Genomic DNA, 72,089 nt, shown 5'->3' with positions numbered 1-72,089 from the left:
ATGATATTCTGCCAACCTAGCAATTCAATAGCATGTAAAAATGCAAGTAGAAAATAGGGATCCCTTGGTGGAAAGGTAACAACATTCCATGCACCTTTGGTGTTTAGTCATGGCGGCCATCTGACCACGGAGATGTCTTTAGACAGCGCTGGCTCTTCAGCTTTGAAACGGAGATGACCACCGCCCTCTAGAGTTGGGAACGACTTAGTGCTGTTGGGCATCACGCCACTATGACATATTCAACAAACTTAATGTTAGTTCAAGACCCACCCACTCCATAGCTCAATATGACAGTGAAGTTCAACTTCTCCTACAGTTGCATAGAGGTTGTCAAAAAACAGCGAGAAGGACACTGGATGGGGTCATGATCTCTTTGCAAGAAGAGAGAAATTAATATATAATACCTCGGTATTAAGAGCCGAGGTGGCGCAGTGGTTAGGGTGCAGTGCTGCAGGCCACTTCAGCTGACTGTTATCTGCAGTTCAGCGGTTCTAATCTCATCGGCTCAAGGTTGACTCAGCCTTCCATCCTTCCGAGGTGGGTGAAATGAGGACCCAGACTGTGGGGGCAATATGCTGACTCTGTAAACCGCTTAGAGAGGGCTGAAAGCCCTATGAAGCGGTATATAAGTCTAACTGCTATTGCTATTGCTAAAAGGCGATTTTCCACTGTCCAAGTCAAATCTGCATTAAAAATATATCATTGTCCGGAGAGGCAGCAAGACGCTTGAAATGCCCCATCAAGAAACAATACCAAAGCAGGGAGCTCACAACTTTTTCATTTCACGACCTCTGTGGATCAACTTATCAGTTTTTGATGCCATTGACCAGGAACCTCATAGTATCAAAGGCACAATTCTTCATGCTTCTGCTCCCACCTGCAGTCGGGTCCAGATGGTGGCACTGGAGGATTTCCACTAAGTCATTTAATATCTCCATGAAGCTGTTGAGTGAGATCATTGGGATTTATACTTTGATACCACCAATATGCGAATAATATACCCGGCTCTTTTTCACCCTGATTATCGAAGCCAGACTGGGCCAGACTGGATGCTGTTGTAGATTGGATGAGGGTCAATAAATTGTGTCTGAATCTTGATGACTCTCTGGCTAAGATGTAGTTTTACTTCCCCTTGAAGTAAGCAGATGTTCTCTTGGATTCATTCCTGTTATATGGAGTCCCCATGGCCACTGTGGCTTGGAGTGCATTTGATTCACTGTGACTAGCCAACCTTTCCTGGATGGGAATGGCTTGACCATAATTGTCCATGCTCTGTTTGCTTCATGGTTAGATTACCGCAATGGGCTTTATGTGGAATTATTCATCAGCTGGTGCAGAATGTGGCAATGAGGCTTCTCTCCGCAACAGTTCTCTAGAAACTTCAAGAGTCACACAACACCAGCCTCAAAGGAACAGCATCGATAGTTTTGATGTGGCCCTTGGGCTTCAGAGTTTCCATAGTCCAGACCAATGTTAAAACTGTTTACTTTTCCACGCAAGGTGAAAATTTGGTTTTTAGCCCATGTATTTGACGCAGCCATCACCATTTCACCATGTCCTAGCTGTGTCTCTTTACTAGCTGTTACTGTTATTTTATTTTATTGTTTGGGCATATCTGTTTTATGAATTGTTATTGTTTTGGCATATGTATTTCATGAACTGTGGAATCTCTAAGGTAGTGGGGGGGAGAGAGAGAGATGAGAGGACAGAGGGAGGGAGGGAAGGAAGGAAGGAATGAAAAAACTCTACTGCCATAATGAAAGAAATTTGGAATACTCAGGAATCAATTTAGGTATAGAAGTTCTTCTGTTATTTCTGGTACCCAGAAACAGTTTCTCAGAATTTCCTTAATTCCTTAAGCGCCTGCTGCAAGATGGAAATAAGAAGAGTCAAGATGAATTAGACTATATCTTATCTAGTCAAGCAATCTGTTCCTATAGTAACCAGACAGGTGGCTGTCTGTGGGAAGGAAATAAGGACAGGAGCCAGTGTGGTGCAGAGGTTAAGGCATTGGACAAGGACCAGGGAGGTATGGGTTCAAATCCATTCCCAGCTGCAGAAGTGGAGGGACCTTAAGACAATGAATTTCTCAACCCAACTTACCTTCAGCAGGTACTGGCATGGGAAAAAATATTGGGAGAGGAAGTGGGACCTACTAGAGCCGAGGTGGCGCAGTGGTTAAATGCAGCACTGCAGGCTACTTCAGCTGACTGCAGTTCTGCAGTTCGGCTGTTCAAATCTCACCGGCTCAGGGTTGATTCAGCCTTCCATCCTTCCGAGGTGGGTAAAATGAGGACCCGGATTGTTGTTGGGGGCAATATGCTGAGAGGGCTGAAAGCCCTATGAAGCGGTATCTAAGTCTAACTGCTATTGCTATTGCTATTAATGTTGTACGCCGCCCTGAGTCCTTGGGAGAAGGGCGGCATATAAATCGAATAAACCTCAAACCTCAAGGGGAGAGAGGGAAACCAGACTATGTAAGTGGCAGGCTGACGTGCACGCACAGCTGCACTCCTGGGAGTAGCGGGCTGACGCCCATGCGCATGTGCACTAGCTCACCATTCGCACGGCCCAGTGCTGAATTGGCCCACAGCCTGGTAGTGGCCTGCAGCCCAGAAGTTGGGGACTCCTGTGCTAACCCTCTGTTGTTCCTGCCACAGCTGCTTGCTCTTTTTAAGAAAAATTCTTCCCTCAATCAAAATAGTTCAGCATTTGTCACTCAAACTGCATTCAGGGATATCAGCCAATTACTGCTAGATCAGTGTTTCTCAACCTTGGCAACTTGAAGATGTCTGGACTTCAACTCCCAGAATTCCCCAGCCAGCATTCGCTGGCTGGGGAATTCTGGGAGTTGAAGTCGGGACATCTTCAAGTTGCCAAGGTTGAGAAACACTGTGCTAGATCTCCCCTACGGAGATCTTCATAGTTGGAAACGGCAGCCATTAAATAAAGGAACCACTACGTGAAACCGCCAATATCTTTAGGATCTTACTTCAGCTTTTCTTTGCTTTAAAGACCTGTCAAAGTCTTGGCTTGGCTGGTTTTAAAGGTTTTTTTATTCATTCATTCATTCATTCATTCATTCATTCATTCATTTATTTATTTATTTATTTATTTAATATATTTATATGCCGCCCAATCCCGAAGGACTCCAGGCGGCTTACAAAAAATATAAGAAAAAACGCATAATGATAAAAGGAAACAATTTAAAAACAGCAAACACCCTCATACATTCATTCTAGTTGGGACTGGACCTCAACAGTGAGGTCAACAGCCCCAGGCCTGCCGGAACAGCCAAGTTTTTACAGCTTTCCTGAAGGCCATGAGAGTGGGTATGGTCCGCATTTCTGGGGGGAGCTGGTTCCAGAGAGTCAGAGCAGCCACAGAGAAGGCTCTCCTCCAAGGGCCCGCCAGCTAACAGTGTTCAGCTGACGGCATCTGAAGGAGGCCCAATCTATGGGATCTTACTGGCCGTTGGGAGGTATGTGGCAGTAGGCGGTCTCGCAGGTATCCTGGCCCTAAGCCATGTAGGGCTTTAAAGGTAATGACCAACACCTTGAATTGAGTCCGAAGACCAATTGGTAGCCAGTGCAGCTCGCGGAGGACAGGTGTAACGTGGGTGTACCTCGGCACACCCAATATCGCTCGCGCGGCCGCATTCTGAACTAACTGCAGTCTCCGAACGCTTTTCAAGGGTAGCCCCATGTAGAGCACGTTACAATAATCCAGCCTCGAGGTGACAAGGGCATGAGTGACCGTTAGAAGTGCCTCCCGGTCCAAATAGGGCCGCAATTGGTGCACCAGATGAACTTGGGCAAAGGCCTCCCTGGTCACAGCCGACAGATGATGTCCCAGTTTCAGCTGCAAAACCAGGAGGACTCCCAAATTGCGAGCCCTCTCTGAGGGGTGTAAATTTTCACCCCCGGGAGTTAAGGATGGACTGTCCAAGCAGTCCTTCGGGGGCAACAGCCAAAGCCACTCAAAGTTACTTTTTCAATACCACTGTAACTGCGTGACCTGTCAAAACCGCGGTCCACAAAAGCGCGCTCGACGAAAGCGCGCATTTGACGTCATCACAGCGCGACGAAAAAAATTAAAAATTGAAATAAAAATAAAATTAAAGCAAGCCGATTCACATAAAGGTAAGGGTTAGGTTTAGGGTTAGGGTTGGGGTTAGGTTAAGGGTTAGGGTTAGGTTTAGAGCGTTAGGGTTACGTTTAGCGTTAGGTTAAGGGTTAGCGTTAGGTTTAGCGTTAGGTTAACGGTTAGGTTTAGGGTTAGATTTAGGGTTAGGTTTAGGGTTAGGTTTGGGGGGGTTAGGGTAAGGTTTTCGCTTTATTTTTACATTTATCGATCACAGCGCGATGTTTTCGTCGCGCTGTGATGACGTCACATACGCGCTTTCATCGAGCGCGCTTTTGTCTACCGCGGTTTTGTGGTGGAACCTGTAACTGTGAATGGTTGCTAACTGAGCCTGTCACTAAGCGAGGACTAGCTGTAGTTGGAAGGTTAAAAAAAAGACCTATCAAATATCTACATCCATTTCTTGTATTGCCTGCAAAACATTTTCTTCCTTTTTGGGTTTATCGCTCAACGGGTGAAGGAAAGGATGACTTGGGATACTTCTTTGTTTTTAAACCACTGTAAAGAAATGTTGAAAAAGTTGAAAAGAAAAAAAAGAAGCCTGCCCAATTTATTTTGTCAGAGTCATCTGGCTGTGGAAACTAGAATATTCAAAGTGGTTCCTGGCTCTGAGCAATCCAGAGCCCCCCTGGATCTTATTACTGGAAGGCTATCACATTAAAAATCCAGTGGGTTTTGCGGCATGCAAACCAGCCTTCATAATGGTCACAAAAATTACCCAGTTAACGTATCGATTTAGGTCACCGCGTTTATTTCAAACTTTCACTTTGAATTGGAGGAGGAGGAAGAGGGAAGAAAGGTAACGCTTGTGAATTCCAGGGGAAATTTCAATTGCCTGCACTTTAACATATAGCAAATGAGGTGCAGAGGATGTGAATCTTACACTTAAAAGAACTAGTGGTGCGTGACATGATTGAGAAGTACTTTCAAACAATTTCACTTCCTGTCTGTGGCCACAAAGAAACTATGTAATCAACTTCGCTTTTTCTCTCTCTCACTCCGATTTGCCTCGGTAAACGCTTGCTGGATTTCTTACGTGAGTCTGGAGTTTATTGACATCCAAATATTTTTCTGGTGGGAGTAGGATTCCTTTCATTAGTCTTTGCAATTACTAAATGAGTATCCTTGAGCTAAAATGAAACATTATTCTTTATACTGTTTGCTGTTGGATTTTTTTTTTTAACAGTAGACTTATATACCGCTTCATAGGGCTTTCAGCCCTCTCTAAGCGGTTTACAGAGTCAGCATATTGCCCCCAACAACAATCCGGGTCCTCATTTTACCCACCTCGGAAGGATGGAAGGCTGAGTCAACCCTGAGCCGGTGAGATTTGAACCGCTGAACTGCTGATCTAGCAGTCAGCCTGCAGTGCTGCATTTAACCACTGCACCACCTTGGCTCAATCCATTCCGGGTGTTTGTGTGCAGGGCAGTTTGCCTGCCTGAAACACACACACACAGGGATGGAGAAACATCGTACCAGGAACATCTTTCTGGCCTAAACGGTCAGGACTCACTATGCAGCCTCATGATCTATGTGAGCCAGCTACTCCCACACCTGCCCCTTCTCCCCCCTATGCCATGCAGCTTGTAACTTTCGATTCCCCGTCTCCCCTCCCTCTGCTAGGTTGTAACTTTCTATTCCACCTTTGCCCACCCTTTGCCATGATGTGATTTTCTGTTGGTTTATGTGTAGAATGCTGTGAACTTTTCATTAGTTTACTTGTACCATGTGTGGTTATATATGCCTTTTGATACGCTCCTTTTTGATGACGCTGTAACTAATTTTTCTAATAAAAGAGCCCTTCGAAGTTCATTCAAAGCTTAGCTCATCCCAAGGATTTCTGCCTGGTGTTTTCCTTTCAATTCGGCCAAGGACACATGAGCAGCCCTCCAGTGTGGCGACAACGCTGCAGTTTGCCTGAGCAGAAGTATGGTCCAGGAACAGAATAGAACACCCCGAGTATTTTGCCATGTAGAACTAGAGAGCCATGGGGGTCAGGACAGAACTACTGTGAGAATTCTACCACAGCCATTTGTCTACTTTGTGCTTCACACAGCAGGAGTGTGCAGTGCAATGGGTACACAATACAATGAGGATGTAATGTAAAAGCAGAGGTCAGTCAATAAAATAGATGAGATATTTCCCACCCACCCCAAAAGCTAAGCTGTGAATCGTCCAAGCTTTTCCAGGCCAACTGAATTCTAAAGAGTGGCACTTTTCTCTAGCTTTCACTGGGTCATAAATTTCAAGATAAAATTTAGAATACCAGGGGCCATGGGGGAATGGAATGGAATGGAATGGAATGGAATGGAATGGAATGGAATGGAATGGAATAGAATAGAATAGAATAGAATAGAATAGAATAGAATAGAATAGAATAGAATAGAATTCTTTATTGGCCAAGTGTGTTTGGACACACAGGAATTTTCTTTGGTGCATAGGCTCTGAGTGTACATAAAGAAAAATAAAATAGAGTACATTCATCAAGAATCATAAGATAAAATACTTAGTGATAGTCATAGGTTACTAATAAGCAGTGAGACCGAGCTCACCTGTATCCAGCCAGAGGGGGTTCTGGAGAACCGGTAGCGGAAATTGTGAGTAGTTCGGAGAACCGGTAAATACCACCTCTGACTGGCTCCCATCTATTCTCTGCCTCCCGAGTCCCAGGTGATCGGGAGGAAATGGGGATTTTGCAGTAACCTTCCCCTGGAATAGGGCGGGAATGGAGATTTTACAGCATCCTTCCACGCCCACCAAGCCACGCCCACACAATCGGTAGTAAAAGAAATTGAATCCCACCACTGCTTCTAGCCCTTGCTGCTTTATCACCCCAACAAAACCCCATGACATTAATGGAGAGATGGTGGAAAACATGACTTTAACATCAGAGGTAGCATTCAGCTACTGGCTGGAGATAAGAAGCAACAGAACCCTTAGGACATGTCCTTAGAAGAGGTTAGCAAAGCATCTTTCAGCTGCTGCATGGATGAGCCCTTAGACTGTTATTACTGTTGCCGTAGGTGTAGCCCGCTTTCTTTTTTACTTTAAAAAAAAGTCTGCTTAAGAAATAGTTTATGATGAAATATCCACATTTTTCTTCAACTCCCCACCCCCCCGCCCCGGTCAAATAATTAATTTTATTTTAAAAAGAAAAAGCCTTGGTCACTGAAGTGTAACTAAAGCGCACTCTGATATATACAATGCAAATATCTTCTCCGTTCTCTAGCTCAAGAGATAAATAAAAATTCCTAAATAGTACATGTCAACACACATATCTGCACACACACAAGTTCCCGGCATTGTTTTTTTGTACAGATTTAGATTTTTACAAAGAATAGATCTGTGGGGGTGGAACAGTAAGAAAGATAAAGATAACACCTAATAGAATGCAATGCATATAATTTTCAAGCATGTGGCAATTATGTGAGTCCAGAGCATTCTTTGTGATTCAAGTTCAGCTTGGCCAGATGAATCCAGGTGTCTTTCTCCCCCTCGTTTAGATCAGATATTTCATTGTCTTTTAAAAACTGTGAAGATACTTCTAGTAAATCTAAATGGGCATGTGCTATAGTCTTAGGACCTATTTTGTACCTACCGTGTTTCCCCGAAAATAGGACAGGGTCTTATTTTCTTTTGACCCCTGAAATAAGCGCTTGGCTTTATTTTCGGGGAGGTCTTATTATTTTTGAGGTGCAGAAGGTGTCGAGTGTGGTCACCTCATGGCTGTTGCTGTGTTGCAATATTTTCAGGGGAGCAGAGGTGGGTTCCTACCAGTTCGCACCTATTCGGTAGAACCGGTTCGTCAAATCTACCGAACCGGTTAGAAGAGGTTCCACCAGTGGACCCGGAAAGCAGGCCACACCTACAGAAGAGGTTCCAAACATTGTTTGAAACCCACCACTGGTCCTTGGATATGATTATTCTACACTATCATGCTCCTATTTATAAAACTCGGTGCCTCTGTGAAAGGTAAGGATGACTACTGCGTTTGTGGTGCAATCAGAACATTGCGTGTGTTGAAGTTGTTTTAACGCAAACCAAAGATGCCTTTTAAAAAACAAGTTGACATCCTATTCTTATGCATGCCAGTGCTGTGTGTGAGGTAATTTAAGGTGGTTCTGACAAGTGTCATCGGCATCTTCATATCCGGTCACATGGGCGGCAAGCCACTCCCATCCGGTCACATGGGTGGCAAGCCACTCCCACAAAGGAGGCCACACCCACAGAGTAGGTTCGAACAATTTTTGAAACCCACCACTGCAGGGGAGGGTTTATTTTAGCACATGCGCTCAAAAGCCCGATTGGGCTTATTATCCGGGGAGGTCTTATTTTCAGGGAAACAGGGTATTTTCTTTGAATGTGTCAGTGCTTCTGAACACAAATCACAAACAGCTATGCCTACATCATTGGAAGATTTGAAGGGCCAGACAGATCATTCTGGAGAAAGCCTAAATTAGTCGATCGTTGATATTGGTTGATGATCTAATCCATCAAATTTGTTTAAAGAATTTCCCCCCGAGCTTGTAGTTTTAGAATCACCGCTGCTTATCTCGAAACGGTTCATGAGAAAGGAGACAGAGACAATATTTTCCCACAAAGTGGTACCAGCATTCAATAATACCCATGGAATTATTTAAAAACAAACTTTTTAAAATGCTTGACTTTTTAACAGTTCTCTTTCTTAGAGAGAACTTGCAATCTTCCTTATAAATCTAATGACATTTTGTTTTTCTATTATAATTACCTTTTTTAAAAAAAAATGTGTTAATTCAGCTTGTGGAATCATTTGGACCCCAACTTGTAAGTTTTTTCCACGGATTTTCATTGATTTTGTTGAATGATTAGTGACACAATGGAGAATGTCCAACAATTCAGTAAAGGCTATTTGAACTTCAGATTATTCTGAAGCATCATGTTTTAATAATGTTGGCATACAGAAGTCTCTCTGGCAGCTCAGCCTGCCATAAAGGTCTGAGAAGCTACCATCCCATGTCCAAATGAACTGTAACTACAGACAATTTTTCCATCAACAGTCACCACTTACCAGGAAATTTACTCAGAAAAATATGACTCTGGAAAGCACGCGCACACACACAGAGAGAGAGAGAGAGAGAGAGAGAGAGAGAGAGAGAGAGAGAGAGAGAGAGAGAGACTCTGATATACACAAAAACAAATTCCCCAGCATTTCCCCTTGCAAATCCAAACTAACAGATTTTTAGTTTTCCCATTTTCAAAGATACGGTTAATTATAAACCAGCAAGTAGCAAGAATTCTAAATTTTCAATTTATGAGATCTATTGCATCTAGCAGGGTCCTCCACATCCTCCAGAGCCAACTCAGAGGGCCCCTCGCTGTCAGAGTCTGGTGGCAGCTCCAACGATTCCTACTGGGCCACAACATCTATGTGTATGTATATATATAATCAATCACTGAAATGTTTATTACAGTCAAAGACGAGTACAATGAAAAATACACAAGGGCTATCTAATTAAAAATTCTATAGTACAAGAAAATAATAACACATTATTTGATATTTTATTACAAAATAAAATACTATAATACTATCTTAATAAAGAGCAAACAGATGAATTCCAAAGGCTGGGTCGAGACCATTTAGTTACAAATGTCTATAGCACATTTCATCCAATCACAATTGCACCAATTGCGACCCTATCTGGACCAGGAGGCCCTTCGGATGGTCACTCACACCCTCGTCACCTCAATACTGGATTACTGTAACGCGCTCTACATGAGGCTGCCCTTGAAGAGTGTTCGAAGACTCCAGTTAGTCCAGAACGCAGCCGCACAAGCGATAGTGGGTGTACCTAGGTACACCCACGTCACACCTATCCTCCGCGAGCTGCACTGGCTTCCCATTGGTCTCCGGACACTTAATATATCTTTATGGAGTTCAACATCCTCTTGCAAAAGGGGAAAAGAAGGGAGACTTTGGAGGGGGGGGCACAGATCCTATTGAGAGGAACCTCAGCTGACCCAACTTACATGTATTATACCCAGTGGTGGGATTCAGCCAGTTCGCACCTATCCGAGAGAACCAGTTGGTAACTTTCTAAGCAGTTCGGAGAACTGGTTGTTGGAAGAAATCTCCTTTTGTTTTTTCCCACTTTACAGGGCTAATCTAATGAGAGCCGAGGTGGCGCAGTGGTTAAATGCAGCACTGCAGGCTACTTCAGCTGACTGCAGTTCTGCAGTTCGGCTGTTCAAATCTCACCAGCTCAGGGTTGACTCAGCCTTCCATCCTTCCGAGGTGGGTAAATTGAGGACCCGGATTGTTGTTGGGGGCGATATGCTGACTCTGTAAACCGCTTAGAGAGGGCTGAAAGCCCTATGAAGTGGTATATAAGTCTAACTGCTATTGCTATTGCTATTGCTATCCTGTAAGGAGGGCAGGAAGGAAACATTCTGGTGTTGTTTCTAGCCTCATCTTTATTGCCCTGCTTATAGAAACTGCCTCTCTGGTTAACCCTTATTACATTGCAAAAGCTAAGGTGAAGCGCCCATCGACGTGAGTGATGTTGAGTTGGCCACACCCACCCAGTCACATGACCACCGAGCCCCACCTACCCTGCTGGTCATTAGGGCAGAGAACCGGTTGTTAAATTATTTGAATCCCACCACTGATTATTCCACAATTTCCACTGCGGTGTTTCTAATACAAAGAGAGCCGCTGATGATTCCTTCACACAGGAGCAATAGAAAACTTTGCCTTCTATATTAATCAACCCGATTAGCATATGGGCTAATTGGAGCCTCACCCTGCTCTCGCTTTCCCCCCCCCCCCCAGATAGCCCCTGCTCTTTTCCTGTGTTTGAAGGCAGGGATCCTCTACCTATTTTTGTGCTTATTATTAAGCAGCACTTCCATAATCTCCACGCCATGCTGAATCTCTCTGCTCCTGACCTTCCAGGGATCTAACCAGATTCCCCCCCCCCCAGCCGCATCCTCCCACCCTTGTTCAGATATTGCTATTATTATTTTTATGTATGAAAGCAGCTTGCTTTAAAAATGCAACATTTTTTTTTTTTGCAAAAGCAGTATTTTACTGGAGGAATGTCTTTTTACTTCCCAGAAGGCAAGAAAACAATTGTTTCCAGTAATTGGACAGTTTGATTAGAGGCAGGTGGTGCAGAGCTGGGGGAAACTGGAGCCACGAAGCCAATTTTAGCGTCAAGAACATTTCCTTTCACTTTAAGATCCAGCAGCATAACATGCAAATTGCTTCCAACAACAACAAAAAAGAGGGGAAATGTAAATTTAGTTCCTATTTATTATCTCAAAGTAACTGGCACTTTATTCAAAGTTGAGGCTTGCAGAACTCCGGAGATATGATGCACCTAGTTAGTGCGCTGAGCGTGTGGGCCTCGCACGAGGGCCAAGGCAAGAAGAAAAAAAAAGGTTACGCATTCTCATCCAGCACATCAGCCTCCAAAGCAGATCGGAGGAAATTGAGGAGCTTTGCGTGCATGTGGTGTGGGTGTCTTCAACTCAGTTTTGACTCCTGGGGATAGCTAGAGGAGTTCCTTCAGTGTTCTTGGCAAGATTTCAGGACTTGTTTGCCCTTGGCTGCTCTCTCTAGAGCTGAGAGAGAGTGACTGGCAAAAGATCACCCAGCTGACTTCAGGCCTGAAATGGAACTAGAACCTGTAATCTCCCAGCTTCTATCCTGGGACCTCAATCGCTACACAAAACTGGCTCTTTAATATTAATAATCGTATTGGCTTCCAGATGATTAAAAAGGAGATCTCATCGCCAGAGGTGGTATTCAGCAGGTTCTGTCCAGTTCTGGAGAACAGGTAGCAGAAATTTTGGGTGATTCAGAGAACCGGTAAATACCAACTCTGGCTGGCCCCGCCCCAATCTATTCACTGCCTCCCGAGTCCCAGCTGATAGGGAGGAAATGGGGATTTTGCAGTAACCTTCCCCTGCAATGCCCACCAAGCCACGCCCACAGAATCAGTAGTAAAAAGAATGAATCCCACCACTGCTGCAATGAATTCAGCCCCATATTTACCTTGTTGCAAACTTCCACACACCTTGCAGTTTTTGCAGTTTTGCAGTTAGACTTATATACCGCTTCATAGGGCTTTCAGCCCTCTCTAAGCGGTTTACAGAGTCAGCATATCGCCCCCAACAATCCGGGTCCTTGCAATTAGTTTGTTGTTTGTTTATTTATTACTTAATCTGTATCCGCTGTTATTATTTTTACATATAACTTAAGGCAGCAAACGAATCCAACACACCTTCCTCCTCCTATTTTTCCCCACAATAACCATCCTCTGAAATGGGTTGGGTGGAAAGAAGGAGTGACCGACACAAAGTCATCCAGCTGGCTTTCATGGCTAAGCAGGACTTGAACTCACAATCTCCTGCTTTCTAGCCTGAAGCATTAGCCACTACACCAAACAAGCTTAAAACATTAAATCTTTCATAGGCAATGATACTAAAACAGTGCACGTATTGCATTGTTCTCCTCCATCCTTTAGATAAGGTGTAGGCTCATATAGAACACCTTCCCAAGACATGTAGATACAGAAGAGTTTCTTTATTCATTTGGTTGTGAAAATATTAATGTTCAAGGGCTAAACCAGACATCAAATACATTTCAGACATTAACACGTTAGAGAGGGCCCAGTGGTATTTTACAAGAAGAATACTCCTCTCCTCGTAATACAATTCCGTACAGCATCAGGCTTGAGATTTTAGGCCTGGATAAACTTGAACTATGCCGTTATGCCGCTTTTTTCTGCGCATGTGCAGGACCTGGATGGCTGCCTGGCTTCTCGCTCGATAGAAGCCGGCGAGACAAAAGAAGATCTTAAAAGAGCCTCCGGAGTCCATGACAACTTTGACATAAGGTCCTGGAAGGGCTGTATTTCATGGACTACCACATATTAAGGACGACCGCCACTCCTGTAGCCTTATCTTGCAGCCTCTAACTCCAGGGGTTTGAAACTCATGTTGTCATGGCGGCATCACATGAGATATCACGACTTTTTTCCACTTTGCTAAACCGGGTGTGGGCGTGGCCAGCCTGTGGTGCATCCGGCCCGCGAGCCACAAGTTTGACAGCCCTGCTCTAAATCCTTCACCGGACATGAACTCCAGGGAATATCAGGGGCAAAACGATGGCATTTAAGAAGATGATTTTTTTTCTGTTTGAGAAACAAAACAAATATAATATAAAATAGATTCCCTATTATCCGCCAGGCTTAAAAGGTTTTGTTTTCTTTTAATTTTTAATTTCAAATTATATTTTTGGAGATTCTCGGTCATCCAGGTCATGGTTGTCTCGAAGGTGCTTTATCAAAAGGCAACTGGACTATGTTTTTCCTTAAGAAAAAAAAACAAACTGCAGTTGCCTTTTTTTTAAAAGCATCTTTGGAACAATTTCAGGTGATCCATATCTCTAAAAAAAAAGCAATCAAGTGACACAGGAAAAATCTGCAGAGTGGTAGGATTGTCTGTTTGGGCTCACTGACCAGGTGGGAGGTGAAAAGGACATTTAGAATGGAGGAAGTGGCAGCAGTCAGAAGACCTGCTCAACCAGGGACATTTTTTCTAGTTTTTCTTCTTCTTCTGCAATCTCCACCTCTAACACATTTTTAACTGGATCTTCCTTTCCCTTTGCTCTCTCTCTCTCTCTCTCTCTCTCTCTCTCTCTCTCTCTCCTCCCTCCCTCCCTCCCTCCCTCCCTCCCTCCCCCTCCATTTCCACCCTCTCTATCTATATCTCTGTCTGTCTCTCTATCTATTTATCTCTAATTTATCTATTTGTCTATGTATCTATCTATCTCTAAGTCTGCTGTCGATTGGTCTGTCTATCTATCTATCTATCTATCTATCTATCTATCTGTCTAGCTGTCTAGCTGTCTAGCTGTCTAGCTGTCTAGCTATCTAGCTATCTATCTATCTATCTAGCTATCTAGCTATCTAGCTATCTAGCTATCTAGCTATCTAGCTATCTAGCTATCTAGCTATCTAGCTATCTAGCTATCTAGCTATCTAGCTATCTAGCTATCTAGCTATCTAGCTATCTAGCTATAGCAATAGCAATAGCAATAGCAGTTAGACTTATATACCACTTCATAGGGCTTTCAGCCCTCTCTAAGCGGTTTACAGAGTCAGCATATCGCCCCCACAGTCTGGGTCCTCATTTCACCCACCTCGGAAGGATGGAAGGCTGAGTCGACCTTGAGCCGGTGAGATTTGAACCGCTGAACTGCAGATAACAGTCAGCTGAAGTGGCCTGCAGTACTGCGCCCTAACCACTGCACCACCTCGGCTCTATCTAGCTATCTATCTTTATCTATCTATCTGGCTTAAATTTTTATTTTATTTATTCAATTTTATAGCCACCCATCTCACACAAGTACTGTGGGGGATGAACGATCATAAAACAATTAAAGATAGTTAGAGCAGAACACAAAATTAAATAGGTTTAGGTTTAATAGGTTGATTGGATTTATATCCCCCCCTTCTCCCAAGGACTCAGGGTACAACATTAAAAAAAAACACGTATTACAAAAGTTTTTTTAAAAAAAATAGAATATCCAAAACAAACCCAATTAAAATTAACAATAACATTTTTTTAAAAATTCGATTAAAATTAATAGTAATCAATAATTTGTTTTGTTTTGTTCAGGCCAGGCTGGCTTGCTGGAAAAGCCAATTTTTTAGGGCGCATCTGAAGGATAGATAGATAGATAGATAGATAGATAGATAGATAGATAGATAGATAGATAGATAGAAGATAGATAGATAGATAGATAGATAGATAGATAGATAGATAGATAGATAGATAATAGATAGATCGATAGCAATAGCAATAGCAATAGCAGTTAGACTTATATACCGCTTCATAGGGCTCTCTAAGCGGTTTACAGAGTCAGCATATCGCCCCCACAGTCTGGGTCCTCATTTCACCCACCTCGGAAGGATGGAAGGCTGAGTCAACCTTGAGCCGGTGAGATTTGAACAGCTGAACTGCAGATAATAGTCAGCTGAAGTGGCCTGCAGTACTGCACCCTAACCACTGCACCACCTCGGCTATAGATAGATAGATAGATAGATAGATAGATAGATAGATAGATAGATAGATAGATAGATAGATAGATAGATAGATAGATAGATAGATATAAAAGATTGCAGAAGGGTAGGTAAAAGAGAAGATTTCTTACAGTCTTTTTCTTTTCTTTCTTCTTTCTTTTTCTTTCTTTCCTCATTCTTTCTTTCCTTCCTCCCATCCTTCCTTCCTTCCTTCCTGACTGCTGAGAAATTTCCTGTTGCAAAGCCACTTACCATCATCTCATTATTCTTTTCTCCCCTTTGTCTTGAATCATAATCATTTCCTTAATCTTTTTTTCTTCTTCAATATCTACACGTGTACTGGGTGTGATATCCTTCTGGTCCCATTATCCGGATTTCCTGGCCACTTAATTAATTGCTTCCTTTACTACTTGCCTCCTGAAATGCCAGCTCCTGAACATCATGACTAAACAGGCCGCTGAATTTTGCCACTGGCTGTAAGGAACATAATAAAGCGAGGCCTATGCCATTTTTGAGCGGGGAAAGGTTTAAGAAACAATTAAGGGATCTGGAGGACAGATGGCCATGGAGGCGTTGGAAGCTTTTTGACCCAATTCAAAGCAGAGTGAAATCTTCAGGTCTAAAAGGCAAATGCCACTGGAAAGTCCAGCCAGGGGTTCCAGCCAAACATCTGTGTTCATCACTCAAAAAAAGAAAGGACAGAAGATTCTTTCATGTAACAACAAAAGGAAATTTCCCTGTGCTTCATTCAAAGCCTGAAGAAAAATGGCTCTTTCTTGCAGTGACTTAATTTTTGATATCACATCCAGGGCGAGAATAAAATCATTGTGCCAAACAGGGTATGAAGTTCTTTGTGATAACATGAAGTTCAAAACTGACCCTTTGGGCATCCTATATTTGTATTTGTATTTATTTGTCTTGTATGCCGCCCACTCCCGAAGGACTCCGGGCGGCTCACAATAGACAAGGGAAAGAGGATAAATAGACAAAGACAACACTTTAAAAACACAACATTCACAATTTCCATGGGGCTGGATGTTTCACAAGCCCCCCGGCCTGCTGGAGCAGCCAGGACTTGGTGGCTTTGCGGAAGGCCGGGAGGGTAGTAAGGGTCCGGATCTCAACAGGGAGTTCGTTCCAGAGGGCTGGAGCTGCAACAGAGAAGGCTCTCCCCCAGGGGGTCACCAGCCAACATTGGCTGGCGGATGGAATCCGGAGGAGACCTAACCTGTGAGATCTGATCGGTCTATGGGAGATGATCGGCAGGAGGTGGTCTCTCAGGTACCCAGGTCCGATGCCATGTAGGGCTTTATAGGTAACGACCAGCACCTTGAAGCGGGTCCGGAGACTAATGGGTAGCCAGTGCAGGTCGCGGAGGATAGGTGTGACGTGGAGCTGCATTCTGGACTAACTGAAGTCTTCGAACACTCTTTAAGAGCAGCCTAATCTCCCACTCACTTATTTGTGACTTACAAGAGCCGTAGAAAAGAGAAACTCCCTTTATTGGTCAAAATAAAGACAAAGCTTCTTCCTCCCGCACTCCCCTCCTCTCTCTCTCTCTCCCTCTCCCTCTCTCTTTCTCGCTCTCATCCATGCACACTAGACCAGAAAGCTGCCTCAGACTTTTTTAAAAAGAACACTTGTAGTTCGTTCACAATTCTCTTTCAATGAAATGAAACCTGCACACTTATATTTAACAACCAGCAACACGAGCTGTAAAATTAAACGGTCAATTTAAATGATGGTGTTGACAACATTTAACCTTGGTAAAAAGTCCTTGGCAAAGATTGCCTGGATGTAGAGAGAAAATATTGCGGAAGGTTCACTGCAATTCTGATGGCAACTTGCGTCGAAAAGGAATATATTTTCTATGTGGGAAAAACTGTGTGAGCTTATTTTTTTGTGGTTGTCCAAAAGCTGGGGAAATCATTAGAACACTATTTTCACACCAGCAGCAGAAGTTTAAGGATTAGCCTTGAGTTTAGGTACAAATTCAGACTTCATCATTCTGGACAACGTGTCCAATGTTTTGATGTAAGTAGAAAATAAAAGCAGTTTTGTAAAATACATACGGTATTTGATCTGTGACATGATTCCTTACCCAGATAATTGAGTGGCGCGAATGAACTGCTGCTTAGATCTTTATCTCTAGAAGAGAAATGTTCATATATGGATAAAGGACAGGAGAGCATACTCACTATGATTTGATGCAGAGCCAAAACCATTTGTGTTGTTTTAAAGAAAACAGAGTTTCAGATTAGACTTCTCTACCAAGCTGCAAATGTGCCCCATCCGATCTCATTATCTGACTTGCTAATTTTTAATTTGTCAATTAAGCTTAGAATGGATGGCATGTCTTGAACATTAGAACAAGCAGCAAGGGGCCCCAAATTGTTAAGCCATTCCTTCACAATTACACAGAAAATGCTCTTCAGATATTAGGTGATAGTCAACGCTGCTGGAAGTTCTGTGAAGAAACAAGATGTAGGTCTTGTATTTTGTTTAACAAATAAAATTGCCTCATTGCCATGACCCAAATTTTCTCTTCACATATTTTTATTATTATGCACAACAGTGGTGGGTTTCAAAAATTCTTCGAACCTATTCTGTGGGTGTGGCCTCCTTTGTGGGAGTGGCTTGCCACCCATGTGACTGGATGGGAGTGGCTTGCCGCCCATGTGACCAGATATGAAGATGCCGACGACACTTGTCAGAACCACCTTAAATTACCTCACACAAAGCACTGGCATGCATAAGAATATGATGTAAGCTTGTTTTTTAAAAGGCATCTTTGGTTTGCGTTAAAACAACTTCAACACACGCAATGTTCTGATTGCACCACAAACGCAGTAGTCATCCTTTCCTTTCACAGAGCCACTGAGTTTTATAAATAGGAGCATGATAGTGTAGAATAATCACATCCAAGGACCAGGGGTGGGTTTCAAAAAAGTTTGGAACTTCTTCTGTAGGTGTGGCCTGCTTTCCGGGTCCACTGGTGGAACCTCTTCTAACCGGTTTGGTAGATTTGACGAACCAGTTCTACCGAATAGGTGCGAACTGGTAGGGACCCACCCCTGATGCACAACTAGCCCTTATCACATAATCTAATTATTTTATTACTTTTATGACAATACTTACCCGGTTTGCAATTGACATAGGCAGCTGCTTAAATGGGGCATGCTCTGCATTTGTACATGTTTCACTCGCAGTGAAATTCCATTTTGGGGTTTTCTTTTTCTCCGAGTAGAATTCCGAGTAGAAGTCTATATGGAGCTTACAGAAACCTCAAATTGCAAAGCTGACTGGATGTGCAAAGCACAAAATAAATGCAATTCTATCATAATTAGAGTCAATTATGTAAACCCTACCATGCTGCAAAACATATCATTGAACTTCATGCGCTTTGTGCCTGACGGAATGCTAAACACATTTTGCAAATTGCATTCAACAGTCTAAGGAGCTGCTGGTCATAGCCCAGGGAAGAAATGACAGCATTACAGTAACTCCTCAAAGTTTAAATCCATGAGTCTCAATGAAGATGAGTCCATTTTGGAAGTTGCTTACCAAATCACAATTAAAGCTAGAAGAATCAAAATGCTAACGGCTAATATAATCAGAAAGCTTCGTTTTGATGCTGCTTTTCTAAAAATTGAAAGATAGACATTCCTGTCACTCGGTGTGTCAATCGCCAGACACCCTCCACCAAGCCAATCTACCTGTTCTGGTTTCTTTCTATTCTTTCCAGAAAGTTGGAAAGAAATCTGTCAGAAGGTGGGAAAGAAATCTCTCTAATAGCAATAGCAATAGCAGTTAGACTTATATACCGCTTCATAGGGCTTTCAGCCCTCTCTAAGTGGTTTACAGAGTCAGCATATCGCCCCCAACAACAATCCGGGTCCTCATTTTACCCACCTCGGAAGGATGGAAGGCTGAGTCAACCCTGAGCCGGTGAGATTTGAACAGCCGAACTGCAGAACTGCAGTCAGCTGAAGTAGCCTTCAGTGCTGCATTTAACCACTGCGCCACCTCGGCTCTATCCACCCAGAATAACAGAACAACTGAATAAGATGTTGGAAGGGACCTTGGAGGTCTTCTAGCCCAACTCCATGCTCAAGCAAGAAACCCTGTGTCATTTCAGACAAATGGATGCCTAATCTCTTACTGGGAGATGCAGCAGCTCAGAATGTTGCTAACTGGTCCATTCAAACCTAACTCAGATAGTGCCTTCCAAAGAATTTTGGCTGGCAAAGTCCAGGAGAAGAGCCTTTTCTTATTCTATGGCTTCTGTCCTCTGGAATATTCACCCTTGGAGGTGAGGTCCACCCACCACACTCTAACCCTTCTGGAAGAGCCTGAAAACCTGGCTCTGCTGCTTGGCCTGGGGCCCTGACAGAGGCCTGCTGCACTGAGGGTTGCGATAGCCGATGGGATAGTGATGATCCCCAGCCCCAGGCCACCCATCCTCATGGCTTTTAACTTTTGAACTTTCTTATTTCACTTTTCCTAATGTTACTTGGCTCCTATTACATACATACATACATACATACATACATACATACATACATACATACATACATACACACACACACGTGTGTGTGTGTGTGTGTGTGTGTGTGTGTGTTGTATTTGTGCTGATAAATAAATAAAGGGAGACTAGTATAGATCTATTTCAAGCTATTTAGCTCTCATCAGCTAGCCATACCCTTACTGGGATTAGAACCTGGGCTGTATTACATCTTAGGCAGATGTGTTAACCATTAAACCACAGGTTCTTCTCCTTATCAGCTGAGCCAGGGGGAAAGGTATATATTTAAAGTCACAACCCCTGGTATGCCCAAATATGGGAGGAAGGTCACTGCTTCCATTCTCTGTCCATCGGCTCGTCACAAGAGACCATCCAGATAGAAACCCAATATTTTTACTGTTGCCTTTGTTACATTTGTGTTGTATTTGTGCTGATAAATAAATAAAGGGAGACTAGTATAGATCTATTTCAAGCTATTTAGCTCTCATCAGTAGCCATACCCTTACTGGGATTAGAACCTGTGCTGTATTGGTTAACACATCTGCCTAAAATACAATACAGCACAGGTTCTAATCCCAGTAAGGGTATGGCTAGCTGATGAGAGCTAAATAGCTTGAAATAGATCTATACTAGTCTCCCTTTATTTATTTATCAGCACAAGCCCAGAACACATAAAAATCAGATGATAGCTAGATACCATGTTTCCCTGAAAATAAGACAGGGTCTTATTTTCTTTTTGCCCACGAAATAAGCGCTTGGCCTTATTTTGGGGGCGGTCTTATTATTTTTGAGGTGCAGGAGGTGGTGAGCATGGTCACCTCATGGCTGCTGCTGTGGGGCAATATTTTCAGGGAGGGTTTATTTTCGGGAAAAGGCTTATTTTAGCACATCCGCTCAAAAGCCAGATTGGGCTTATTATGCAGTGAGTTCTTATTTTGGGGAAAACAGGGTAGGTAGGTAGGTAGGTAGGTAGGTAGGTAGCAGTGGTGGGTTTCAAAAATTGTTCGAACCTACTCTGTGGGTGTGGCCTCCTTTGTGGGAGTGGCTTGCCACCCATGTGACCGGATATGAAATTATGAATTAGTACTTAGGTCGGTCCAAGTAGCTATTGAGAAGTTAGTGGTTAGAAACAACCGTAAAGCAAGATATGGAATTAAAACCAGAAATATTTTGTTGGCTATTTAAAAGGGAGTATAATATATATTTAATTTTACACATGTTAGCAGCTGCTGGAATTGTCTTTGCACAACAGTGGAAAAACAGAGATATGTAAATGAATAAATATTACAATGTGCAGGAATAAATAAATTGACAATTAAAATCAAGAAGGCTTTGAATACTTTTTCACGTGGGATTGGTTTTAGCAATTGCCAACTAACGGAAACAGAAATTAGAAATCCAAAAGTATGAAAGAAAACACCAATTATGTAAGGAAAGGTCCCTAAAAGGTACCTCCACTAGACCTATTAGATCCCACAGATTAGGCCTCCTCCGAATTCCATCCGCCAGCCAGTGTTGACTGGCGACCACTCGGAGGAGAGCCTTCTCTGTGGCTGCTCTGACCCTCTGGAACAAACTTCCCGTGGAGATTCGGACCCTCACCACCCTCCAGGCCTTCCGCAAAGCCCTTAAAACCTGACTGTTCCGACAGGCCTGGGGCTAAAGAGCTGTTGCCCCCGTCTCGAATGGTATGACTGTTGTGTGTTTTAAATTATGTATTGTTATGCTTTGTTTTTTTTAATTTTTGTCTGTATTCCCCTTCCCTGGTTTGAGTTGTGAGCCGCCCTGAGTCCCCTTCGGGGGAAAAGGGCGGCATATAAATGTAATAAATTGAATTGAATTGAATTAAAATGTATAAGGAAATATTACTAGATCATTATTAATGCGTAGATAACTGTGGGACATTACACACCCAATAGGCAGGCAGGCAGGCAGATAGACAAACAGACAGATTCGTTCATTCATTCTAAACTTCCTTCACTTCTTCTTTTGGCCAAATGATTTACAGCAGGGTTTATGCATCTTTTACTGTATTTCCCAGCCCAGACATACAGATAGACAGATATAGAGGAAGGTTAGGAGAAGGGAAGCAAAAAAACCCATAGAGATATGGGAGAAAATACAGATGTCTTCCCCAAACCCTGCTCTGCACATACTTGCAGCCAAAGGAATGAGGGAGAATAAAGTTACTTTCTCCTGAGACAGCCATGCCTGTAATTGTGGGAAACTCCTGCAGCTCCTGAACTAGAGATTATTATTATGCAAACAGGCATGAATAAATTAATGGCAACCTTGCAACGAAAGGGGGGGGGTGGGAGAAGTGAGGACAGAATGACAAGTCAAAGAAGAAACATTAATTAGATTCCAATGGCTTGATGTAGCTTGTTTGATTAAAAAGAAATTAATTACCCCCAAAATGGTAAATTAGGATTAAAAAGCTCCCCAGAAGAGGCGGCAAAGGTTTTACCACTAGAATCCATGACTGGTATCTGGGAGAAGGGCTTGCATCTAATTAACATTATTTTATGTCACTCTAATTAAGATGACCTCATATTATAATTAGAGATACGCTAAATTACTTGGAAATAATGAGGATGATTGGATACCCACTGTGTATGCCAGTTTGGAAGCTTTCGCGCTCACACTAATTCTGTTCACCTCAGTCATTTTCAATCAGAGAGTCTCCCTCCCCTTTTCCAATTCCAAACAGGTATTAACTTCGAAGAGAGAAGCAGGCAAGGATCTTGTGTCCAATGTTGTCATTTCATTCCTCATTCGCTTAGTGTCTGCAGGATTCACAACATGACAAAATGGAGCAATTCAAGTACGGCATTCTACTCCAGAAAATAGAGAGATTTTTTTTGCCGGGGGGGGGGGGGAATCCGTTAAGAGAATTATCAGGGGGAAAGTTGCACTTTCAACCAAACTTGGTACACAGATGACTTACCCTCTGAAGAAAAATATTGTGGGGGTAAAACACCCCTAAAACCTCTCAGGGTGTGTGTGTTCTGTTAAGATACAGCCTGTTGTGCCTTAAAATGATTTCTACTGTGCAGCAGTGGCGTTGCCATGGTAACAGCTTCAAAGTACTCCACCAGGGGGCTCCCTCTGGTAAAGGGGAAAATCCAACATTAGAAATTACATTTGGTCCAGAAATTTCCCCCCTAGAAATAAATACCTGGGCAATGCTGGTTTATTGGCTAGTCTATAAATAAACTAAATTTAAGCAGGCACATTTTGGATAAACCAATTTTCTCCCTCCTATCAAAATAGGTCTACTTTCTGGAGTTGAATGCTGTTCTTGAATGACTGTGAGTTTGGTGTAGCGGTTAAGGTACCAGACTGGAAACCAGAAATCTGTGAGTTCTGGTCCCGCCTTAGGCACAAAAGCAGGTTGAGGGACTTTGGGCCAATCACCAGAAGATTGCGAATTCTAGTCCTGCCTTAGCCATGAAAGCCAGGCAATTATCTGGAGACTGCCTTAGGCGTGCATTCACACACACACCCCAGAGTTGTTGTAGGGAAAAGGAGGAGGAAGGAGTATTAGGTATGTTCCCTGCCTTGAGTTACAGATAAAAGACCAAATAAAAAAAAATCCAATTAAATAAATAAATTTAATTAAAATAGAATACAATTTGAAAAGGCAGAGAAAATTGAAAGTGAAGCACGGTGACGTTAAAAATAAATAAATTAAACTGCCCATACATGTGAGCAGGACTGGAATTAACAATGCAGAAAGTGACAACGACTCAGGGAGGACAATTTGATGACGATGCTAAGCTGCTGCACAGAGATCCTTAGAAGGCCAAGTCTAGGAGCCGAGGTGGCGCAGTGGTTAGGGGTGCAGTACTGCAGGCCACTTCAGCTGACTACTATCTGCAGTTCAGCGGTTCAAATCTCACCGGCTCAGGGTTGACTCAGCCTTCCATCCTTCCGAGGTGGGTGAAATGAGGACCTGGATTGTTGTTGGGGGCGATATGCTGACTCTGTAAACCGCTTAGAGAGGGCTGAAAGCCCTATGAAGCGGTATATAAGTCTAACTGCTATTGCTATTGCTATTGCTATGCTTGAAAACATTAGGATAGGAACCGAAAAAAAGAAGAGCAGATGAAATACTGCCCTTATGCAAATTTGTGGTGAGACCACACTTGAATTATGGTCTCCACAGGTGCAAAAAAAAGACAACTAAAATGATTAGGCGGCTGAAGAAGCTCTCTTGGGAGGAAAGGCTTGAAACATTAGCCCTCTTTAGCTTGGAACAAAGCTAAAGAACAAGGAGGGGAGGCATGATTGACACATACACAAATAAGCGCAGCATAGAAAAAGCAGAGATATATTTTTTCCCTCCTGCCACAACACTAAAACTCAAGGCCAGCCATTAAAATTAAATACAGAGATTCTGGACTAAAGAAGAAACTTTCCGTGCACCATATTCAGGGCCGGATTTTCCTATAGGCTAACTGGGCTTCATCCTAGGGCCTCAAGATCAAGAGGGGCCTACATTCAAATGGTTAGCAAAATTAAAATTACACTATTCTAAAAACAGTGAACACTAAAACACTGAACCGAAAATAAGGAGAAATTCTACGCATATGACTAATAAACAAACATAAAAATGTATCGGTTAAGATCGTTCCAGCGCCGCCGCAGTTGGGGAGCCCGCCCACGTTCCCGGCACTGGCGGTCGGGCGAGAGGTGCGGCCGCTCCCAGGAGCCGCCCCATCGACGCGGAGCCCACCAGCGGCCAGGCAGGTGACGGAGAGGGGGCCGAGCCGGGCAGCTGAGCGCAGGAGGGGAGGCGGCTGGCCTCGCTGCCTTTGCCGCAAAGTAGAGCCGCCCTCCGTCGGGAGGCCAGCTATATATATTGATATATATTGATATATATCACAGTAATGATGTATTTTATTGTCTCTCATGTAATTTACCAACTTAAAAATGGGAGGTGAAAGGGCCTCATAAGTGGAATAGCCTAGGGCCTCTTTTCATCTAAACCCGGCCCTGACCATATTAAATTGTGGAATTTATTTCACTGCCAGAAATTTAGTAATGGCAGCTATTTGGAGGCATAAGCCACTAATGCTTGTTAATATCAATGGCTCCTGGGTCATAGGCAGCATTTCTTACATGGCGTTGTTGGGAAGTACCAGTGGCAAGGAGCTATTTCTACTACCTCAAGTCCACTGGCCACTGCATGACCTACAGTGCTGGACAAGATCAGTTTATAATGTCTTCCAACTTACATTTTTACAACTTTACCTTAGAGTATCACAAAGGTGGATTGTAACCCAGTGATTTGTTTAGAAGTAAGGCCAGATACCTGGAAAAAAGTAGGACTCCCACCCCTCCAAAAAGTAGGAGTTTTTCTTTTTCTAAAAAGAAGGACTAGGGGGTGACATGCTAGTAGTGTTCCAATATTTGAGGGGCTGCCACAAAGGGGTCACCTATTTTCCAAAGCATCTGGAGGCAGGACAAGAAGCAATGGATGGAAACCAGTGGTGGGTTTCAAAAATTGTTTGAACCTACTCTGTGGGTGTGGCCTCCTTTGTGGGAGTGGCTTGCCGCCCATGTGACTGGATGGGAATGGCTTGCTGCCCATGTGACCGGATATGAAGATGCCGACGACACTTGTCAGAACCACCTTAAATTACCTCACACACAGCACTGGCATGCATAAGAATAGGATGTAAACTTGTTTTTTAAAAGGCATCTTTGGTTTGCGTTAAAACAACTTCCACACACGCAATGTTCTGATTGCACCACAAACGCAGTAGTCATCCTTACCTTTCACAGAGGCACTGAGTTTTATAAATAGGAGCATGATAGTGTAGAATAATCATATCTAAGGACCAGTGGTGGGTTTCAAAAAAATTTGGAACCTCTTCTGTAGGTGTGGCCTGCTTTCCGGGTCCACTGGTGGAACCTCTTCTAACTGGATCGGTAGATTTGACGAACTGGTTCTACCGAATAGGTGCGAACTGGTAGGAACCCACCTCTGATGGAAACATACCAAGGAGAAAAGAAAACTAGAACTAGGTTCTAAGGAAAAATTTCCTAACCGTGAGAGCAATTAACCAGTGGAATGGCTTGCCTTTGTGAGTTGTGTAGGCTCCATCACTGGAGGCTTTTAAGAAAAGATTGGACAGCCACTTGTCTGAAATGGTATAGGGCAGTGGTGGGATTCAAATAATTTAACAACCAGTTCTCTGTCCTAATGACCAGCTGGGTAGGCGTGGGTTGGTAGTCATGTGACTGGGTGGGCGTGGCCAACTCAATGTCACTCAGGTCAATGGGCGCTTCGCCTTAGCTGTTACAATGTCATAAGGGTTAACCGGAGAGGCAGTTTCTGTAAGCAGGGCAATAAAGATGAGGCTAGAAACAACACCAGAATGTTTCCTCCCTGCCTTCCTTACAGGATTAGCCCTGTAAAGTGGGAAAAAACAAAATAAGATTTCTTCCAACAACAGGTTCTCTGAACTGCTTAGAAAGTTAACAACCAGTTCTCCTGAATAGGTGCGAACTGGCTGAATCCCTCTATTGGTATAGGTTCTCTGGACTAGAAGACCTCCAAAGTCCCTTCCAACTCTGTTGTTCTATTATTCTGTTAAGTACACAGATAATTAAGAATAATGGGGACATTTTACAGCATTTGTAAGAAGGAGGCGTTTCTAGCTGATTTGAACTGCTTTCTAACTGATTTTCTCCCCACTAAGCATTAATTTCTGGGACGCCAAGCCACCATCACAGCCATGTGATCAGAATATCCACAACAGTTCTCCAAATTCCAAACATTCCATCAGGTGGCCGATCCCTGCCTTATCCCTACCTTCTCTAAGCTTCATCCCCTAATTATGGGATAAAGTGGATAGTGCAATGCATTGACATAATAATCACTAAACAGAAAAATGCAAGACAATCAGCATTAATAAACTGATAGGATTTATTTCTAATGCTAATGGCCAGGCACACGTCATCGGGGAAGGTTACAGCTTTTAACAAGCACATGGCCCTGCCTCTAGAGTTGCTGGTTTCTATCCAAGACCAGGCTCCTGAAGCACTTGTTAAGACGCTCGGTCGCCAGAATATTTTCCAGTAGGTCCTGGTGGCATATCACCACTGTTATAACTACGATCCAAAATAATGGATATGGATGAGTCTCCAGAGGAGTATTAGAATGAATGGTGCAATCATTAGTATTATCGTTTTATCCGTGCAAAATGACTAGGGACACATCCAAAAGGCGCACTTAATTAAAAGATCATATAAATGCTAATTCTTTATGGCGACATGGGGCATGGAGCTGAAAAAGGAAATTTCGGGAGCCAAAAGTTACAGGAAGCTTGTGAGAGGGGTCTCCAACATCCCACCTCGTGTTCTTTGGCCATGTTTCTGTAGCACCTACACAGTAAGAAGCTGAGTGATTAATGCGGCCCTGTACTTACACATTGTCCTCTGCTTGAATTGTCACGCTCCAATCTTACTCAGAGCTGCTTTCTACAGTGTGTGTTTCAAACTACCATGCTGGTTTCCCAAGGCATATTGGCCTGGGTTCCACATGGAGGGGTGTCATAGTGAGGGATGGTTAATGGGTTGAGATAAGATCAGAGGTGGGTTCCTACCAGTTCGCACCTATTCGGTAGAACCGGTTCGTCAAATCTACCGAACCGGTTAGAAGAGGTTCCACCAGTGGACCCAGAAAGCAGGCCACACCTACAGAAGAGCTTCCAAACTTTTTTGAAACCCACCACTGGTCCTTGGATATGATTATTCTACACTATCATGCTCATATTTATAAAACTCAGGGCCTCTGTGAAAGGTAAGGATGACTGCTGCGTTTGTGGTGCGATCAGAACATTGCGTGTGTTGAAGTTGTTTTGACGCAAACCAAAGATGCCTTTTAAAAAACAAGTTTACATCCTATTCTTATGCATGCCAGTGCTGTGTGTGAGGTAATTTAAGGTGGTTCTGACAAGTGTCGTCGGCATCTTCATATCCGGTCACATGGGCGGCAAGCCACTCCCATCCGGTCACATGGGCGGAAAGCCACTCCCACAAAGGAGGCCACACCCACAGAGTAGGTTCGAACAATTTTTGAAACCCACCACTGTAAGATTCTACTTGCTCCCTTCTTTGCCATCTTTGTTAATTTTAATATTTATTATTTCAAATGTTCAATCTTCTATCCTGTTGCTTTCACTTTGTTGTAAGCCTCTTAGAGTGGCCTCTGAGCAAGGCAGGCAGCCCTTGGTGCTCTCTGAGCTCGGATATTTTCCTGCAGATGTTTCACTACCCAAACAAATGACTAGCGCTGATGACGTTACCTAGTTTGGGTAATGAAACATCTGCAAGAAAACAATTAAGCTCAGAGGGGACCAAGATCCCCACATTTCAAACCTAAGCTACAAATATTCTCCTTTATTGGTAAGATGCAGCGGTGGGCTGCTACGGATTCACTCCCGGGTTCGGGAGGACCCATAGCTAATATTATGGCCGGTTTGGAGAACCTAAAAATCCCATCCCTGGCTGGCCCTGCCCCCCCTTCCCCCCCCCCCAGGAGTCTGCACATGGCCCATTTTGGATGCGAGGTAAGTGCATGGCCTGTGAAAAGCCTTGGGGAAGGGGAAAAGAAATTCCGGAAGGACGGAAATGAGCCAATTCCAGCCTCCGGAGGGCCTGGAGCCCAGGGGAGCCCAGGGGAGGAAGTTTTCACCCTCCCAGAGGCTCGAGGAAAGCCTCCGGAGCTTGGGGAAGGGAAGAAAACGCCCCTCCTGCTATGATGCAGGAGGCCAACTAGGCCACGCCCGTCATGGCCATGTCCACCCAGAACCGAGCAGAGAACCCCTTGCTGAAATTTTTGAAGCTGACCCCGGGTAAGAAGGGCTGCATAAGAAGGGCTGCATATCAATTTGAAGAGCCGAGGTGGCGCAGTGGTTAGAGTGCAGTACTGCAGGCTACTTCAGCTGACTGCTAGTTTAGCAGTTCGGCTGTTCAAATCTCAGCCTTCCATCCTTCCGAGGTGGGTAAAATGAGGGCCCGGATTGTTGTTGGGGGTGATATGCTGACTCTGTAAACCGCTTAGAGAGGGCTGAAAGCCCTATGAAGCGGTATATAAGTCTAACTGCTATTGCTATTGCTAATTAAATAAATAAATGTAACATCTGAATTGTAGGCATGCATCTCTCCTGGAGGGCACCACAAAAAAGAGTGGATTATTAAAATACAGTTCTCTACCTCACACACGTGGCCACTGTGTGTGCCTCACTGATCGACCCCTTAAAATTGACTATTTCATAGGTGTTTTGAGTGTTTTTCTCCTAAACTGTTCTGTGGCCCTGCCATTTCTTCAACTTTTTAAGACGAGAGTGACTTCTTTGAGTCTCTTTCTGTTAGTAACATTTGGACGTACGAATAATCTTGGAATAAAATGGGAAGAGGGGAATAATTAGTATTTCCCTTTGCCCGAGGGATGTACTTAAAGGGGGGGAAATGTCTTTTAGTTAGGAGCAGCTGATATTTGTCAGCTGGGGGACGGGGCTAATTAAATGCATCGGGCTACAGTGACAAGAAGCTGAAAAACAGCCTGACAGTTCTAAAATGACTTATAGCACATGATTAAATATAAGAGGCTTTATTAATACACACACGTGCACAATGCAAGCAAACACACACAGGTGTGCCCCCTCGTTTGCTGAGTACCTCCTGTGCTTTTTGTTCTGGTGCTTAAACAGGTGCAGAGCAGATTCCCTGCTCATCAAGATACTTTGCTTCCATGACAGCACGCTGGTTGCTTAGCAGGTGCTTGTTGGAAAGGTCCTCCTGCCTTCCGGAGGCCTCGAGACAGACAAAACAAGAAAGGTCAGATTGAGGTGTCTCAACATTCACACATGCACCATCTTGGAAGGCAGGAGATGGAAGAGAGGAAGCTAATCCGATTTATTTTTTTTAAGGAAAACAAAATGCCAATCCTGGAAACCACTTCATTAATTGGTAAAGAGGTTGGAGGTCTTCAATTGGTGGACGGGATAGGAATCAATCTGTTACTTCTGTCTTAATTAGAGGAGGAGGTCAGCATACATGCGAGACCGCCTACTGCCACACTCCTCCCAACGGCCGGTGAGATCCCACAGGGTGGGCCTCCTTCAGATGCCGTCAGCCAGACAATGTCAGCTGGTGGCTCCCCGGAGGAGAGCCTTCTCTGTGGCTGCTCCGACCCTTTGGAATGAGCTACCCCCAGAGATCCGGACCATACCCACTCTCGTGGCCTTCAGGAAAGCTGTCAAGACCTGGCTTTTCCGGCAGGCCTGGGGCTGTTGACCCCATTGTTGAGGTCCAGCCCTGACTGAAACGAATGTATCTGTGTTGTTTTTAACTTGTCTATTTTTATTTTCTTCTATTGTTTTTCTCCCCTCGCTGTAAGCCGCCCGGAGTCCTCCAGGATTGGGCGGCCTATAAATAAAATTAAACTTGAAACTTGAGGAGGAGGAGGAAGATTAAGCTACCGAAAATATCAAAAAGTTTTCTGAAATATTTCCACAGTGACTTACTACTACCATTCATAGTAGCAAAGATGGCATTTTCTGGAGGGGCAGGAGGAATATGACTTTGTCTCAGATTCAGAAAGGGCTGAATTTACTATCTGTTGTCATCCTTTACAGAAGCTGTTGTAAGACCACCAATATTACTGTAGAGGCATCACATCTGACATGGCATTATAAGCTCTTTTCTCCAAAGGAAATCTGTTGCTCGGAGACAGGGCTGAGAAAGAAAACTCGAGGGGTACTGTTGATACCATCTCTCATTTGATGTCTAAGCCCTTGTGGTAAGATTCACCCTGTTTAAGATCTCTTCTTGTTCAGCCCATGTATTTCCATTATTAATTTCACTGCCCCAGGCAGCAATGACACTTTCTTTTTAAGAACAGTACATCAACTCTGATTTTTTCTTTAATTTTGAATAGTTTCTCTTGGAGTTTTGCAGGAGGGCCTGAGTTACATCTGTACTGTTCAAATGCACTTCACTATCGTTATAGATCAGACTCGGGGGGGGTCATGCGCAGGTGTGCCGCACCCATAATGAAACATGCAGGGCCCCCAGCACGCATGCATGCATGAGAGGTGTCCTCCCATTTTTTGCCTGCTTTTTTCACCCTCCCAAGGCTGCAGAGGCTTTATAGGAGCCTGGGGAGGGAGAAAACAGCCTCTCCCCTCCCCCGGGGGGCCCTCCCGAGGCTTCAGCGACCTTCAGGAGGTTGAAGTGACTTCTGGTTTGCTCATGGGGATGTTTTTAGTCCTCCAGAGGCTTCAGGGAAGCCTCCTAAAGGTCCCTAAAGCCTCCGGAGGGCGTAAACAGACTCTACGAGCAAACCGGAAGTCTGTTCCCAAACTTCCGGTTTGCCCATAGGGCTGGGTTTTTTTGCACTCCGGAGGCTCCTGAAGCCTCTGGAGGGCCTCCGGGGGGCAGGGGAAGCTATTTTCATCCTCCCCAGGCTCCTATAAAACTTCTGGAGCCTGGGGAGGGCGAAAAATGGCTTTATAAAAGGCTGGACTCAGCTGGCCAGCGTGCGCTGCACACTGGCCAACTGACAGGGCTACACCTCATGTGCCCTGACAAATGGCTCCGCATGCCACCTAGGTTCACCATCCCAGCTCTATATTCTCCCCAAGGATAGTTACATACAAACGTACATGTCCATGATGTTATACCCTATTAAAAATAAGGCTGTTTTAACTGCCCAAAATGCATCTCAATCTCCCTAAAGTTAAGGAAGAGATGCTCTGAATTGCCAATGAAAGTCACCTGAAGCCATGATGACTTTTCAGAATGACCTAAACAATGAATGCTATTGTGTAGTGGGCTTCAGTAGGTAGGAACCAGACCAGCATAGCTTCCAACAGCTTTTATTGACTCAAAATGAAACTGGGGAACTGCAGGCAAATGCCTGTGATTTATGCTCTAGGCCCACAGGGCCTTAACCAATCAAAGAACTGGGAAAAGCCCACCCAAATATAAATGTTCTAATTTTCCTCCAAAACTGTTGGGGGTCATCTGAAGGTTAGTTTCACTTTAGCACAGTTAACAGTTAGGGTCATCTAAAGGTTAGTTTCACTTTAGCACAGTTAACAGTTAGGGTCATCTAAAGGTTAGTTTCACTTTAGCACAGTTAACAGTTAGGGTCATCTAAAGGTTAGTTTCACTTTAGCACAGTTAACAGTTAGGGTCATCTAAAGGTTAGTTTCACTTTAGCACCGTTAACAGTTAGGGTCATCTAAAGGTTAGTTTCACTTTAGCACAGTTAACAGTTAGGGTCATCTAAAGGTTAGTTTCACTTTAGCACAGTTAACACAACTACATGCATTCAATACATAACAAATGTAATCTGAATTAATTTAGTTAAGTCGCTTAGGCCAACCTTCTCCAATCTGTCCTTCTCCAGACTTCGAATTCCCAAATTCTCAATTCTGGACCTTATTGTCCGTGATATCTGGAGGACACAGACTGATAGAGCCTTTCTCAAACCTGCTCATCCATATCCAAAATGATTACCTTAGTTCAATATCAGTATCTTTTGACTTTCTGTAAGAAAATGTGTAGAAGAAAAACAAGCACATTTTTTTATCTCTGCATTCACGTAGGATTGGCACCAGAGAATTCTAAAGCACCTTTATAGTACGCTGATATATTTATAACTTTCCTAGTGCTAATGTTTTCAGAAGAAAAATGATTTTCCACACCCAGCACCTATTGTTCCTCCTCATTATTCATTCTCTGCTACGGCTCTCCCCTCTCTTCTCCTTCACCAATGGGTAAAAATACATTTCAGCATTTTCTCTAAACGGAACTAAAAGGCTAAAGAGAAACAGGCTAAAGAGATGCCAGATTGTGAAAAGGAACTCAAAAGGCCATGCGGCTTGTCGTTTCTATTGCTAAAAGCGAAAAAAGAATTCCAGTTCAAATGTTTTCCTCCAACACAAATGGCCCTCACGAAACAGAAAAGCTTTAATAGGTCTGCTTTTAAGGAGGGATGTGAATACGGTAATTCCTCTTGGAAATCTAAATTACGCTAAAACGGGATTTCTTTCTGATGCAAATAGCAGCTTCAGAGGTTGAACTGTAAGGAGGAAAGAGTTACATTCTTACTACTCATTTGCTCAAGATCCAATAATCCACATAGACCCCCCCCCCAAAAAAAAACAACCAGCTTATAGCACTTTGGGGGGGGCACGTTAAATGGAAAGGCACAATTAATGTCATTTGTCTACTTTTACTCTATCCGAGTCTATTTAAAGGGCAAAGTATTCCGTGCCACTGTTCTTGTCGTCATAAGACCTTAAAAGATTCTTTCTTTGCCCTTGCAAATTTCTTTCAGAAGAAGCAGCGGACTTGGAGAAACGAGAGGAGGGGAGTTGAGTGCTCAGTTCTTCCCTCACCGGTAACTTTTCCATTGAAATAAGAGGTAGACTTAGACGCCTTGCTAATTTTCGCCTATTCAGAAGCTACGACAATTGATGCGCCGTAAAAAGTTGTCAATGCTTTTGAGAGGACCAGGCTGGATTAGGAATCCACTCCTTTTCAAGCAACAAGACGGCTTTTCTTGTGTGGAAACTGGGGGAAATATAGGCCTACTTTATGACTGACTAGCAGAGAGCTGGAGCATTTATCTGAGGTCTTTTTCCAAATTATTTTCGGTTTCAAAAGTTTTATTTCTTTTAAGGCAAACATTTCATCATTCCTCAATCAGTAAGACATCGAAGTACAATTTCTTGTATATCAAAATAATTCTAGTTTACCACCAAATTCTTGTCTAGCCTAATATATACCCCTCCCTCCCTCCACCCTCTCCCCCAACCCCCCTCCACCTTCCCCCCCCCAACTTCCCGACTTCCCTAGAGCCAAGGTGGCACAGTGGTTAAATGCAGCACTGCAGGCTACTGCTAGATCAGCAGGTCAGCGGTTCAAATCTCACCGGCTCAGGGTTGACTCAGCCTTCCATCCTTCCGAGGTGGGTAAAATGAGGACCCAGATTGTTGGGGGCAATATGCTGACTCTCTGTAAACCGCTTAGAGAGGCCTGAAAGGCCTATGAAGCGGTATATAAGTCTACTGCTATTGCTATTGCTATTCCCAGAACCTGTACACAGTATGGGTTTCTAACAAACACAGTCTAAAATCTATTGAGAAAAAAATAAATAAATAAATTTTTTTAATAACATTCTACATTGACCTTAGCTTCTTCTTGCTGAACCAACTTTAAACAATTTAAATCATTTCTGATCTTAAGCATAGGCTAACTGGAATTTCTTGGTTTTTCCAAATTATTTTCAAAGCACCGATAGCACTCAATGTTACTTCATCTCAAGCAATGGGGCAGTGTCCCCCATCATATCTGAGAGCAATTGGCTGAATTCACTAGGTATTGTCAACTTTTTCAGAAGCTCTTGTAAGATCACCCGCTCTTACTGTAGAGGTAATTGCAGCACTTCAAACTTCTCATCGAAAATCCCACTAGGATTTGGACTCTAGTAGTAATTTAATATTTAAACAAAAGTGTGCGGGTTTCATAGACCTTGCTGGAGGCATCACATCTGACATGGCATTATGAGTTCTGGCCTGCTTGCTCTTCGCTCAGGGGACAAAGAGACGTTTATGGCAGGGGTGGGGAACGATGGCCCTTTAATGACTTGTGGACTTCAACTCCCAGCATTCCTGAGCTAGCATGGTGGCTCAGGAATTCTGGGAGTTGAAGTCCACAGGTCATAAAGGGCAGTGTTGAGTTTCTGGGTTTTTTTACCACCAGTTCGCTCGTGCGCAATGCTTCTGCGCATACGGAAAGTGTCTGGGTAGGTGGGCGGAGCCTCCCGCTGCCGCCAATACCATGTTTGCCCAATGTGGGCTGAACCAGCAGAAACCCACCTCTGATAAAGGGTCCACAGTTCCCCACCTCTGATTTATGGGAAGTAGAAAGCTCTTTTCTCCAAAGGAAATCTGTTGCTCGGAGACAGGGAGAGAGGAGAAAGAAAACTTGAGGAGTGCTGTTGATGCCATTTCCCATTTGATGTCTAAGCCCTCATGGTAAGGTTCGCTCTGTTCTTCTTCTTGTTGAACAAGAGCTCTTCTTGTTCAGCCCATGTATTTCCATTATTAATTTCACTGCCTCAGGCAGCAATGACACTTTCTTTTTAAGAACAGTACATCAACTCTGATTTTTTTCTTTAATTTTGAACAGTTTCTCTTGGAGTTTCGCAGGAGGGCCTGAGTTACATCTGTACTGCTCAAATGCACTTCGCTATCGTTATAGATCAGACTCAATGGACTCCTGTGCAGATGATATTCCAGGCCTCTTCTTCATTGTGACTGTGTTCATCTAATTTAAGCCAAAGTGTTGAATGAAACAGGATAAAAAGGAGCTGTGTGCAGGAATATGCAGACTATTACCTCCCTCTCCAATAAGAGCATAAATCAATAGGAAGTGGCATCAGTTATAAGGTAGACTTGTGGTGGTAAATCTACGGGCCCATGCGCCATTGCCAGCTGCTCTTCTAGTTTCCGGTGCACACATGTGCGCACTGAAAACCAGTGCTAGCTGGAATTCATGGGTGCTAATGCACAAGAAAATGCCTGAAAACAGCCCCAAAACAGGTCATTTTCTGGGCTGTTTTCCAGCTGTTTTTAGGCCATTTTTGGGCCAAAAAAGGGCCTGAAAATGGCCAAAAAACAGTCATGCATGCATGCACTGGCCAGCTGGTTGGGTTTCTGGCACTCCGGCATGCACACATGCACCCACATTCCTGTTTAAGCACTCAGTGCTGAAAAGGTTCCATCACTGAGGTAGACCATCCTTAAGGTGACCAGATTTTAACATTGGTAAAGAGGGACACCATTGCCCGGGGGGGGGGGGGGGTTGATTAATTTTTTTTTAAATCAGGACTTTTTTAAAATGCCGCGGGACATGGGACAAATTGTTAAAAATCGGGACTGTCCCGCCAAAAGCGGGACGTCTGGTCACTTTAATCCATACTAAGAAAAATACACCATGTGGGCCCAAAGCTACTTTTACTAACACAGCAATAGTTAGAAGAATCTTGCAACTCTCCGCACGTTCTCCCCCTTGTATCTTCATGTGAAAGGCTTAGGCATGTCTGCAGCATTTTCATAAATCTCTTTCTCGGTATGGACTTAAGCCCCGTATATCTGATGGTTGCTTTGGCAAAGAATCTTCTATATTCTCTGCAGGAAGGTGCTCTGTTCTTGTGATAGTCAAATTCATCAGGTTCAACAGAAGCTAACCATGCGCATGAATTGGGGGGGGGGACCCAATTACTTGTGCTGCAAATCTTATAAAGTAGTTGGATCTGCCAAAGAACCAGAGTAACACTGGGTCTTGATAGGCCAAGGGGAGAATTCTCCATTGTGCCCTACTAGGTAAAAGTTCCCCTCACACATATGTGCTAGTCGTTTCCAACTCTAGGGGGCGGTGCTCATCCGCATTTCAAAGCATGGAGACATCTCTGTGGTCATGTGGCCAGCATGACTAAACACACAGAATGCTATTACTTTCCCACCAAAGGTGGTTCCTATTTTTCTACTTGCATTTTTACGTGCTTTCGAACTGCTAGGTTGGCAGAAGCTGGGACAAGTAATTGGAGCTCACTCCGTTACATGGCGCTAAGGATTTGAACCGCCAAACTGCCAGCCTTTTTGATCGATAAGCTCAGCATCTTAGCAAAAAGGAAGAGATTTGTATTTTGTATTTTATTTTGTATTTTATTAATATTTATAGGCCGCCCTTTTCCCCGCGGGGACTCAGGGCGGCTTACATAAAATAGGGAGGGGGGGTGTAAAGAATAAACATAAAACAATACATAAGAGTAAAATAGAACACAACATTCATTCTTCATTCGGGTGGGGACAGATTGTGATCTTATCCCCAGACCTGACGGGATAGCCAGGTCTTGAGGGCTGTGCGGAAGGTCTGGACGGTGGTGAGGGTACGAATCTCCACGGGGAGATCGTTCCAAAGGGTCGGAGCTGCTACTGAAAAGGCCCTCCTCTGTGTAGTTGCCAGTCGACACTGACTGGCGGATGGTATTCGGAGGAGGCCCAATCTATGTGATCTTATAGGTCGTAGGGAGGTAATTGGCAGGAGGCGGTCTCTCAAGTACGCAGATCCACTACCATGGAGGGCTTTATAGGTGGTGAGTAGCACCTTGAAGCGCACCCGGAGATCAACAGGTAGCCAGCGCAGCTCGCGGAGGATAGGTGTTATGTGGGCGAACCGAGGTGCGCCCACAATCACTCGCGCGGCCACATTCTGGACTAGCTGAAGTCGCCGGATGCTCTTCAAGGGCAGCCCCATGTAGAGCACATCTGCAGATGAAGAGTGTAAACAGAAGAGGAGATAATAGAACAACAAAATAAACAAGGTAACCAGCCATATCTTTCGGCTCTTAAGGGAGGATAGGAGGGTAGGAACAGATCTTACCTTAGAGGGCAAGATGTTCCAAAATTATCTCCTGTTCACTTGAGTTGCCTATCCTTGCTCTCACCCTCTCTTCTAATCGAACTCTGCCCCACAATATCCACACCACTAATTCCAGTAATGACTGCCCAGCCAACAAGGCCAGAAGGTAAGCTGAAAAGCCTTCGGTGGCTTTCCTGATCCCCAAAAGCCCCCAGTGTTGTGGAGCCAAGTATAGATATTGCAAATCAGCAAATGAATTCCTTCTGCTACCGTAAGCCTATCTTTCCAAACCTCTACACATACCCAACTTTTCTTCTTCTTGGAGGTGTTGCTTGCCAAATGCTTCACGTTAGCCTGAGTTTATGTTTGCACAACAGGGGCTGTTATGGATTAAACTGGGTTTTAAATATTCACGCAATCCCTCTAATAACCCTGGTAAGCATGCCACGCAAGTCCACCTAAAAACCGTATCTGGCCTGCATTCTACCACAGCAGCACATGGGACCCAGGGATCAGTGTCATTTGAAATCATAAGCTTGCAAAAGTACAGCTTCGGTCCAGATTCAGAGCCAGCTTTGGCAACAGAAAGGCCCTCAAGTAGAAGGGCAGGGATACGACTACTTGCTCGAGGGCTGCGGTCAGTTAGTGTTCTGGTTTGGCAGCATTCTGGAGGGCCATGTGTTTCTTGTTCCTGGATTAGGTGAATCACTTGTCAGATTCACCACAAAGCAGTTCGACATGTATGGTTGTGCGACTGTTGCCTACTTTTATTATTTGTATTTTGTCTTTTATGTTCCCCCTTTTTTTCCCTTTGAATTGTTCGCTGCCCTGAGTCCTTCTGGAGAAGGGCAGCATACAAATAATAAAATACCAATACCAATATGCTCAACCCTTTATCAGCGAGGATTTTCCGGCCATAATTCAGGAGCAGCAGCAAGGAGGAGGAGGAATGGAGGAGAGGAAGGAAGGAAGGAAGGAAGGAAGGAAGGAAGGAAGGAAGGAAGGAAGGAAGGAAAATGAAACTCAATGGAGAAGCCAACAGGAAAAAGAAAGTTGCTCCTGGTTCCGTTGCTTTGCCCACCTCTGATCATTAATTCATCTGTTTAGGTAAGAAAATACCTCTGAAACAAGCGAATGGGGCACCAATTATCTAGTAGGACTTAAAGACCACGCTTGTTCTCCAACCATTTCTTCCTAGTATCTCTACCAAGGAGAGGTACAACATAGGTAGGTTAACAAGGAAGGATGATCTTCCAGCTGTTTTTCACATCAATTCTGTTTGCAGCCTTGGAACAAGAAAGAGAACATCTTGGTTTTCTCCATGCTCGCCACCCACCCAAATTGTGACATGAAGTTATTCTAGCCGCAAAATTATTCTATAGCAACTGAGGTTAGAGTCTTGTCTCTTTTCTTTCCAGCAAGATAGCTTCTTAACAGTAAAACATTTGGGCAACAGACCACAAAGTCTCCAAAGTTGTGCAACTTCCTTCATTAGCAATTTCCTAAGATGTGCTAGATAAACAAGACAGGAAGCATAAAGTGAATCCTACATGCTGTAGACAGAAAAAGTAATCGATGAAATATCTTACACACTTTGTCTTTTTTACACTGGTATTATTTACTATTAATCTTCCAGCTCCCAGAACGGTGAGTGAGAACGTCCTAGAAAGCTGCTGATGACTCAAAGGGAAGGAAATATTTTTAAGTGTACAAAGCTAGATATTTTATAGATCATTGCCACAACTGCTCTGAACAGCTACGTCTAAGATCCAGGAGGAAGAGCATCAGCAGCAGGAGAAGAAGAAGAAGGAGAAAGAGAAGGGGAAGGAGAAGGAGAAGGAGAAGGAGAAGGAGAAGGAGAAGGAGAAGGGGAAGTGGAAGTGGAAGGAGAAGGAGAAGGAGAAGAAAGATCTTGCAATACCAGACTGGAGCTCTATCTAGTTCAGCATCTGGTTTCTCATAGTACCTTCAGGAGGCCCAAGCAGCCAGCGCTAGGGGAAGATGGGAAATCCCCACTATTCTTCTCCAACAGCTGTAATTTCTGCTTTTCAGTTGCCTACTCAAATTTGGACGTAGCACACACCAAAGGGAAAGGGGAGCCAAAGGGGAAATTTGGCCAAGCCAAACCAAAGTCATCCATTTTTTTTTTTTTAATAAGCATTTGGGAAACCGGGAGACAAGTTTCTAGAAGTATTTCAAAGACAGAAAGAAGCAGAAATGCTGAGTTCTTCCTGTATAATCTGTAATTCATATGCAAGTCAGTCACTAACTCAAACAGCACACTGAAAACTGTTCTGACTCCCCTTGTTCCACAACAATGCACACTCCGAGCCAAAGATAAGTTATGGCATTTAATTAACAGACAGACAGGTCCTTGGCAGCAACCCGGCACAGACAAGCCTTGGGAGCAATCCAGCCTGCCAAGCTCACAATAATGTTCTCCAACATTAGTTCCTGCGTTGACTTCTGCAAAAGGGGCGTGTGCACAAGCAGTCCTTTTATAGACTGGAGAGGAGCCTAATGACCACTAGCTGAGTGCAATTACCTCCTGTATTTGTGCAACTGTTCCTGATGCCTATTAGCTCTTTGGTGCCAGGCATCCAGGAACAACTCACTGCTGGCGTCTGGATCACTCTCCCTTGTCTCCTCCCCACTGGTCCAAAGGTCAGGTGCCTCCTGGTGGTCAACCAGCCTCTCTGCACCCTGCTCGGAGTCGGAACCCTGTCCAGGGTCCTCCACATCCTCCAGAGCCGACTCATAGGGCCTCTCGCTGTCGGAGTTTTGTGGCAGCTCCAATGGTTCCTGCTGGGCCACAATAGAAAGCTATGTCATTTACCTCTTGGCACAGCCACAAATGACTACATAAGCTAAAGGTAAAGAAAGCTACATGCCATAGCAACTGCACTCTTTCATGTATAAAAATGACACTCGGAGCTTCGTCAGTATATTACTATTGTATTTCAGGCAAGAATTACTAAAAGGGCATTGTGCCTGAGGGAAAAAAACAATAAAAATCATTATATTTTCTGGTTAGCGTGTTGTTAGTTACGAAGACATGTCCAACCAGTGGTGACATTCACATAATTTAAAAACCGGTTCTCTGCCCTAATGACCAGCTGGGTAGGTGGGGCTCGGTGGTCATGTGACTGGGTGGGCGTGGCCAACTCAACGTCACTCATGTCGATGGGCGCTTCGTCTTAGCTGTTACAATGTAATAAGGGTTAACTGGAGAGGCAGTTTCTGTAAGCAGGTCAACAAAGATGAGGCTAGAAACAACACCAGAATGTTTCCTTCCTGCCTTCCTTACAGGATTAGCCCTGTAAAGTTGGAAAAAACAAAGGAGATTTCTTCCAACAACCGGTTCTCCGAACTGCTTAGAAAGTTAACAACAAGTCCTCCCGGATAGGTGCGAACTGGCTGAATCCCACCACTGTGTCTGACCCATCAAGGCCCCATGGACAACATTCCTCCAGGCCTTCCTGTCCTCTACCATCACCCAGAGTCCATTTAAGCTCATGCCAACTGCTTCAGTGACTCCATCCAGCCACCTCATTCTCTGTCGTCCCCTTCTTCTTTTGCCCTGGAGAAGGAAACGGCAACCCACTCCAGTATCTTTGCCATGAAAACCCCATGGACAGTAGAGAATTTAAGGTTGCAATAAATCTTTATACCCGTTTGAACTGTCCAGATCTCCTGATTTAGCAATAGCAGTCAGACTTATATACTGCTTCATAGGGCTTTCAGCCCTCTCTAAGCGGTTTACAGAGTCAGCATATCGCCCCCCACAGTCTGGGTCCTCATTTCACCCACCTCGGAAGGTTGGAAGGCTGAGTCAACCCTGAGCCGGTGAGATTTGAACCGCCGAACTGCAGATAACAGTCAGCTGAAGTGGCCTGCAGTACTGCGCTCTAACCGCTGCGCCACCTTGGCTCTTATTGCTATATTCTCTTCACAATCTCCCTGTGATGCAATTTAGGCAAGGGGTTGTGATTTGCCAGAGGCCATCCTACGAGCAGCAGATGTACAAAATACTTTGATCCTGAATGACCGGGACTAAACTATTTGGGTCACGGCTTCCTCCTATCACTTCCTGTGGCTGCCGACAGTTTTAACTCAGGCAAGTTACAGGCACAAATCTTCAGCATATTGTTTCTCAAGTTCTCACTCTTCCTGCAGAGTTGAGATAATAACCTAACTTACCTATCTCTCTATAGGACATTGACGGGGCTTAATTACTGTTTGCAAAAAAAAAAACCAACACCACCCTTAGTATAAATGAGCACAAAAATAATCACTTTATATTTCAATTTCTCTCTTTTAATTAACAGGCTGCCAAACACGTTTTCCAAGCCACTAAATTGTTTAACGTGAACAGTTTAAAAATACCCAAATGAAGATTTTTTTTAATGAGCTTTTAAAAATATGACCACTACTGAATTAGTTTCACTGCTCAGCTAACAAAGCCAGCTCAACTTTTTGGCTGTACTTTTAAAGGACATCTACCCTGACCTTTTAAAGAGGACTCTGTAGTGGGAATGTGTTTACCAGTTACGGCACACAGCTACTGATTTATCAAGCTTTCAGTGTTTTGAATGGAACTTCAAATAGCAAAACCTTGGTAAATGCTCAGCAAATACTTTTCATAATTTGTTGCATTAATCTGACGACATGATTCCATTTCCTGGAAGCAAAAAAATACATTGATCTTGAGTATATTAGAGATGTAGCCTCCATCATTATATCGATAAAGTGATAAATAATTGGACTCATATTCACATGTAGCCAGTATTTCTACAGTGGATCCTCTGCTTTTTTTTCTTTTCTTTTCTGCTTTTAAAGAAAACAGAAAAAGAAAAGAGACAAAATACAAAGATAACTATAATGCAAATATAGATGAAAAACAATAGCAGTTAGCAGTTAGACTTATATACCGCTTCATAGGGCTTTCAGCCCTCTCTAAGCGGTTTACAGAGTCAGCATATTGCCCCCAACAACAATCCAGGTCCTCATTTTACCCACCTCGGAAGGATGGAAGGCTGAGTCAACCCTGAGCCAGTGAGATTTGAACAGCCGAACTGCAGAACTGCAGTCAGCTGAAGTAGCCTGCAGTGCTGCATTTAACCACTGCGCTACCTCGGCTCTTAAACTATGCATAAAAAGGGTTTAAAATGAGGGGGGGAATACAACAGGGGAAAAAAAGACATAAAGTAGATCCTCTTCAGAGTTGGGTTGCTCCCGGTTCGGTCCGGTTCGGCTGAACTGGTTGTGGAATTCAGGCCTGGGTCGCAGAACCAGCAGCGACCCAGGCCTGCCTGCCACACCCCCAAACCGGTTCCCTCGCCGCCGCTATTTGGGTTTGTAGTGACTGTGCGTGCTCATTTCATTGTAAATTGTTCTCGCATGCACGAAGAACAATTTAGATTGAACAGCACACGCATGCAGGTTGCAAACCGGTAGTAGCAATAGCAATAGCAATAGCAGTTAGATTTATATACTGCTTCATAGGGCTTTCTCTAAGCGGCTTACAGAGTCAACATATCACCCCCACAGTCTGGGTCCTCATTTCACCCACCTCGGAAAGATGGAAGGCTGAGTCAACCTTGAGCCGGTGAGATTTGAACCGCTGAACTGCAGCTAACAGTCAGCTGAAGTAGCCTGCAGTGCTGCACTCTACCCACTGCACCACCTCGGCTCTTAAAACTGGCAGCAAGCCACCTCTGAACATCTTGGCTTATTATAAGAATCTAAGAGGAAAAACTGTGCTGAGGCACACAGCTTGTTCACTGAAATGTAATTTTTACCCAATAGATAAACATGGATTCCTGACTGCTCCCAAATAACCCTGACTACTTGCCCTGTAATAATTAGGGATAACCGTAGAGATGTCTTTCCTCAGTCAAATAGCAATTTTAGTTATGCTAAATTCTTGTTAACACGTGTCTAACGTTACCATTATTTGTTCAGTTTTCTGAATAACAAAGAATATTTAAATAAATAGCACTCCCTACTGTATATAATTGAACTTATAGTAGCCCACCAGAGTTATCTAACTAATTAGACTTTTACAGAAAATATGACCCTGCACTCATGTACCCCTTAGCTTTAGCCAGTTTTGATCTTTTTAGATTCCTTCATGAATTCCTGAATAAATAAAACAAGTGTTCATTTATCTTGCTTTTCGGTATGTCATGAGTCCTTGGAGGGCATCACACAAAACTTCTATGTGCAAACTTCTGCTTTAAGGTCTGCAGAATTATATTATCCCTGAATTATCCACTGTTTTTCCAACTTTTTTTTTTTCATATCATGAACAATTCTACTAAGGAGGGAAAAGCCAACAGCTACACAATGCTTTTCACTAGAGATGAGAAGGAGCCTTTAATCTGAAAGCATCTCAACTGTTTTCTCCCAGTCTCAAGAGCTTTCATTCCCTTCACCAACACAATCATCATCACCACAACCACAGCTGCAACAGAGGACTCTTGTTTAACTGCTCACCATAATTGAGGGGTGAGAAGTAGCCAGAAGGAACATGTGGGCAAGCATGCTTCTGTCTTTTACCTGAGATGGGTGCAGGAGAGACACATAGGGTGCAGCTAAGGAAATCATAATAGGAGTCCTCATTTTTCATTTCATCATATGCTCGCTCTCTGTCTCTCCCTCCCTTCCTCCCTCCCTCCCTCCCTCCCTCCCTCTCTCATTCTTTTGGCAAGCTGTTAAGATCACCTGGAGGTTTATCTGTATCATCAGGGTCACCTGAGTGGTGCAAATGGGTGTGGAAGATCCTTCCATTCCCCACCATCCAGTCAGAGCTGAAGAAGCTCCTTGGATAAGAAGTGAAAGAAAATCCAGAAAATCCAGTTGCTGCTTGAAAAAGCCCCCTTGGGATAACCATGACCTGGATGACTGAGAATCTCCATAGACATTAAGGACAGTTTAATTTATTAACAACTTGTGGGTACCTAATGTATTTGTAAGATGGGTTCTCTATTACAGCATATAGAAATACTGTATTAATGTCACAAAAATCTTCATTAGTACAGAGGTTAATTTCCCACCCTGTCATATTTTTGCTGCCTACATCTGTGTCATCTCATTGTTTGCTTCATTGGGTTTTAAAGTGGAACAGTTAAAGCTCGGTTTATTGAAATAACAGGTGCATTAACTGTGCTTGTATGGCTCACGGCTGAACTGATTAATCACCACTGTTTTCGGCAGCCCCGGCCTTGTGCCTGGAGGGGAGCCAGGCATATGGGTCGATAGGGAACTGTGGCATCAGCATTTGGCAGTCGCTGTGCACTAGGAGAAAGGTGTTTGTTTTATTATACCTTTATCTTCCCTGCAATTGGGACTTCTCCTCCATGATCTCCCACCCCCCAAAACATGATCTGCTTAGCTTGGCTAATTCTGCTGTATTCATTGGTTCCACCACAAAACCACGATTGACTAAAGCGCGCTCGACGAAACCACGTACCTGACGTCATCACAGCGCGACGAAGAAAGCACGCTGTGAGCGGTAAAGCTAAAATTAACGCGTAAACCTAAACCTAACCCCCCCAAACCTAACCCTAAACCTAACCCTAAACCTAACCCTAAACCTAACCCTTAACCTAACACTAAACCTAACTCTAAACCTAACCCTTAACCTAACGCTAAACCTAACGCTAACCCTTAACCTAACCCTAAACCTAACCCTAACGCTTAACGTAACCCTAAACCTAACCCTAACCCTTAACCTAACCCTTAACCTAACCCTAAACCTAACCCTAACGCTTAACCTAACCCTAAACCTAACCCTAACCCTTAACCTAACCCTTAACCTAACCCTAACCCTAACCCTAACGCTTAACGTAACCCTAAACCTAACCCTAACCCTTAACCTAACCCTAACCCTAAACCTAAACCTAACCCTTACCTTTACATGAATCGGCTTGCTTTAAAAGCACTTTTTAAAGCGCCCTTTCTTCTCCGCGGTCGTTGTTGTCGCGCTGCTGATGACGTCAGCGACGCGCTTTAATCGGGCGCGCTTTAGTGGACCGCGGTTTTGTCGTGCCACGGTATTCATTAGGGACAGAAATGAATGTGCTGGAATCTAAAAAGCAGAGGTTTGATGGGGCAAGATAGTTTAGGTTCTACCTGTGGAATCTTAAGTCATACGTTAGTTCTAAATTAACAACTAGAATTACGATTAACCATAGATGCCTTTACCCATAAAGAGCTAAGCTTTCCAGTGTCAACTCAAAAGCTCCTGGCCAGTATAGATAAACATAAGATGGATGTCTGCATATATATTGGGCCTTTTATCAGTTCTTCACAGAAAGCAGCAATCATACTAGAGGTGTCAATCAATCCTAGGGATATGCAAACCAGATGAACTTGGGGAAAGAACCATTTGGGGCATCCCTGACTGAGCTGCACTGAGAGCAGCATTGTCTCTAGGGGGAAATGATAGGAATGGGATGTTTCAGAGATTTCCAAACCAAATCTATTTCTCGAGCATATTTGAGTTTGGCATATTTCTATAAATCGCCCTTTTCCTCTTCGTCCAAATTATGGCTAACTGCTCGTGATCAATGTTAAATTTGGCTGGTTCTCAAATTCCATAGCCTCGGTTCTCTATTTTGGCAAAAACCATGGCTACATCTGGAGATTTCCTGATTTGATTGCTCAACATCATGAAGAAAAAAAGAGGAAGTTAAGATACATTGATGAAAAGGATCATCGGAATCAGGCCATCGTTTCCTGTTTCTCAGTTCAGCTGATTGGGTCTTTTTTTTTAAATTATTTCTGCAACCTACTTTTCTTTACTCAAAGAGTCTTGTTCTTCACTGATACTATAAAAAGATATTTGGCACGCCACAGATTTAACTTTCTCACTCGAGTATTTGAAATGTAAACTTTCCAAATCGTCATTTTGCAGTCAAATGCCCCATTTTCTTTGCTTCTGTATTCTGCTGTATTTCCTTCCCCTCAGTAGTCAGGTAAATATATTTGGGGAGGAGCTGATTTTATTATATATTCATAATTGCAGTTTAGGGTAGGATAGTTATGTACAATAAGGGCTCATGGGCTCAGACGCTGAGCTTATTGATCAGAAAGGTTGGCAGTTCAGTTGTTTAATAGCAATAGCAATAGCAGTTAGACTTATATACCGCTTCATAGGGCTTTCAGCCCTTTCTAAGCGGTTTACAGAGTCAGCATATTGCCCCCAACAACAATCCGGGTCCTCATTTTACCCACCTCGGAAGGATGGAAGGCTGAGTCAACCCTGAGCCGGTGAGATTTGAACAGCCGAACTGCAGAACTGCAGTCAGCTGAAGTAGCCTGCAGTGCTGCATTTAACCACTGCGCCACCTTGGCTTTGAATCCCTAGCACCGCGTAGGAGTGAGCTCACGTTACTTGTCCCAGCTTCTGCCAGTTTGAAAGCAGGTAAAAATGAAAGTAGAAAAATAGGAACCACCTTTGGTGAGAAGGTAACAGGCTTTGGCGTTTAATCATGCCGGCCACATGACCACAGAGACGTCTTCGGACAGCGCTGGCTCTTCGGCTTTGAAATGGAGATCAGGACTGTCCCCTAGAGTCGGAAACAACTAGCACATATATGCGAGGGGAACCTTTACTTTTACCTTTAATTATGTACAAAGGGATTCTATCTTTCATAAAAGATTCTTCATGTGGTCTATTGATCTCTTTTCTTTCTCAGCTGCGCCTTGTACCTGTTCCTTTGTCCTAGACAACTAATCATTTGTTGTATGCAAGGGGAAAAAATTATGCATGCTATATCTCAGCCCCTTCATAATCACACTTTAAATTGGTTTACTATGAACCTTTTAGCTCATCACTCTTACTCAATTCTAATCAAGCCTGAGTACTAAGGTCAATACAACAACATCCCTACCTTTACAGGGACCTAAGCATCAGCGCTCACATCAAACTCAAGGAACTCAATCTGCAATGCGTAGTCATTATCACCTAACCTGGATTTTTTTTTTAATCCTTGTATAGCAGAACTGCATTTTCTGAATTAACCATCGTGCTTTTAAACATCTAAGCAGAAGACAAAAGTTTTGGCAGAGACCACAACCTCTCTGTTTCTGGTTGGAAACAATTTTGTGTTTCCATTTTCCTGGATTGTTTGCGGATTCTGCAAAAATCAGCTCACGGCATTTGAAGCTCCCTTTTCCATCTTCATAACTAAAACTCCACAACAGGGGTGGGTTTCTCGCCCCGTTCCAACCGGTTCGGTTGGAACGTGGCCGGCAGCGTCCTCGTGCACACGCGCAGTGCGTGCATGCGTACTAGCATCTGTGCGATGCTCCAGCTGCTCCTGGAGGATCGCGCAGGCGCTGTATGCATCCTGCGCATGCGTGGAAGCGCAGAACTCGTCAAAACCGGGTAAGGACCGCGGGCGGGCGGGTGGACCCTTCGGCATTCCCGGAAGTTACTTACTTCTGGGTTCACCAACCAACCGGTTCGCGGGGACCGCCGCGAACCGGTTGAAACCCACCCGTGCTCCACAAGGTTAATAATAACAAAAGCAAGCAATGCACCTGATAATGAAATACCTTAAAATGTCTCAAAGGGAGCATCAGCAAAGGAGGAAAAAACTCAGATGAGGAAAACTATGTCAATAGTCAATGCCTTGAAAGGCAGAGGTGGGCCAAAATCAGAATTAGCGGGTGGGGGAATTGATTGATTGATTGACTGATTGATTCGGTTTGTATGCCGCACTATTCCCGAGAGACTCAGGGCAGCTAACAATCAAAAAGGGAAGGGGAATACAAAATAAAAAAATTAAAAGACAAACACATAGTAAAAAACAACAACAGTCATACCCTTAAGTGGGGCTAAGAGATTCAGAGGCGCCCGGGCCTGCCAGAACAGCCAGGTCTTAATGGCTTGTGGAAAGCCGGAAGGGTGGTGAGGGTCTGGATCTCAACGGGGAGATCATTCCAGAGGGCCAGAGCAGCCACAGAGAAGGCCCTCCCCCAGGGAGTTGCCAGCCGACATTGGCCAGTGGATGGAATTCGGAGGAGGCCTAGTCTGTGGGATCTAATTGGTCGTAGGGAGGTAATTGGCAGGAGGCGGTCTCTCAAGTACCCAGGTCCGATACCATGTAGGGCTTTAAAAGTAATGACTAGCACCTTGAAGCATGTCCGAAGACCAATGGGCAGCCAGTGCAGCTCGCGGAGGATAGGTGTAACGTGAGTGTACCGAGGTGCACCCACAATCGCTCGCACGCAAGCCGTCGCTCCAGCTCAGCTCCACCACACATGCGCACATATCTCCCACCTGCCAGCTGATTTTTTGGGTCTCTGTCACGCATGCATGGGGGGCAGGGGGCATGAGGGAGATGTGTGCGCATGCACGGGGGCCCGCACACACTTGTGTGGGGAGTGGGGCATTTTGCTCCAGGCAGCTGCAGGGAGGCCTAGTAGGCCCAAAACAGGGCGCTAGGGGAGGGTTGTGCATGCATGGGGGAGGGGGAGCATGTGGAGGTCATGGGTACATGTGCAGGGGGCAGGGCACATGAAGGGGTGTCGCACACGCATTGTACCTGCTTTCGGCGCGCAACGACAAACAGGTTAACCATCACCGGCTTATGGCATGCTAATGGGAGCAAACCTGACCATTTGTGGCTTGCATAAGCCATCAAATAATGGCTTTGTGAAATGTCTGAATCAATAAGAGAGAATCTTCCACAACTCGATCAATATTCCATTTTCAATATGTCCTACGGGAACCTAGGCAGCACTGGGGGGGGGGGGCTGAAGCCAAAATATGTACAATTTGAGGAAACAGTATCAGTCCCCTTTCAAATTTTCAAATTTTTTAAAAATATCTTTGCCACTGACTCTTATCAGAATGTCGTGTCCTTCTGATATATAAAAGGAACCATGTATGTCCTTGTCAGAAGAGCCTTCATTTAGTAATCAGGAAAGAAACCACTCAACTCCATTTGTTTGAAATCAAGTGTACTTTTACTAATTACAAACGAACAGTAGCAGAGCTAAGCTGAATCTGGTTACTTAGGCGCGAAAGCGAAGAATACCATGTATAATTCAATCCCCTCCCCTTGGCCCCCCAGTCCATAGTCCAATTATAATGCACCCAACTGTCAGGTGGGAGATAACTTCAAAAGACATCGCCAGGATGGAATGCCGGACAGTTAACCTTGGCGGGGAACTCCCTTCCTCCACATGCACAGTAAGATGGGCAGGTCAGCGTCTAGAATCTTCCTCCAGCACATCATGATTCCCCTCCCAAATACCATGCCCCCCTCCCCGTTACAATGGCAGCCGAAGCAGGAGCGGAGCAGAGGCTGACAGTCCTTCTGATGTATAAAAGGAGAAAACATAGCAGTGATTTTAGTGTTTCTTTCAGTTACTTCGAAAAGAAAGGTATTCTGATTGACCTTGGGCCGGTCACTCTCTCTTAGATCAACTCACCTCACAGGGTCATTGTTGTTGTGGGGAAAACAGAAAGAACATGTGTTGGATATGTTCACTGCCTTGAGTTATTTGTGAAAATAACAAAGGCAGGACGTGGAAAAGGTAAAGCAAAATATGTAGGTTTCCAGTTGTAAAAAAAAAGCATTGAATTAAAGGGATAAATTAAGGCCAGTCGTGGCAGCACTTATTAAATAAAAAAAGGGCTGATTTGGGCTAGAGCTACCCCGTGTAAATCTCACAGATTTTGGCTCCGCTTATCAGTCAGTTTCTTACTGCCCAGATTGTAGAGGTATGTCACACTTCACTCACATTCCTGATAATTCTTTAGAAAAACAAACCCACCCTAAATTTCTGGGGATTTACTAATCCTCAGAGACATATCCAGAAGTTTCCATAACAAGGCAGCAACTTTTTCAGGAAGACATAAATTGATGACATTGCCTTCTATTAATTTAGAGAGGGGAAAACACTTATATCCCCCAGGAAAGTGGGAAAACGATGATACGGAGTCTAGTTGTTGTTGTTGTTGTTTTTAAAGCACACAATTTAGGACACTCAAAGAATACTGTAAGAGTTTAAAAAAAAGTTTCCAGCAGGTTTCGAAACAACCTGTTGTTAAGGCAACTGAGATAACCATTGTATAGTTTGTCTGCATTCATCCTAAAGGGCAGAGGTGGGTTCCTACCAGTTCGCACCTATTCGGTAGAACCAGTTCGTCAAATCTACCGAACCGGTTAGAAGAGGTTCCACCAGTGGACCCGGAAAGCAGGCCACACCTACAGAAGAGGTCCCAAAAATTTTTGAAACCCACCACTGATCCTTGGATATGATTATTCTACACTATCATGCTCCTATTTATAAAACTCAGTGCCTCTGTGAAAGGTAAGGATGACTACTGCGTTTGTGGTGCAATCAGAACATTGTGTGTGTTGAAGTTGTTTTAACGCAAACCAAAGATGCCTTTTGAAAAACAAGTTGACATCCTATTCTTATGCATGCCAGTGCTGTGTGTGAGGTAATTTAAGGTGGTTCTGACAAGTGTCGTTGGCATCTTCATATCCGGTCACATGGGTGGCAAGCCACTCCCATCCGGTCACATGGGTGGCAAGCCACTCCCACAAAGGAGGCCACACCCACAGAGTAGGTTCGAACAATTTTTGAAACCCACCACTGCTAAATGGGGTTATAGAAAACAATAAGGCATAAGAAAGGGAAAAACCAATTTGCTTGCATATACAGGCGTTTTAAGATTTTAACTTTGCGTGGTGGGAGAACAAATGGACACACACCCACGCAGAGAGAAATTTGCCAATGGGAAGGAATTGGTTATTGCTTTCCAGGTGCAGAAGCAAGACAGCTGATTAAGTTAAGAAGAGGTGGTAGCATGCAGTCCAGACTGCAAAGTGTTGTCAATTATTTGAGTCCTAAAAGAATTTTCTTAAAGCAGCTTACAGTCAAGCCAGCATTAATACAGAACAGGCACGGCTTAAATGATAAGTGCATTTTCCACTACTTTCACACTGGGCTTTTTTTTTTTTAGTTAAGAATCTTCCAAAAGAGTTCAAAGCATTGCAGAACCATATTATTGCATGGATACGGAGCATCTTTGATAAATATTATTGCATATACCATACACGCACATCAGAGGTGGTGTTCTACCTGTTCAGACCAGTTCACCCGAACTGGTAGCGGAAATCATGAGTGGCCCTGCCCACTTGCCCCGGATCTATGGCATCCCACTTAGGCCATTTTTTTGCCAAAAGGACATGCACAGAAGGCTGAGTCCATGCGCGGAGGTGGCAACTGCGAACAAAGCGAACTGGTAGGGAAAGTGTTGTGACTCAGCAGAAGTTTGCTGTGAGTTGAGTCGGGATGCAGGAATAATGAGCAGCTGTTGCTCGTTAGTGTCGTCTTCTGCAGTTAAAGATGGATGGTGCCACGCTTGAGTGGCAGAAGTCAACGTTCGTTCGTGGTTCGTCGTTCATCAATCGTGGTTCATTGTTCATGAGAGGCACTTGGATAAGTGATTTGCTTTCTGTAAACCTGATTCAAAGGGACACTTGGATAAGTGATTTTGCTTTCTGAAAACCTGGTTTGCTGTAAGAGTTTTGTTTTTGCATTTTGCTGCGTAACCTTTTTGCCAGAGACTTTATCTATGTTTATTTTGGGCTCGCAGTCAGCGTGAGCCAGGACTAATAAAGGCTTTCTTTTGCAAGCTTCATGTGACTGTCATTTGTGAACGAGCGAAGAAGGGGGGGTCAGAACAGGAAGGTAAGTAAATACTACCCTGATGCACATGTCCATAATCCTGAAAGGAATTTGGAACCAATTGTCAAAGTGTGTACCTCAGGGACAACTCCAAATTCCACCTGGAACCCAACGGCAGCCAAAAGGAAGCTGGGAATATAGGCCTTCCTGTTCATCACATGGTCTTGGATGACTATAAGAGAAGAGATGAAGCTCCAATTATATTTTTAAGATTAAAAGCGGGTAGTAACTTGTACAACTGCTTCTTCCAGAGTGAACAGTTGTCTAAATCCAACGCTTCTTCTCTTCCCGTGTAATAAGCACAATTCTGCTAGCTAAACACATGACTTGACATTTTGTAAAACAAAAATTACATTGGAGATGGCATGGCTCTTCTAACGATGAAGAGTTACCTAGAAAGCACCCACCGTTTAAACATTTCCACAAATTCGAATTTATTATTTATTTATTATTTATTTATTTATTTGTCTTTTATGACAACATATTAAAAACAAAACCAACATTCACAATTTCCGTGGAGGTAAATGCTTCTCAGCCCCCCCCCCCCAGCCTACTGGAACAGCCAGGACTTGGTGGCGTTGCGGACGGCCGGGAGGGTAGTAAGGGTCCGGATCTCAACAGGGAGCTCGTTCCAGAGGGCCGGAGCTGCAACAGAGAAGGCTCTCCCCCGGGGAGTTGCCAGCCGACATTGGCTGGCGGATGGGATCCGGAGAAGACCTAACCTGTGAGATCTAATTGGTCTGAGAGAGGTAATCGGCAGGAGGCGGTCTCTCAGGTACCCAGGTCCGATGCCATGTAGGGCTTTATAGGTAGCGACCAGCACCTTGAAGTGGATTCAGAGACTAATAGGTAGCCAGTGCAGCTCACGGAGGATAGGTGTAACGTGGGTGTACCTTGTGCACCCACAATCGCTCGCGCGGCTGCATTCTGGACTAATTGGAGTCTTCGAACACTCTTCAAGGGCAGCCCCATGTAGAGCGCAAATTGAATTACATGAATTGTATGTTCATGTAGAATTATTCATTTTTTTTTTAATGAGGGCCAAACTAACCCGTGAAGGAAGCAGTAGCACTGATTCAGCAAGTGACAGGAGACTTGGATAAAACCTTTTCTCTATTACAGTCACTGGTCCCCTTTTGTTTAAGTCAGTGCCCCCCAACCTTTTGGGCACCAAGGACCAGTTCAATGGAGAAGGGTTTTTTTTTCCGTGGACCGGAGGGGGCATGGTTTTGCGTCCGCTGTATCCCATAGATAAGGCTCTGCTGGTTTGTGTGGCCCGGTTCCTGGCATGTCCTGGACCGGTGCCGGTCCACGGATTGGAGGTTGGGGACCCCTGGTTTAAGTTATACAAAGTGTGGCTGAGGGCAGAGGTGGGTTCCTATCGGTTCGGACCGGTTTGGACGAGTAGGCAGTAACTCGGCCGCCCAAGGACCCAAACTGGTTCTATCAGTGGGGCCATAGGCGCCACCATCTTGTTTTTTGCTTCTGCATGCGCACATAGCACGCGCCCGAAGCGCATCACTGAGCGAACAGGTAGTAAAAGAAGCCAGAACCCACCCATGGCTGAGGGCCAGTTTCATTCCCACTGCAGACAATGGATTTGTTTAATGACCATGGCATTTGCTTTATGACCAAGCCATTCGGTTCACACCCACCACAAAAAAAAGATTATAAAATCAGACACGATCATATGATGAACCAGTTAACCAGCATGACTTAAGAGCATAATTCCAGGCTTAAATACGGTCAAAATTCAAGGGCCACCAGTGTAACATGTTTCAGCGACATGGAACGGAGCCATGTTTGGTCAAAAAGCTTTTGAGGAGCAAAGTTAGAACTTAGAAGTTCACTTAGCACAGAAGTTGAGGCATAAAGGGATACATAAAGATACAGAGTTAACTCCTACCATCAATCAAAGTGAAGATCTGAGTATGCCTACGCTTCTTTCTAACTCTGTGAAAAGAAAGGTTACAACAGTAAAAACTCTGCCATTATAAAGAAGCTTAGATTCTTTATATTGAAAAAGTGGAATTGTCTGTGTGTGTCAGAGGTGGGTTCCTATCAGTTCGCACCTATTCAGTAGAACCAGTTCGTCAAATCTACCGAACCGGTTAGAAGAGGTTTCACCAGTGGACCCGGAAAGCAGGCCACACCTACAGAAGAGGTTCCAACGTTTTTTGAAACCCACCACTGGTCCTTGGATATGATTATTCTACACTATCATGCTCCTATTCATAAAACTCAGTGCCTCTGTGAAAGGTCAGGATGACTACTGCGTTTGTGGCGCAATCAGAACATTGCATGTGTTGAAGTTGTTTTAACGCAAACCAAAGATGCCTTTTAAAAAACAAGTTTGCATCCTATTCTTATGCATGCCAGTGCTGCGTGTGAGGTAATTTAAGGTGGTTCTGACAAGTGTCGTCGTCGGCATCTTCATATCCGGTCACATGGGCGGCAAGCCACTCCCATCCGGTCACATGGGTGGCAAGCCACTCCCACAAAGGAGGCCACACCCACAGAGTAGATTCGAACAATTTTTGAAACCCACCACTGGATTAGACCCTGTAAGAATCAGAGAAACTGAAGGAAGGATACTCTATGTAACTATTGAAAACCTACAGTCTTCATGATGTGTGTGTGTGTGTGTGTGTGTGTGTGTGTGTGTGTGTGTGTGTGTGTGTGTGTGTTTTACAACCTGCACTCTTTTAGAAGATACAGCACGCCCTGTCGAAATGTTCCTAGTGCAGTTCCTTGGCTGTCTTCCGAATGAACCCCTTGCAACTTATTTGCCCTTAGTCAACTCTGGGTTCTGGGCTCTGATAGGAAAGGGAAAGTGTCCGTGTAGAGTACTCTATATCTGGGAGAATGTCACGCTTTGTACATTTAGTTATCAACCACTCTGGCAAGGGCTTTGTGTTATCTCCAAGAAGCAGGCTGCAGAGGGGGGAATGAACTGCAGCAAATCAAAGTATATTACTAAGAAAGAGGGAATAGCAGCCTCCCAGGCTTATGGTGTTCTTCCAGCTGTAGCCACAGCTCCATAAATAAATTTGCCATTTTATTACACAGACCAATTAACAGTTGCCTAGACCTGACATACACTAGCAGGCCTTTGAGAAGCTGCCATATTTTTCCTGGCAAGGTTATTGTGTTTCCAGCAACTGCCTGAGAGGCAGGCATTCAAAAGAGGGAGGCTGTTCCCATGTCCGCGATAGAGCTAAAATTGCAGCCCGAGTTGTCATGATTTGTCCCAAATGACCCAGTGATCTTTACCACTGAGCAACAATATTGGCATCTGTTTCCCCCCCCCCTTTTTTTTTTTTTTAAATCCTGGGCTTGCTGTACACCTTCAGCTACTGTTCCATGCAGCAAAAAAAGCTTCACTTCTTGAGTTCTGGGCACATTTACTTTCAGAAAGCACCAGAGTATGCTAAGATAGATTATTTTTTTGGATCGGTTTGCAGGTTGACTGTGAGCAAATGAAATTGTATCAGCATCCCAATTTAACACCTCGAAAAAATTAAAAATATGCCAACACACACACACACACACACACACAAACACAAATGCGGCTGAAAATGAGAGTGGAAGCATCTTGTTTATCAAGAGGATGAAAAGAACTTTCCCAATGCTTTCTCTGTATTGCTTAGCAATGGCAATAGCAGTTAGACTTATATACCGCTTCATAGGGCTTTCAGCCCTCTCTAAGCGGTTTACAGAGTCAGAATATCACCCCCACAGTCTGGGTCCTCATTTCACCCACCTCGGAAGGATGGAAGGCTGAGTCAACCTTGAGCCTTGGATGGATAGATAATAGATAAGATAGATATAGAAGATAGATAGATGATAGATAGATAGATAGATAGATAGATAGATAGATAGATAGATAGATAGATAGATAGATAGATAGATAGATAGATAGAAAGATAGATAGATAGATAGATAGCAATAGCATAGCAATAGCAGTTAGACTTATATACCGCTTCATAGGGCTTTCAGCCCTCTCTAAGCGGTTTACAGAGTCAGAATATCACCCCCACAGTCTGGGTCCTCATTTCACCCACCTCGGAAGGATGGAAGGCTGAGTCAACCTTGAGCCTTGGATGGATAGATAATAGATAAGATAGATATAGAAGATAGATAGATAGATGATAGATAGATAGATAGATAGATAGATAGATAGATAGATAGATAGATAGCAATAGCATAGCAATAGCAGTTAGACTTATATACCGCTTCATAGGGCTTTCAGCCCTCTCTAAGCGGTTTACAGAGTCAGCATATTTGCCCCCCACAGTCTGGGTCCTCATTTCACCCACCTCGGAAGGATGGAAGGCTGAGTCAACCTTGAGCCGGTGAGATTTGAACCGCTGAACTGCAGATAGCAGTCAGCTGAAGTGGCCTGCAGTACTGCACTCTAACCACTGCGCCACCTTGGCTCTATATGCTTCTTCACAACTGATTGCCCCAACCTCTTTTTTTTTCCCCCCAGGAAAACAGCAATGGCATTCCAAAGCCCCAAAACACATATTTGTACTAGGAGCCTAGAAACATAACTGATACAAGCACATAAAAGGATAACTTTTGAGCCAGCATGTGCTGGATCTCATTAATCAGACTACTTGAATTGTTTTCCCCTTCTGCCCCACTGATCCAGTAATTCCAATTCCCCAAACGTCTTCATTCTGTTGACGTCCAGATAGACCAGGCTTCATCTGTAGGATACTGTCAGCCTCTGCTTCGCTGTTGCTTCGGCTGCCATGAAACGGGGAGGGAGGGCATGGTATTTGGGAGGGGTTACGCATTGTGCTGGAGGAAGGTTCTGGAGTTCAGCTGCCTGTCGGACTACGCATGCGTGGGAGATTCCCGCCAGGACTAACGGCACCGACATTCCATCTTCGTGATGCCTTTTGAAGTTATCTCACACCTGACACTTGGGAGAATTATGATTGGACTGTAACTGTGATGCCAAGGGGGGTGGGGAATGGGCTATTCTATATATCAATCGCTTTCGCGCCTAAATAATCAGACTTCGCTTCGCTATGCCTTTAATCATTTATAATTAGTAAAAGTACACTTGATTTCCACACATGGAGTCTCGTGGTCCTTCTTCCCTAATTATCTAATGGAGAGGTGCTGACAGATACCATAGTGGGAAAGATCCCTTCAAGTCAATCAAACCATAGCATCTCCTTGTATCTTCCAGTAAAGATCCTTAACAACCCCTGAAAAGAGAAGACAGCATACAATATCCCTTCTAAACCGAACGATCTCCGTACTATTGCCTGGAGATCCAGGAAACTACAGACCCAGCACATTGGAAGGGTTTCGGGTTGAAAATGTGCCATTGGATGCTTAGGCAGACACAGAGCTACTTAAGGCCACGAATGCCCTCGGTCTTTGCCAAGTTGTCCAATTTGAAGAGGCTGTTAAGAACAAAAAGAAAGCCCAAATGATAAAGACTGGCCGATAATATGCTGTTGAGTTGTAGGAAGTCCTCTGCCTAGATGGAAGTTCCAATAACTCAAAGTTGCAGTCAAAGCTTTCATGCTTACATGCTAATGCGATGTGACTAAAAGACCAGTAGCAGCTGGCAGGAAATGGGTAAGAAGGCTGACCACAGATAAACTGTAGGACACCGAGTAGCAGTGGAAGATAGACTCTGAGGGAGGAAGCAGCACTTTCAGGCTGCTTCATCAAGGATTGCATCCAGTACATTCACCCTGTGACTGAAGGATGAAGCCAGCCGATAAAGGCAAGGGGACACAGCTGTCAGGCTGTGATGGAGAAACTCCCCAAGGCCTGGCGCCTGCTGTGGTGCAGCTGCGGATGTTTCGGTTAAGAAGGATAAAGGCTGCCTGTCAAAAGAGGGCTCCAGCCAGTTCAGGATCACGTGGGGAAAAGATCACACCATACAGACACCTTGAAATTGCTTCTGGGAATTCCCACTGATCGGAACAGACAGGCCTCCCAGTCCCAGGGCCTGGGACAAAAAGTGTCTTTCTCCCCGCGTTGGAGAGAGACATAATACTTTCTGGGACACATACAAACTTTGGATGGTTATGTAAAGGGCCACTCCATAAACCGGGGGTTGGGACCAGGGGAAAAAAATACCAAATTCAATTATAGATAGATGATAGATTAGATAGATAGATAGATAGATAGATAGATAGATAGATAGATAGATAGATAGATAGATAGATAGATAGATAGATAGAGATACTGTAGATAGATAGATATAGAGATAGATAGATAGATAGATAGATAGATAGATAGATAGATAGATAGATAGATAGATAGAGATACTGTAGATAGATAGATATAGAGATAGATAGATAGATAGATAGATAGATAGATAGATAGATATAGAGATAGATAGATAGATAGATAGATAGATAGATAGATAGATAGATAGATAGATAGATAGATAGATATAGATAGATAGATTGATAGATATAGAGATAGATAGATAGATAGATAGATAGATAGATAGATAGATAGATAGATAGATAGATGATAGATAGATAGATAGATAGATAGATAGATAGATAGATAGATAGATAGATAGATAGATAGATAGATAGATAGATAGATGATAGATAGATGATAGATAGATGATAGATAGATAGATAGATAGATAGATAGATAGATAGATAGATAGATAGATAGATAGATAGATAGATAGATAGATAGATAGATATTTGGAAGACTTCAGTCCTCCAGACTCTAGTGCAACTCAGTTCTCAGGCAATTTATGAAGGTGTAACCCAATGGTGGGATTCAGCCAGTTCGCACCTATTCGGGAGAACCGGTTGGTAACTTTCTAAGCAGTTCGGAGAACCGGTTGTTGGAAGAAATCTCATTTTGTTTTTTCCCACTTTACAGGGCTAATCCTGTAAGGAAGGCAGGAAGGAAACATTCTGGTGTTGTTTCTAGCCTAACCTTTATTGCTCTGCTTACAGAAACTGCCTCTACGGTTAACCCTTATTACATTGTAACAGCTAAGGCAAAGCGCCCATCGACGTGAGTGATGTTGCATCGGCCACGCCCACCCAGTCACATGACCACTGAGCCATGCCTACCCAGCTGGTCATTAGGGCAGAGAACCGGTTGTTAAATTATCTGAATCCCACCACTGGTGTAACCCTACAATTCTTGGGCATATTGGAAAAGAATTTTAAAAAACGGCTGGAAGAAATAACTACACAATCAGCTAAAACCAAAATTATTTTATTAGGGATAATTACAGGAAACTATGAGGAAAAAAATGCAATGCTTAATATTACATGTATCAACTGCAGCAAAAATCATATACGCGCAAAATTGGAAGAAGAAAAATATATCAACAGAGGAAAATGTGATTAAAAAAAATATTAAGAGTGCGCTGAGTAGGACAGACTTACAAAAGAAATAAAAGATAAAGTAGAATCTAATTATTACTTGGTATGGAATGTATGGTACAAACAGCTAGAGGAAAGATGCAAAGAATAAGAAAGCATAAAGGGAAGAAAGAGATCAGCATAATATAAATAAGCATAAATAAATGAGAGGGGGGAAATGTAAGATATATTGTATATAAAATAGTACAGGATAATAGTTATAAGAGGAATATATGTACACAGATAGATGTAAGACGAATTGTATACAAATTAGCATATTGAAAGGGTAATATTTATAGAAGAAATATGTGTGAATTAACGTATTAGTAGATGAAAATGTCTGTGTGTGTGTATACAAACAAAAAGAGTTTAGTATAATGGAGGCATACCGATGTGGAAATGTTGCAAAGATGATATTTGTGTTAAAAAATGGAACAAACTGTTTAATAATAATATTTTTTTTAAAAGAACCCTACGATTCTTAACAAGAGTTTTCCACCATGTTCAAAGCAAACCAAATGCATTCGAAGTCAGCATCAATGATTATTTTGAGAAAAAGAAACAATTCTGTGACTTTGATATCCTTTCAAAACCAGCTGTTTCTTGCCCAGCCTGGTTAGATGTTAAAAGCTCATCAGAAGGAGATTCACCCTGGAAATAAGGAGGAATTTCCTGACAGACAGAATGATTAATCATCTTGCCTCCCAGAATCATGGGTGATCCAGTCCATTGTCTGGGATGGTATAAGGATTCCTGCCTTGGGTGTAGGGTTGGACTAGAAGACCTCCAAGGTTCCTTCCAGTCCTATGATTCTATATCCATAATACCCATAGCGCAAAACTGAACTGGGAGTAGATTAGGATCTACAGACACATCTTTTACTTCTGGAATAGTTCAGTAATGATTTTTGACACCCAAGTGTTTAACAACAGTAGCAATACTGTACCAATACAATTCAAGCAACTGCGGGATAATTGGGAGTGGATTTTTATTCCAAGGACCAGATGGATTTATTTTATGTTGTTGTTATTATTTGTACCAGACTCCTCATACAGCATGTTTGGCTTCTAGTTACAACGACTAGAAGAGGTCTGGAAATCTAAAGTCTGCTCGTGTTTACAGTAATGGACCCTTGCATTTACCCGAGCTTTAACCCATTGTGTACTTTATTCAACAGACAGCATGAGGTGTAATCCTGGAGAAAAATCCACTTTGTTCACGAGTATTTCTAAAGTTGCCCACTGCTGCCCCTCATTTCATTGTCCTGAATTTCAGCCAGTTGTTCTGCGTTTGCTCTGTGTCAGCTTGAACACCACAGAGGAACAACAGCATTTGGACTCTGGCTGACCCACAGCAGATTTAACCGTTGCCGTTTTCGGGGAAACAAGTACAACAGCGTTCTCCAAGGCCTGGAGAATAAGGAGCTCCCCAAGGCTCTGAACTGTAGATTCAGTCCACGCAAACATTGTGGTGTCTGGACAGATTGCCAAATACCAGCTGGGAGAGAGGGAGAGAGAGAGAGCTTTGGAGCGTTTCTACAATAGGAAGAAGTCTCTGAGTGGATTGAGAGAGGCCTTTCTTCTTCTCCTCCCCAGATTCACGCCCTAGTAAGTAGAGAGTAGGGAAGGAGGAGACCAAAGATGGTGACCTGGTTACAATTATCATAACAAGATCCTCCTTAAAAAAACCTTCCATTTAAGTTAAAGTGTGAAAGAACCTAGATCTAAGCCTATAGCTAATTCTCTGTCTCTGTGATTTGATCAAATATTTACTGTCCTTCAGAAGCAACTGAGAAATAAACCTTTCTCGGACCGAGAGGAGATCTAATAGGACAAGGGATTCAGAGGCAGCTTGATGAAGATTATTCAGCTTGAATCCAGGACGGTGAATGTGCTGCACCGCATACAGCCTAGGAAAGCCATGGAGTTTGAGTTTATTGGTTTTGTATGCCGCCCACTCCCGAAGGACTCCGGGCGGCTTACAGTAAAAGGGGAAAGGGAATAAATAAGGCAATACAAAATTTAAAAATACAGCAACATTCACAATTAAAGTGGGGCTGGATACTTCAACAGCCCCAGACCTGCCGGAACAGCCAGGACTTAGTAGCTTTACGGAAGGCCGGGAGGGTAGTAAGGGTCCGGATCTCCATGGGGAGATCGTTCCAGAGGGCCGGAGCTGCAACAGAGAAGGTCCTCCCCCAGGGGGTCGCCAGCCAGCATTGGCTGGCAGATGGAATCCGGAGGAGGCCAAGTCTGTGCGATCGAATCGGTCTTTGGGAGGTGATTGGCAGGAGGCGGTCTCTCAGGTACCCAGGTCCGATGCCATGCAGGACTTTAAAAGTAACAACTAGCACCTTGAAGCGTGTCCGGAGACCAATGGGCAGCCAGTGCATCTCGCGGAGGATAGGTGTAACGTGGGTATACCTAGGTGCACCCACAATCGCTCGTGCAGCTGCATTCTGGACTAACTGAAGTCTTCGAACGCTCTTCAAGGGCAGCCCCATGTAGAGGCTATTCAGAAAGTTGCATGCATTTTTACATAGCACAAACCTGGTAACCCTCACACTGTCATGGCTGCCTCTCCAACTGCATAGATGAGGGCCCTTGTTCTCCATTATCTTAAGGTTTAACAGGCTCCACATACCAGGGTGACAGTCCAGGTTCAAGTCCCGACCTCATACAACGGTGTGAGCTCTCGTTACTTGCCCCCAGCTCCTGCCCACCTAGCAGTTCGGAAGCATGCAAATGCGAGTAGATAAATAGGTACCACTTCAGTGGGAAGGTAACAGCGTTCCATGAGCCTTTGGTGTACAGCTATGCTGGCCACCACAATCATGGAAATTGTCTTCAGACAATGCTGGTTCTCTCGGCCAAGAAACAGATGAGCACTGTGCCCTAGGAGTCGGACAAGAATGATAGGAAAACCTTTGCCTTTACTTCCTGGAGCAGAGCCGTGCAGGTTTTATTGGCCCCAGAGCCACAGTAGCCTTGGAGTGGTGTGTCAAAGTGTCAGTTCCTCTCCATTAGTTAATTAGGAAAGAAGGACCATGAGACTCCATGCGTAGAAATCAAATGTACTTTTACTAATTAAAAATGGTTAAAGGCAATGCATAGCAAAGTCTGGTTAATTAGGCGCGAAAACAGTTGATATATAGAATAGCCCATTCCCCACCCCTTGGCATCATAGACCCAGTCCAATGATAAGTCTTCCAAATGTCAGGTGCAAGATAACTTCAAAAGGCATCACGAAGATGGAATGTCGGTGCCGTTAGAGCTGGCGGGAAACACCCACGCACGCGTAGTCCAATCAATCGGTAGACTCCAGAAACTTCCACCAGCACAATTAGTAACCCCTCCCAAATACCATGCCCACCCTCCCCGTTTCATGGCAGCTGAAGCGATAGCAAAGCAGAAGCTGACACAAAGGCTGTACTTCAGAACACAAGGTAAACCTGAAAATCTTTAATTCATTTAACACTCTACTCTCACATTCATGATTCCCGGCTGGCAAATAAAGGAAGAAGTTGGTGAACAACCAAATAATGTTTTCCATCCGTATTTACTCATGCTACACAATTCTTTCCAGCCATACCTAACATAAGCACCAGGGCTGTTGAAAATATTTGAAAGCGGTGTTTGCAAAGTACTTTGGCACAAGCAAAGCAAAGCCAAGCAAAAGCTCTTGGAAGCGTCCTTTGCTAGCTCCAAAAAAATCGTTTCTTGTCTCACAAGCAAGATTTCTCCGGAGGCATCGGGACAAGGCAAAGGAAGACACAACAGTTACTTGAGGTTCTCAATCATCCAGTTCACGATTGTCCCAAAGATACTTCTTCAAAAGGCAATTGGACTTTCATTTTGTTTTTCTTTGAAAACATTTTACTTCTTCAACTGAAGAAGCTTCATAGATGAGAATCGAAATGTTTCCAAAGGGGAAAAAAAACCCAGTGGCCTTTTGAAAAAAGCACCTTTGGGACAGTTACTTGATGGTTTGGGGATGATGGGCAACAGACCCTGGGAAGTGTGTGCTGACATGCCAGGGCTTCACCTCACCATCCATCACAGCTCCTCCTGAGCACAGTGTAAAAATCAAACATGAAGTTTTGTGCGTCGGTATGTCACGAAAGGAAGACTTCAAAGGGTGAAAATACTGAAAATCCCAGGCTCTTTGTGCAAAACGAATTATCAGTAATCTAAACTATATGGAGAAAACTAACAGCCTTCCTCAACTTTTTAGAGCAAAAGATACACCACTATTATTTCCAAAGTTTTACTTTTTAGCCAGGGACCCTTAGTAGCCTATAGGCCAGTGGTTCCCAAACTTGGCAACTTTAAGACTTGTGGACTTCAACTCCCAGAATTCTCCAGCCAGCAGAGCTGTACCAATACAATTGGTACCCTTAGTAGCCTATAGCAGTGGTTCCCAAACTTGGCAACTTTAAGACTTGTGGACTTCAACTCCCAGAATTCAGTTCAGTTCAGTTTATTAAATTTATATGCCGCCCTTTTCCCCCGAAGGGGACTCAGGGCGGCTCACAACTCGAACCGGGGAGGGGGATACAGACAAAGATTTTTAAAAAAAAACAGCATAACAATATATAATTTAAAACTCACAACAGTCATACCATTCGAGACGGGGGCAACAGCTCTTTAGCCCCAGGCCTGTCGGAAGAACCAGGTTTTGAGGGCTTTGCGGAAGGCCTGGAGGGTGGTGAGGGTTCGAATCTCCACGGGGAGTTCGTTCCAGAGGGTCGGAGCAACCACAGAGAAGGCTCTCCTCCGGGTAGTCGCCAGTCGACACTGGCCGGCGGATGGGATTCGGAGGAGGCCTAATCTGTGGGATCTAATCGGTCTAGTGGAGGTAATTCTGAGATTCTGAGAGTTGAAGTCCACAAGTCTTAAAGTTGCCAAGTTTGGGAACCACTGGCCTATAGGATTGCATCCTCCTGTAAGGAGTTTCCCAGTATAATTTTAAAAAGAATAATTCTCGATTCCAATTCCCTTCTCCCCAAACTACCCATTCTCCTCTCCCTTGCAAACACAAAAGCCATATTTAAACAGCTTATTTTCTCACCGCAGTATACTTCTCCCTGAAAGGAAAAAATAAATGCATCTGACTTTTTTTTTTAAAAAAAAAATGTACATCTGCAAACTGCTGCCAAATCATTCTGATTTCACAATATTCCCCGTTGTACCAGAAGACTTGGGGCCCCGGGTGCACCCTTTGTCCAAATCATCTCTTTGGAAGCCAGGTTCCACTCTGATAATCGAACACGATAAAGCCTCACACCTGGACAGCAGCTGTTGAGCAGAGCGGCCTCCACAACAGCAGCCTTAGCTAAATACTGTAACCGCTCAGCTGTGCGGGCTGACTCACGGTTTGTTCCTGGAACTGACTTGAAGGAGGGAGGGAGGATGCTTGTGGGTAAGCTCAGGATCATCTGGGCCAGGGGGCCGGTAGCAGACTGGCCTCAAAGCACGCTTCCATGTGGGTGAAAATAGAAAAAGCGGCCGCAATCAGCTGAATGGGGAAATTGGGGAAAGGCCTCCTGTCACAGGAAGAAGAAAACGGCTGCTACGAAGACCTTGGATTCTCAACGTGAAAGCTGGGCTCAGTCATTTCTCTCAGCCCAACACTCACCACACAGGGTGTTTGTTGCTGTTGTGGGGTAAACAGGAGGAAGGAGGAGGATTAGCTATGCTCACCGCCTTGTTTATTTTAAAAAAAGCAATAATGAAATATAAAATAATAAAGGCCGGCTATGAAATAAATAAAGCACGCAATGTTTTGATGTTGCAGAACATGTTGGTAAAGTATAAAACGATCTGATTTGAATTCTAATTCTGATTATTTAAGCCTGAAGACTTTTGATACCAGAATTATTAGCAGTTTAAGGACATGTGCCTATTTAGGAGCCGAGGCGGTGCAGTGGGTAGAGTGCAGTACTGCAGGCCACTTCAGCTGACTGCTATCTGCAGTTCAGCGGTTCTAATCTCACCGGCTCAAGGTTGACTCAGCCTTCCATCCTTCCGAGGTGGGTGAAATGAGGACCCGGATTGTTGTTGGGGGCAATATGCTGACTCTGTAAACCGCTTAGAGAGGGCTGAAAGCCCTATGAAGCGGTATATAAGTCTAACTGCTATTGCTATTGCTATGTGCCAATTTACTAACTTCATATCATAAATCCTTTGAATGTCAATACAGATTCAGGTAATCTCGACTTATGGCCTCAATTGAGCCTAAAATATATGTTGCTAAGCAAGATATTTAAGTGAATTTTACTCCACTTTACAACCTTCCTTGACACAATTGTTAGGTGAATCCCTGCAGTTGTTAAGTTAGTTAAGAGCCGAGGTGGCGCAGTGGTTAGGGTGCAGTACTGCAGGCCACTTCAACTGACTGTTATCTGCAGTTCAGTGGTTCTAAACTCACTGGCTCAAGGTTGACTCAGCCTTCCATCCTTCCGAGGTGGGTGAAATGAGGACCCAGACTGTGGGGGCAATAATGCTGACTCTGTAAACCGCTTAGAGAGGGCTGAAAGCCCTATGAAGCAGTATATAAGTCTAACTGCTATTGCTATTGCTATTGCTATTGCTATTGCTATTGCTATTTACTAACTTCATATCATAAATCCTTTGAATGTCAATACAGATACAGCTAGTCTTGACTTATGGCCTCAATTGAGCCTAAAATGTATGTTGCTAAGCGAGATATTTAAGTGAGTTTTGCTCCACTTTACAACCTTCCTTGCCACAGTCGTTAGGTGAATCCCTGCAGTCGTTAAGTGAGTTAAGTGAATCTGGCTTCCCCGTTGACTTTGCTTGTCAGAAGGTGATCCCACCACCCCAGGACACTGCAGCCGTCATAAATATGAACCAGTTGCCAAGCATCTGAATTTTGATCACATGACCATGGGGATGCTGTAACGGTCATAAGTGTGAAAAATGATTTTTCAGAGCTGTTGTAACTTCAAATAATCACTAAATGGATTGTTGTAAGTCAAGAACAACTTGTACTGGCCTCCAGCTTATTATACAATTGTATCACAGCGGCCAGTTGTTTCACCGGATTTGGCATTGGTTACTAGTCGGGCTCCACCCAGGGGCCTAGGACGTCGTAACGTATTTTCGTAATATGCGTGCAGATCCAAGCAGTGCGGCTTTTTGCATTTGACTGATGGTGATTTTGTCAATTTTTAACTGTTTTAAATATAATTCCAGTAATTATTATTGATCAATTATTGTAAATTAAGCAATCCAGTAACTTAATGCAAAACCATTGGGTTGAATCAATAGCTGAGATTAGTTTTATGTCAGCGCACTAAGAAACCTCTTTCAGACAGAGACAATGGCTGAAGAGGATCCATGCTTACTATCGTTGCACAGTAGCAGGGAGTAGAAAATGAGAAAAAGAGAAACAGATTAGCTTTTAGTAGGATCTTAGCTTCCTGCAAAAACAAATCCTGGGAACTGCTGGAAAATAACTTGTGTCTGTATAGGGCAGTGTTTTTCAACCTTTTTTGTGCAAAGGCACACATTTTCATGAAAAAAATCACGAGGCACACCACCATTAGAAAATGTTAAAAAAATTTAACTCTGTGCCTATATTGACTATAGGCAGGTGTTTTCCCCACAGCACACCTTACACTATGTCACGGCACACTAGTGTGCCACGGCACAGTGGTTGAAAAACACTGGTATAGGGCAATGATATCTTTTCAGCACCAAGTGCCGAAAAGGGAGCACTTTGCATGTGTGGGTGCACTTCACACGCATGCCCATGCTCATCTGGGCCGCAACCAGGAAGAGGAGATGCCCAGGGGGCATGCATGCACCAGAAAATGAACTATCGGTTTCGGGCGCGTGCATGTGTGCCGGCCAGCAAGTCTTCCGGTTACTGCCACGCATGCACATACGCAGATCAGCTGGCCAATGCACAGGCTCCCGCTGGAAAACAGAAGACCAACTCTTCCAGTTTCCGGCACTGCCACATGCACAAAGGCCAGCTGATCGTTGTGTGCGCATATGCGCCAGAAACCCAGAAGAGGAATGGGCAATGCCATGCATGCCAGGCGACATGGCTCCGCGTGCCATTTTGGGCACACGTGCTATAGGTTTGCCATTATGGGTACAGGGGCTCACGTTTGAATGCGTGACCTGACAAATGCGCGCCCGACAAATGCACACTGACAAAACTGCCACGACAAAATGGCGACATTGAAAGCGCACCCACTAAAGCGCACCGACAAAACCGCGCCCTCAAAAGCGCGATTAGGGTTTTTAGGTTAGGGTTAGGGTTAGGGTTAGGGTTAGGGTTAGGGTTAGGGTTAGGGTTAGGGTTAGGGTTAGGGTTAGGGTTAGGGTTAGGGTTAGGGTTAGGGTTAGGGTTAGGGTTGTTAACGTTTTCGTGTTGTTTTCGATGGCACGCTATTGTTGGGCTCGCATTTGTCGGTGAACCGTTTGAATGCATTCTTTTAAAGTGTGAATGGGGAACTCGTGATGTGCAGGTCACACATAGTCCCAATTTCCTTTTTGGTGTCTTTTGGCACCTCCTTCTCTGAGAGCACTAGCAAAATGTAGCTGCAAAATGCCAACATTTGGGAAGATCAATAAGGGGGAGGAGTTATAGAAATAAGAAGCAAACCAGAGGGATTCAATCCCCATAGTCTTAAAGTACATATTTTATTTAATGCCGTTCAGCTCCACACAAATTTAAAAAAAGGGGCAATAATTTCAGCCTGGCGTATGTAAACCACTGGTTAAGTAATGAAAGGGGAGAAAATTCTATGCTCAATTTAACCACTGAATTAAATTCAATTTACGCTCAGGGATCTGTGTTTAAGAGTTAAGCCTTATCCTATAATCCTATGCCATATTTACTTGGAAGTAAATCTAACTTAATTCAAATAGGTTTAATCTTAGGAAAATGAATGGTTGCACCTTCCGCTTATTATTATATTTTTCCTTCCAAAAGAAGGATAGCAATTGGTCCTTTTTTTTGTCACAGGCTTCAAAATATATATACATACATACATACATACATACATACATACATACATACATACACACACACACACACATACATACACACAAACACACACAAACACACACATATACATATATATTTTCCTGGTTAAACCAAACACAGTTTGTACATGATCCCAGCCATCAGTCTCTGCTGAACATATTTAAAATCAACATTATTTATAGACCACTTTTACTATTAAAAAATCATGTTATATGGATGCTGAAGAGATATTCTAATCTTCTGCTATCCCAAAGGTGCTTTTTTCAAAAGCAACTGGAATTTGTTTTTCCTTGGAGAGGTTTCGCTTCTCATCCAAGAAGCTTCTTCAGTTCTGCTGAAGAACTGGGGAGCCGAGGTGGCGCAGTGGTTAAATGCAGCACTGCAGGCTACTTCAGCTGACTGCAGTTCTGCAGTTCAGCCGTTCAAATCTCACCGGCTCAGGGTTGACTCAGCCTTCCATCCTTCCGAGGTGGGTGAAATGAGGACCCGGATTGTTGTTGGGGGCGATATGCTGACTCTGTAAACCGCTTAGAGAGGCTGAAAGCCCTATGAAGCGGTATATAAGTCTAACTGCTATTGCTATTGCTATTGCTAATCCTCTGTTAGTTAACTTATTAATTGCCTTTCAGAAATACTGTTTTTCCCCTTATCCCTTTATATTAAAAAAATGTATCCACTGGTATTGAGCAAATGAATCCTAGATCTTACAAATACCGACACATTAGACACCCAAATCCTCTGTTAGGTTATTTGGATACTTTTTTTTAATGAACATAGGCCATTCCCCACTTGTTGTGAATACTTCTAACAATTTAAAACCCTACTGCAGCTAATCTCACAATCCGATTAATGAAACAATCTTAAATCCAGTTAGATCTAACAACGTTGGATTTTAATTCAAGTTCTATTAGGCCTTCTGTGAAGTTTAGAAAATTACAGTTTGATGTTCCCATGACTAAAAAGTGTTTTTTTTTATACCTACCTTTTGAAAGAAGATTAGGATAATGAAATATCTAGTTTCTTATTAATCTTTTAGGAATTTTTCCAGTTTAGGAATAAGGTAAAACATGACTAAAATGATTCTAGCCATATCAGAAGTGATATTCAGCCGGTTCGGACTGGTTCACCCAAACCGCTGGTGGAAATCATGGGTGGGCCTGCCCACCTGTCCCGGCTTTATGCCATCCTATTTAGGCACATTTTCAAGCCAAAGCACATGCACAGAAGGCCGAAAGCATGCATGGATGGGGACGCCCTCAATTTTGCAAAGGGAAATTAAGTGAATACCACCTGAGTCATATACCTCCAATAGACCGATTAGATCCCACAGATTAGGCCTCCTCCAAATTCCATCCGCTGGCCAATGCCGACTGGCAACTACCCGGAGGAGAGCCTTCTCTGTGGCTGCTCCGACCCTCTGGAACGAGCTCCCCGTGGAGATTCGAACCCTCACCACCCTCCAGGCCTTCCGCAAAGCCCTTAAAACCTGGCTGTTCCAACAGGCCTGGGGCTAAAGAGCTATTGCCCCCCGCCTCGAATGGTATGACTGTTGTGTGTTTTTAAATTATGTATTGTTATGTTTCATCTTTTTTATTTCCTGTTTGTACCCCCCTTCCCTGATTTGAATTGTGAGCCGCCCTGAGTCCCCTTCAGGGGAAAGGGCGGCATATAAATGTAATAAAATCCAAATCCAATCCAAATATGTCTTTTGAATAGAACTTCACAGCAAGACTGGAGAGAAACATAGAAAAGGAACTACAAAATCTGTGAGGTTTCACCCTACAAAATTGTCGCTTGGTAGTAACGTTCAATTGGTCTGGAACTCATCAGAGGCCAAATGGTTTCAATAGATGGGAGCTGAACTCCAACGTATCTGGATGGCCCCAGGTTGAGGGAGGCTACGTTATAATGTTGGAACAGCTGGGGAGTTTATGATCCAGAAAGTGCCAATCTTAATCTCAACAAGGATGAATTCTGGAGCTTACGTGGCTCATTGCTCTCATCATCTAGCAGGGAAACAGGGAGACTTTGAGCTGCAACAAGCATAAAATACTATCATTTGCTTTTTTTATTTTGCGAAGGCTCATTAGCACAAAGGCAAAGTGTAAATATTTACAAGCAACAATCTCCTATGCCTTCCTTCCTTCTCCTGATGATTATTTAAAGGAAGTCAGGACCTTGAAGAAAAATCAGATGCTGTGTCTTAACTGTGCTTTTTTGGACAAATAAATGCTACCAAAAATAAAACGAAGCGTAAAATTCAGTGTATCATCTCTGCCGAACAACAAATCATGCTGGGTCTTTGGCAGAGCATATTAAAGTCATATGACTAGGCAGCATGGCAAAAATGAAAGAGTTCTGCATAACAAAGCACCACCCCTTCCTAGGGAAAGCCTATTTCTCTTCACTTGGGAGGAAGCTTCATATACAGGCATTCGTACTTTCAAGTAAATAGGCATTTTTTGTTGAGTTCTGGGCCAGGAATGGATGCGAGGCCAGAGTGATTTCTAACAGCTCTTCATCCAATGCTGCCTGCGAGGCAACTGAACTCCCTGGGCGACGCAGCTCCCTTTATAGGAAACTGATCAGCCAAACAACCAATCAGGAGAGAGTATTTTCCCGCTCCAACAGGGGACCAGAAGGAGGACTTCAACTGACAACTCTACACCAGAGGTGGGTTCCTGCCAGTTCGCACCAGTTCGGTAGAACCGGTTCGTCAAATCTACTGAACCGGTTAGAAGAGGTTCCACCAGAAAGCAGGCCACACTTACAGAAGAGGTTCCAAAAAATTTTGAAACCCACCACTGACACACACACACACACACACACACAGACCCACACAGAGAGAGAAAGAGAAAGAGAAAGAGAAAGAGAAAGAGAAAGAGAAAGAGAAAGAGAAAGAGAAAGAGAAAGAGAAAGAGAAAGAGAAAGAGAAAGAGAAAGAGAAAGGAAGAAAGAAAGAAAAAAAGAAAAAAAAAGAAAAAAGAAAAAAGAAAGAAAAAGTGAGAGAGAGATGAAAGAAAAAAAGGAAAAAGGGACAGAGAGACAAAAGGAAGGAAAGAGAGAGGGGGGAGAGAGAGAGAGAAAAAAAGAAAGAAAGAAAGAAAGAAAGAAAGAAGGAAGGAAGGAAGGAAGGAAGGAAGGAAGGAAAGAAAGAAAGAAAGAAAGAAAGAAAGAAAGAAAGAAAGAAAGAAAGAAAGAAAGAAAGAAAGAAAGAAAGAAAGAAAGAAAGATCCCTGGTATTTTTTTAATCTCGCACCGTAGTTTCTAGCTACCACGAGCAGCTACAAGCCTTTTAAAAAAAAGTGGAAATGAAGGGAAGAAGCTCTTGCATCATCTTACCCTCAAAAGCAATGGTGCTTTTTGACAAGGGGGAAGCCAAGGATTGTGCTGGGTGAGAAACAGGATGGAGCAAGGGAAGGGAGATGTAGAGAAATAGGAAGAATTTAAAAAAAAAAAAAACAGAACTGCCACCGAATACGAGTCATGTGGTCCAACTCTCATCTTGCCACATTCGTGGAAATGTTAGGTAAAATATGTTTGCTGAAACTGTATGAAAGAAGTCAAATGTGGATCATTAGAACACCCAAAGTTGTAACCTGGGCACCAACATTACAGATCTCCCTTCTGCCACATCCTGTAATGCCAAGGTGCCATGTGGGAGTAACAACAATACATTCTATGGCACAAAGAGTACATTCGTCCTCAAGACAAACATTTTGGGGTAGAAAGCCAGAAAGCACCTTAAGGAAGAGCCCGTGCAACAGAGCA

Source organism: Thamnophis sirtalis, unplaced genomic scaffold (genome assembly GCF_051295495.1).
Source record: "Thamnophis sirtalis isolate CommonGarterSnake01/CBP01778 unplaced genomic scaffold, rThaSir2_p1.2 scaffold_16, whole genome shotgun sequence".
NCBI classification, from domain to species: Eukaryota; Metazoa; Chordata; class Lepidosauria; order Squamata; family Natricidae; genus Thamnophis; species Thamnophis sirtalis.
This window is presented reverse-complemented; position numbering follows the sequence as displayed.